Source organism: Nycticebus coucang, chromosome 6, assembly GCF_027406575.1.
Source record: "Nycticebus coucang isolate mNycCou1 chromosome 6, mNycCou1.pri, whole genome shotgun sequence".
NCBI lineage: Eukaryota > Metazoa > Chordata > Mammalia > Primates > Lorisidae > Nycticebus > Nycticebus coucang.
Window position 1 is genome coordinate 83765183 of NC_069785.1, and position 72089 is coordinate 83837271.

The following is a 72089-nucleotide window of genomic DNA, read 5'->3' on the forward strand; positions in this document are numbered from 1 at the left end:
TCCATAATGACCAACCCAATCCTATACCACAAAAGTAAACTCACTCAGAAACTTCGGATCAAACTCCAATTTCCACACTGGCGAAAGGATTAAAAATACCCACTGGACTTTTGAAAAACTCGATACCCAAAACTTCACCAGACTTATCAATATTCTCCATTAATGTGAACGGCTTAAACTGTCCTCTAAAGAGGCATAGGTTAGCTGACTGGATACAAAAACTCAGGCCAGATATCTGTTGCATACAAGAGTCACATCTTAACCTAAAAGACAAATACAGACACAGGGTGAAAGGATGGTCGTCCATATTTCAGGCAAATGGTAATCAGAAAAAAGCAGGTGTTGCAATTTTATTTGCAGAAACAATAGGCTTTAAACCAACAAAAGTAAGGAAGGACAAGAATGGTCACTTCATATTTGTTAAGGGTAATATTCACTATGATGAGATCTCAATTATTAATATCTATGCACCCAACCAGAATGCACCTCAATTTATAAGAGAAACTCTAACAGACATGCGCAACTTGATTTTCTCCAGCTCCATAATCGTTGGAGATTTCAACACTCCTTTGGCAGTGTTGGATCGATCCTCCAACAAGAAGCTGAGCAAAGAAATCTTAGATTTAAACCTAACCATCCAACTTTTGGATTTAGCAGACATCTACAGAACATTTCATCCCAACAAAACTGAATACACATACTTCTCATCAGCCCATGGAACTTACTCCAAAATCGATCACATCTTAGGTCACAAGTCTAACCTCAGTAAATTTAAAGGAATAGAAATTATTCCATGCATCTTCTCAGACCTCCATGGAATAAAACTTGAGCTGAGTAACAACAGGAATCTGCATACTCATACAAAAACATGGAAGTTAAATAACCTTATGCTGAATGATAGCTGGGTCAGAGATGAGATTAAGAAAGAAATTGCCAATTTTTTGGAAAAAAACAACAATGAAGACACGAACTATCAGACCCTCTGGGACACCGCAAAGGCAGTTCTAAGAGGGAAATTTATAGCACTGCAAGCCTTCCTCAAGAGAACGAAAGAGAGGAAGTTGACAACTTAATGGGACATCTCAAGCAACTGGAAAAAGAAGAATATTCCAACCCCAAACCCAGTACAAGAAAAGAAATAACCAAAATTAGAGCAGAATTTAATGGAATTGAAAACAAAAGAATAATACAACAGATCAATAAATCAAAAAGCTGGTTTTTCAAAAAGGTCAGTAAAATAGATAAACCTTTGGCCAACCTAATCAGGAGAAAAAGAGTAAAATCTCTAATCTCATCAATCAGAAACAACAAAGACGAAATAACAACAGACTCCTCAGAAATCCAAAAAATTCTTAATGAATATTACAAGAAACTTTATTCTCAGAAATATGAAAATCTGAAGGAAATTGACCAATACTTGGAAGCATGTCACCTTCCAAGACTTAGCCAGAATCAAGTGGAAATGTTGAACAGGCCCATTTCAAGTTTGGAAATAGAATCAACCATACAAAACCTCCCTAAAAAGAAAAGCCCAGGACCAGATGGTTTCACGTCTGAATTCTACCAAACCTTTAAAGAGGAATTATTACCTATATTACTTAACCTGTTCCAAAAGGTAGAAAAAGAAGGAAGACTACCCAACACGTTCTATGAAGCAAACATCACCCTAATCCCCAAACCAGGGAAAGACCCAACAAGAAAAGAAAATTATAGACTGATATCACTATTGAATATAGATGCAAAAATATTCAACAAGATCCTAACAAACAGAATCCAGCAACACATCAAACAAATTATACATCATGACCAAGTCGGTTTTATCCCAGGATCTCAAGGCTGGTTCAATATACGTAAATCTATAAATGTAATTCAGCACATAAACAAATTAAAAAACAAAGACCATATGATTCTCTCAATCGATGCAGAAAAAGCTTTTGATAATATCCAGCATCCCTTCATGATCAGAACACTTAAGAAAATCGGTATAGAAGGGACATTTCTTAAACTGATAGAGACCATCTACAGCAAACCCACAGCCAATATCATATTGAATGGAGTTAAATTGGAATCATTTCCACTCAGATCAGGAACCAGACAAGGCTGCCCATTGTCTCCATTGCTTTTTAACATTGTAATGGAAGTTTTAGCCACTGCAATTAGGGAAGAAAAGGCAATCAAGGGTATCCATATAGGGTCAGAAGAGATCAAACTTTCACTCTTCGTGGATGATATGATAGTATATCTGGAAAACACTAGGGACTCTATTACAAAACTCTTAGAAGTGATCAAGGAATACAGCAGCATCTCAGGTTACAAAATCAACATTCATAAATTGGTAGCATTTATATATACCAACAACAGTCAAGTTGAAAAAACAGTTAAGGACTCTATCCCATTCACAGTAGTGCCAAAGAAGATGAAATATTTGGGAATTTATCTAACAGAGGACGTGAAAGATCTCTATAAAGAGAACTATGAAACTCTAAGAAAAGAAATAGCTGAAAATATTAACAAATGGAAAAACATACCATGCTCATGGCTGGGAAGAATCAACATAGTTCAAATGTCTATACTACCCAAAGCAATATATAATTTCAATGCAATCCCTATTAAAGCTCCACTGTCATACTTTAAAGATCTGGAAAAAACAATACTTCATTTTATATGGAATCAGAAAAAACCTCGAATAGCTAAGACATTACTCAGAAATAAAAACAAAGCAGGAGGAATTATGCTACCAGACCTCAGACTATACTACAAATCAATAGTGATCAAAACAGCATGGTATTGGCACAAAAACAGAGAGGTAGATGTCTGGAATAGAATAGAGAATCAAGATATGAATCCAGCTACTTACCGTTATTTAATCTTTGACAAGCCAATTAAAAACATTCAGTGGGGAAAAGATTCCCTATTTAACAAATGGTGCTTGGTGAACTGGCTGGCAACCTGTAGAAGACTGAAATTGGACCCACACCTTTCACCATTAACTAAGATAGACTCTCACTGGATCAAAGATTTAAACTTAAGACATGAAACTATAAAAATACTAGAGCAGAGTGCAGGGAAAACCCTTGAAGAAATCGGGATGGGCGATTATTTTATGGGGAGGACCCCCCGGGCAATTGAAGCAGCTTCAAAAATACACTACTGGGTCTTGATCAAACTAAAAAGCTTCTGCACAGCCAAGAACACAGTAAGTAAAGCAAGCAAACAGCCCTCAGAATGGGAGAAGACATTTGCGGGTTATGTCTCTGACAAAGGTTTAATAACCAGAATCCACAGAGAACTCAAACGCATTAGCAAGAATAGAACAAGGGATCCCATCACAGGCTGGGCAAGGGATTTGAAGAGAAACTTCTCTGAAGAAGACAGGCGTGCGGCCTTCAGACATATGAAAAAATGCTCATCATCTTTAATCATCAGAGAAATGGAAATCAAAACTACTTTGAGATACCATCTAACTCCAGTGAGACTAGCCTGTATCACAAAATCCCAATACCAGAGATGTTGGTGTGGATGTGGAGAAAAGGGAACACTTTTGCACTGCTGGTGGGAATGCAAATTAATACATTCCTTTTGGAAAGAGATATGGAGAACACTTAGAGATCTAAAAATAGATCTGCCATTCAATACTGTAATTCCTCTATGGGCATATACCCAGAAGACCAAAAATCATGTCATAACAAAGATATTTGTACCAGAATGTTTATTGCAGCCCAATTCATAATTGCTAATTCATGGAAGAAGCCCAGGTGCCCATCGATCTACGAATGGATTAATAAATTGTGGTATATGTACACCATGGAATATTATGCAGCCTTAAGAAAGATGGAGACTTTACCTCTTTGATGTTTACATGGATGGAGCTGGAACATATTCTTCTTAGTAAAGTATCTCTAGAATGGAAGAGAAAGTACCCAATGTACTCAGCCCTACTATGAGACTAATTTAGGGTTTTCACATGAAAGCTATAACCCAGTTACAACCTAAGAATAGGGGGAAGGGGGAAAGAGAGGGGAGGGAGAGGGGAGGTGGGTAGAGGGAAGGGGATTGGTGGGATTACACCAGCGGTGCATCTTACAAGGGTATATGTGAAATTTGGTAAATGGTCTGTGAAGCTAGTGAATGATACCCCATGATCATATCAATGTACACAGCTATGATTTAATAAAAAAAAAAAAAGAAAAGAAAAGCTAATCATGACTGCTAAGCTTATATTTTGGCTTGAGTGGGTCAGGGGCCAATTGGCCCAAAGGATATTGCCAGTCTCATTTTGCAGTGAATAGGTAATTTCTGTGTAGGATTGCTAAACTGCAGGGATTTTGAAATATTAGAAGAGGGTAGGGGGGTGGAAGTTGGCTTTGTAATTCCCCCTCTATACACCTATCTGCATTATCTCATTTGAGTCATTCAAGATTTGGACTTATGTATTTAAGTCGGTTCTGCTTTCATCTGGCTACTGGATATGTTTATAGTATAAAATTTTATATATTATTATTATAAGTATCCTGGGTACAAAGTGAACAGAAAGAGGAACCAAAAATAAATGCATGAATAAAAGTTTCCTAGATAGTATAAATGACAGAGGATACACAGGAAGAGTGACATCTAGGAGAACAGAGGTCTTCTCAAGGAGACCACAGGATACACCTGCAGGGTCCTCTCCATGGTAACTCAGCTCTTAGGAATATATAGACTTAACTTCCTGGAACCTGAAAATTTCCACTTCTGTGAAATCCTGGACTGTAGTTCTGAAGGGGCTTGAATGGTTTCTCCCACTTGATTAAATCTAGCCAGTAAGAAAGGTACCCATGGGTTGGAACATTTTGACTTAGAGATAAAAAGAAAAAGATCAAGTCTAGGAGCGAGGCCATTTTGAATTCTTCTATGCCATTAGCTCCACCAGCTGAATAAAAGCCTTTTTCTCTTAAATACAGTGTTTGGGTGCTCTTTTTCTCCATTGGGCCTCGTATTCCAGCAACATATGTTCCTGGGAATCACTCAGAAATAGAAGATAATAGATGAGAATGATGAACAAAATTAACAAACCAATGATCTAAACTGAAGATTAGAAACAGTAGGTAAAGGGCTGTTCAGAAAAGCGTCAGGGAATTAGAGATGGAGTGGGTCTCCTATGTCAGGTATTTATGAAGCAGACAGAAAAGTTTGATTATAAGAAGCATCACCCAGCCGGTACTAGTGTTTGAAGCAAAAGAAACTAGTTTTGATGCTAGATTGAGCTTTTAATTCAGAGCAAATATTCTGCACTGCCTTCTAAGAAAGTTCAGGAGCATTGGAAATTCTAAGCCAGCTACCAGAGGAAGTAAGCAGTCCCAGAGATTTGCCATTATCATGCATCAAAGCAGTAAAAAAGAATGCACAGCACTTTCACTCTTTGTTGACTGAGAACAGGCTGTTATAAGATCAAGTGACCTCTTATACTGGTGAATGCCTTAGACCAATTTGGAGGGTTAGAGGTATCTGAGAAATCAAAACCAAACCCGAAACATAAATAGCAATGGATAACCTGGACAGGCTGCTTCAAATATGAGTACTCAGTGAATGAAGACCACCAGGAGTGATAATGGAGGTGGTTTAGCCTAACCCCAGTAAACTATATGGTCTGTGGGTTAAACCGAAGCCTTTTCTGTGTTTGTAAGTAAAAGTTTATTGGAGAACACCCTCATTCATTTATTTATATATTGTCTGTGACTGCTTTTGCACTATCATATCAGAGGTCAGTAATCACTGCAGTGACAACAAGGCCTGCAAAGCCAAAATATTTACTCCCTAGCTCTTATAGAAAAAGTTTGCTAACCCAGGCCTGATTCACCACCCAGTAACAATGCTTTTCAATACAAATGTATTTCCCATATTTGGAAAATGGAGATCAGTGCTCTACATGGAGATGGTGTCTGATGATGCTAATCCTCAGCATAAAGTATTAGTTTGCCCTATCAGAACAAAATCAATGTCTGAAGAAAATGGACAGGGGCCAGGATAGGAAAGGAGAGGAAGCCAAAGGAAGGAAATCCAGGGGAGGAGAGGACACAGGAGGCCACATGCAGGAGAGGAGGAATGGTTTGCAATCTGGAGATATGTTGTATTTAGTACCATTTGCTTCCCATGGCCACTTTGCTTATATCTTTGTGATCTATATGCCATTATTCACAGTAAAGTCATCCTATTTTAAATTAGTTGAAAGCAGATTTTGCTGATGTGCAAATGAAAAACTCCCCATCCGTTTAGCTTATCTGATAACTCAAAGTGGTAGTAGTGTGGGTAGCAATAAACCTTAAACCAGAATGCTGGCATTGCCTAAATTCTGGTTGCCAAAACTAGCAGTGTGAAAAATTTCAAGAAGGGCTAAAAAAACAAACAATGGTGTTGAAAAGTCCCTTTAAAAATGGAACAATCATCTGGGCATGGTGTCATGGACCTGTACTTCTACTGGGGGAACTGAGGCAGGAAGATTGCTTGGGCTCAGGAATTGAAGGTTATTGTGAACTGTGATTGTACCACTGCATGTCAGCCCTATGACAAAGTAAAACCCTAACTCTTGGAAAATAAATGGAAGTATGGAGTAAGATTTAGCAGAAGACTCCTTCTTCCCACTATTGAAAGAAAGATTACATATTTATATTAGACTGTTAGACCTGTAAGTGACAGACAATTTTATGCTGTTTTTTTTTATTTGTAATTTTTATCAGAATTGATTAAAGGAAATTGTCAGTAAGAGCTCCAATAATATAAACTGTTAGGCTTACTATCAAAATCACAATGGCTACACTTAGTAGATTAAAAATAAAAGTTTACTTCATGCCATGTTACATGTGTAGGACAGTTTCATTACATATACTTTAACATATATTTATGACATTCCTTAAGTTTGTTAACGTACTTGGCAGTCCAAAGCCTGCTATCAAATAACCAAATAGGCTCCTTTGTATCCTAAAGCACTAACACTGTGCGCTAAAAGTAATACAGCTAGTTAAATGAAAGGAAAACTAGCTCCTTGAGGTTATTCCATTTTATATAAAACACACTAATAGGTATGTAGCTGGGTGAATATAATAGTTTCTGTGGGAAACAATTTAAAGCCTAAGCAAATGAAAATATTGATTTTTACTGGGTCTTTAAATTCAACCTAAATAAGCAACATATGAGTGCTTACTATATAACAAGCAATGTGCAATGTCACTGGGGAAACATCATGAAGAAGTAAGACATATACTTGCACTCCAAAAGCATCTAACTGCTCAGAAAAAGAGTCCAACAAAAAATAATGAAATTTAAGATGGAAGTTTTAAATAAATTAGTGATAAGAACCAAATACTGTACAAATAAAAAGTAAACTATGACCTTCATTCAACTGAAACCTCAATATCTTGGAAATTGTGCTCATTTTCTCTTTATCTCTTTCTAAAGATACTCACCATAGTGATAAATGTTCATGCAAAATGTCATATTTTCATCTATATCAATGAAATAACTATTTTTCCAATTTTTTCCCTAAACCTAAAACTTCCCTGAAAAATCACATCTGTTGGAAAGTATCTCACTTTTGCATTTTCTCAGAGTGAGACTGTCTGATTGGAAACCCCCAATTAATTGAATACAATATAAGTTCTGCCCTGTTGTTCAAGTGCAGATTTGCTGAATAAATTGTATAATTTTTACTGACATCTCCTGAAGGCAGCAGTGTGTTCTTTGCCTTCTTTTAATTGGCAAATAAATAAGAAATTTTTACGTTTAGAGAAAGTTCTTGGTGTCTGCCCAGGCTGCCAGGAGGAAGCACAGTGTTACCATCATAGCTCACAGCAATCTTGAACTCCTGGGCTCAGACCATCTTCCCAGGTCAGCCTCCTGAGTAGCGGGGACTACAGGCCTGTGCCATTTTGCATGTTGGCTGATTGCGTGTGTGTGTGTGTGTGTGTGTGTGTGTGTGTCTAGAGATGCTAAGGTGCCCTCCAGAAACATGCTGGTCTCAAAATTCTGGCTTCAAATGATTCTTCCAACTTGGCCTGCAAGGGGCTGGGGTTACAAGCATGAGCTGCAGTGCTCTGCCAGAAATACATTTTAATGTGCACTGTATGTTTTTGGACTACATCTTGACCTTCATCTTTCCGTGATATTTTATTCTTAAATTTTTATAGCAACATTTCTTAGAGTAAACATTTTACTTACAGAAGACTTTAGGTAATCAAGGAAATAACCTAATACATTTAACAATTAACAGTTATTTCTCCTAGATGATGGTCAGGACACTCTGAAAGTCAATGCCAATTGTTACTTTGAAGCACTCAAGACCTTTTGATTCTACTCCAACTATACTGTGCATGGTCAGGTGCTTTCCACAGCTCTTTCATCTCCCTCCCACCGTAGCCCTCCCATTGTTTTATCTACTGCACACCCTGCTTATATTTCTTACGCTCCTTCTGTGAAATACTGTCAACATTAAAGGGCTCGTTAGCTCTGAGAGTAAGTTCTTACGTGCTAGAGTCTGATAGGAATAAGTGGATTATGCTTGGTTTGATGAAGACTGGACAGTAAAGCAGAAGTGGAATTGAACAAGGAAGATGTGGCCTAATGGTAGTAAATGGAATTTAGCAAGCGGTGTTTGTTCAGATTCGTTTCTGTGTTCCTTTGTCTTTAGGGACAAAGAGGTTCCTTTCCTTAGGGTACCAAAAGGCATGTCTCAAATGAAGACTTCAGGCCCACTTTAGGGAAAGGGTAGAGAATTCTTTCATGGTTTGCTTCCTGGACTAGGATGGGAGAAAGTCAGAGAGAACTTCTACTTCTGCTCTTTCCTTAAATTCCAAGGGATCACTTTTTTGGATAGTATTTCCCAACCCCCATTGCCATTTTAAAGTTTTAACATATGTGCAAAAAGATATGTATAAAATCTGGGTGGGGAATGTGGATGACACTTTGATAGCAGCATATGATTGAACATAAGAGATACGAGAAGATATTTTCTCTTATAAAACCACGTAAGTGATAGAAAATTATAAATTTTAAAGCTCTATCTATATGTAGATGATCACCAACTTAAGATGGTTTGACCTAACAACTTTCCAACTTTTGATGGCACAAAAACAATAAGCATTCAGTAGAAACTGTACTTTGAGTACCCATACAACCATTCTAATTATCACTTTCAATATGGTATTTAATTGAATGTGAAATATTTTTAATACTTTATTATAAAATAAACTTTGTGTGAGATGACTTTTCCCAACTGTAGACTCTTGTAAGTGTTCAGAGCATGTTCAAGGGGGGCTGGGCTGAGCTACTGTGTTTAGTAGTTTAGGTGTATTAAATGCATGTTCTAATTTATGATATTTTAAATTTAAAATGGGTTTATTGGGATATGATCCTATTGTAAGTTGACGAACAGCTATACTCGCAAAATAGTTAACTGATAAAAATCAGTAAAAACCATTAATTCGCTTTTTGTGCTACATATTATTTTCTAACTATTTGATTCTGACTTCTAGAATATCATCTAAAATTAGTTCATTGAATTTTCAAAATGAAATGAAATCTCAAATCCATCTCTAGATAGTTTGTAGTAATTTCTAAAATAAAAGAAAATTGTGATCTTATGCCAGTGGCCATATTTGTTCTCTGGGGCTTATACCATTGTTACTCTAAAGGCCAAAGTCATTGTCTAATACAAAATTATAGTTTTTATCTTTAAAAGAATTTACTACTTATTACGGTCATAAACATAGTACTCTAAAATATATTTTTTAGAAAATATTTTAATTCTTGTGTATACACAGCTGAAATTAAACTCCAGTTTTAAGAACAGGCTTCTCAATTTGTTCTGCAGGGTATGATTTAAAAATAAAGTTTTCAAATATGTGAACATAGACATTATTGCTAATGACATGTTCAAATATCTCTCGTCTGTCTTACAGGGTTTAGATAATTTTGGAAGAAGGAATTATTTTAATGTAAATCCATAAAACAATGTTTAACATATGTGAGAATGCCTGTAATATTTCTGGCGGTATTACCTGCTAAGGGGCAGACCCTTGGGACAGATCCTTGGGAAGACACCCATGTAGGGAAATTCTTTTTAAATTGACTGTGCAGAAGATAAGACATTGAGAGGCACTATTTGTATTAATACCCCCCAGGGTAGAAATTGGAACTGCTCTTTCCTCACATGTCTTTGTATACAAAGCAGTATGATAAATCCCTTGTTCTTATATATATAGACATATATTCATACACATATAATATGAAACATATATATGAAAACTGAGGTGACTAAATAAATGCCTGTTTCATTCCATCATTAAATATGAATTCAAGTTGTTTTTTACTTAACCAGTTATTGGGTATCACAACACAGAGCCTATTGCTTTTAAACATGAAAACTGAATTTTGGTGAAGTTAAATAACATAAGGAATATAGCCGATAAGTAAGCGGTGTGTTTTCTTGAGTCCAAGTCAAGTGCTCTATTTGTGGAAAGTAATTTTTCTCTATTACATGCAGAGACTTTAGCAGACACATTTAATATAACCGGTAACCTTCCTTTCTTTTTTTTAATGTTGCCAGTATAGCGTCTTATGAAATTTTTGGTAGAGGACTATTAACCCTCAACCATGGATTCTATAGGAAGAATATCAAGGCTCTACCTTCCCCCAATGTTAGAATGTTGCTGTGTTTCCTTCCATTTTTTTTTTCCTTGACTAGGCAAGCTCAACTCTAATATAGTGAATATAGACATCTGGCTCTTCTTACCGGCTAAACCACGGCTGTCCAGTTTATTTATGGACACACACACACACATAAGCCCATCAAGATGCAGGTTCTAGAAAGGCAGGACCATTGTGGGGCTTTTCTCCTATTCTACTTCTCAGGAGTTCAACAAACCTGGGCTCCTGATCTCTGCTTGTTACCCTCTCTCCCTCCCTTGCCTGTCTCATACCCACACCTCTCCAAGGCCAGCACCTGCCCCCTGCCCCCACCTGTCCCCAGGGCTGTACGCAGCAAAGGTCTGGGGAGGAAACTCAGCAGAACTGGATTCTACCTCAATGTTGATGTGAATTTGCTGTGTAACCCTGATGTTTTTTGAGGTCAGGGCCCTTGTGGGAAAACTGAGAAAGCTGCACACTAAGAGCTGTCATTTGACTGTTGTGGCTGTAGCACAATCCAGCTTTCACAGAGAGGAAAACCAGGAAAAAGTGGTTTCCAATTTGGCCCAGTCAGGTGTGTGCAGGGCCAGCTGGTAAGCATTGGGTAGAAACTGCACCTGCAGGTTCCTTACTACAAAGCACTGTAAAGTTCAGGCTTAGACATGGAGGCTGGGATGAGGGCAGAGATGCCATGGCTTCCCAGAGAAGCAACAAGCCAAGGCTACAAAGGCAGCTCCTGGGAACAGGATGCTTAGCCACCTGTAGAGACTGACCAGCGGGGGCTTACATACACAGTTAGGACACCTCCAACTCCTTGCAGCTGAGCAGCCCACCTGTGTGCTGTGGCAGGTTAGGACTTGAGTGGAGATGGTGGGGAACAGTCTGTCTTCTGGGAAAGGTGAGAAGCCCTGACATTAAATTTGGGTGGTTTTGCTGAACTCTAGCACAATCTTGCATCCTTGAACAACCCTAGTCTTTATATAATAATGTTCACTATTCTGTGCAAACACAGCTTCCACTTACACACACATATGTACCCAGCACTGTTCTAAGTGATCTACATCTATGTACTCCCTAATAGCCCTCTGAGGTGGATGGTGGGTTGAAAACAGAAAACCTCATGTCCGTAGGGCAAATCTCAGCAAGTTTATGTGGTTCATCCTAATATTATTATGTCCACTTTACAAATAAGGCCAAGATTAGACATCAAATTGCCCAACATCACATACTGCAGTCCCTCTTTCAGATACATTGCTTTACCAAAGGCTTGGCAAGCAGAGCCAGGTGGTTTCATTGGTCTGTCTGCACCCCAAGCAAGCCAGGTATCCCTCTGTCTATACAGTGGCCATGGGTTCCCCAGCTCATGTGGTCTCCTAGCCCAGGTAGAGACTGTAGAGCTTCCAAGGGTGTAGCCCACTCCTCTGCCCAGCCCCACCAGGACCCTTACAGCTTACCTCTCCATATTACTATCACTGGCCACCTCTTCCAAGTCTGCCTGCAGGTCAGCAAACCACTAGATCAGGCATCCTCAAACTTTTTAAACAGGGGGCCAATTCACTGTCCCTCAGACGGTTGGAGGGCCGGACTATAGTTTTTTTAAAAAAAAAAACAACTATGAACAAATTCCTATGCACAGTATACATATCTTATTTTGAAGTAAAAAACAAAATGGGAACAAATACAATTCACACGGCTTCATGTGGCCCACGGGCCGCAGTTTGAGGATGCCTGCACTAGATCTGTGGTTCTCAACCTTCCTAATGCTGCGACCCTTTACTACAGTTCCTGTGAGTCGCAACCCACAGGTTGAGCACTGCTGCACTAGATGAACGTCTACAAGTCTGTCTGGAGGGTCTGCCTCACTGTTACAAGCTCCTCCACGTACTTCTCCCGGAGAGAGACCATGTCATGCACACTCTGGCCTTAGATAAGATCCCTACCCACCTATCTACACATTCTCTGGGGAGCAGACACACCCTCAGCCATGCCAGGTGCCCAGTGAGCATCCGTGACATTGTGGGTGCTCCATGAGAGGCTCTCTGCGAAGTGCTTGATCAAACCTTCAGCCAGGTGCTCTGCATTTTATAGAGGAGGAAATGGGTGTCCCAGGGCATGGGTCAGGGACACATAGCTTCCTCATCCATGCAGTAGACGCTGCACCTAGTGTGCCCAACAATGCTCTGGGTCTGCACTGCCACGCTGTCCGGCACTCTGTGTGCTCAGCCCATCTCAGATGGATGACTAAACAGACACGAGGGTCACAGAAACAAGTTTTAGAGGAATAACCCACAGGATGGATGGAATGGGGGGGTGGGAGGAGAGGTAGGGTGCATGCAGAACCAAGAATAGTTTCCATTCAGCCCTGTGCCCTGGGTGCCGCACTTTGATCTCCCCAAGATCAGCAAAGGCAAAGATGGAAAGCCTTGGCAGGGCTCCCACCAGAACAGGCAAAGACGACAGGCTGCCTTTTGTGGCCAGTGCTGTGTTGAGTGTTTTAGACTCATGCCTTTACTTGTGCCTCACAAGCCTGGTAGATGAGTTGACTATTCTCACGCCCATTTTACAGATGAGGAACTGAGGCATTGAGAAGCGAAGATTTTGTGGCAGGGCTGGACCTCGAGCTCAACATCTGACTCCCCCTCAGTGCTCCTTCCCTGTGCTCAGTACTCCCTGGGACTGCCCTAAACTTTGTCTAGAGTCAGTGAAATCTGTTCCATCCATTCACACACACCCCTACCCTTCCATGTAATGACTATCAACTGAGGGTAACTTCAGAACCAGCGTCCCCCACCCCAGGGGACATTTGGTGCTGTCTGAAGAAATTTTTGCCTGTCACAAATTGAGGGACACTACTGGCATCTAGTGGATAGAGACCAAAGCTGTTGCTCAACATCGTACAACACATAGGACAGACCCTACGGCAAAGAATTATCTGGCTCAAATGTCAATAGTGCTGAGTCCGGTTAAACCCAGAATTCCACTTTCTGTGGAATTAATCCTAGGAGGGTGAAATCAAAAGGCAGAGCACAGCTCTGTATCTGAGGAGGCCTGGAGTGGTGCTGTTGATGACAGGAGATGCTGAAAGCTCCTTCATCACAAAGCAATTGGGAATAGTTAGGGAATCACAGTGTGTCACTTTGAAGCTATTAGGCAGGCATTAAAATTGGAAATAGAATTGTGGGAGGCAGCATGGAACGCTTCTGTGAAATAATGGGAAGCAAACACAACAGAGCAGAGGAACATCATGTCTGAATTTTGCAAACAACATGCACACTCACTCAGAGAGTTGAGAGTATTTACGGACGGGGTGAAGTGTGGCTATTGGATGGGATTTTTCTTGTAAGAGGTTCTAACTATGTGAAGTTTATTTTTGGACTGTTGCTTAAAGGAACACCCATGTATCAACCGAGGAGAGTGTGGATGGGGATTAGGAACACAGAATGTGAGGATTCAGGATCAGATGTAAGTTCAATTCCCAGCTCCCCACAGAACTCACTAGCTGTGTGACCATGAATGGCTCACAGCCCCTCCCCGAGGCTGGGGTCATTCTGCTTTATTTGGTAGATGAGGAAACTAAGGCTGGTGAGGCTATTCAGGGCAAGTAAGGAGTAGAGCCCTGGTCTTCCGGGTTCCCTGTCCAGGGATCTTTCTAGGGCAATGAGTGCCCCACTCCAAAGGAAGACAGAGAAGACCAGGGCAGCTCCCATCATAGAGACACACTCAGCTCTGCCCTGCAGATCAGCTGGTTCCCTCACAAAACTGCAAGTCTGTGCTTCTCAAATGATTTGGACTCTCCTAATTTTAAAGAGAAAGAGAGAGGGAGACATGGAGAGGCAGCAGAAAAAACTGAGCCAGCTCGAGAGTCTGCCAAGCTGTTGAGAGAGGGAAGGGGTGGTGTGGAGGGAAGCTGAGTCTGCGTGAGACGGGGCTGACAGTACATTGTGGTTGATTGAAATTGGAACTGTGAAATCCCCATCTTGGGCCCCCAGGCTGGAGGCCAGCAGCTGTCAGAGAAAATAAAGGACACTGAGGGATAGAGAGGGGGTGCTCACCGCAGGACATCACCATGTCAGCTCATAAATGCACCTTGAAAGTGTCTGCCTAAAAAATCCTCACAGTTTACAAGAGGATTTGCCCACACTCATCTCTGAGGGCCAGAGCAGCAAAATGTCCTGTTCAACGTCACACAGCTGGGGGGTGAAAAAGATGAGATGAGCATCCAGGTCTTGGGTTCCAACACATGAGAAAGGAGTGCAGACGTCCCCTCCCATTTACGTTTGGGTTAACCTGGCCCATCTCAGTTCATGGGGAATCAGGAAAGGTCTAAAGTTTAACCCTTGGGGAACCTCGTAGTGGGTAGAGGAGAGAGAGAGACAGACCCTGGGTCCTGGGGGAGGGAGGGCTGGTCTGGGACCAAACATGTGGGTAGAGGAAATAGGGCCCTGAAAAGAGTCAAGTCTCTGGAGCCCAGCTGCCTGAGCTCAAGTTCCAACTCTGGTACTCACTGGCTGTGTGACCTTCTGCAAGTTACTTAACCTCCCTGACCTTCAGTTGTCTCAATGGTAAATGGGGGCAATCTTCCCAGGGCTGTTGTGAGGAGTAACTGAGTTTGGCAGATCAAACACCAACAGTGGCATTGCTATCATTTAATTCTTGGGGGAAATGAGGAGCCTCAGAAAGGGCAGATTCACTCCCACATCACTGAGATTAGAATGCAGGACTCTGGCTCCAACGCTTTTTCATCATCCTGCAGAGAAAGGATATGAACAAAAAATGAGGGCAGCATAGAACATGAATTATCTAGACAGAGTGAGAAGAGGTGAGGCCAAGAAAGCTGTCAGTAGAGGGCAGTACATTTACCAAGGAGGAAGTCTGGGGACCTGCCACCAGCCCTTCCGCTCCAGTGCCCACCTGCTGCTCTGCTGGGTTTGTGCCTCACACTCAGTGGGAACACTCCAAGGAGAGGGATTTGAGAAATAGTGTCTGTGTAATCAGCAGGAAGGCACAGCCAGCCTAAGCCAAAAAGGAAAAGCTGAGAAGTTGGTGCGTCCAAGGGACATCAACAGTGTTGCCCAGCACAAGCTAGCTTTGTGGAGGAGGGGAGTTCCTAATGGGATCCAGAAGGGGAAGGTATAGCTGTTCAAGCAAGACCCAGCAAAGGAGAAATACCCTGGCTTTCCTCCTCCTTCTCCTTTAATTGTCCATCATTGCTAGAATCATTGGCTGAACCCATCAGAAGGCAAGAAACAGGAAACAAAGTTGTTTCTCTGTAATTACGCAGCAGAGTGAAAAAGTGCGGAGAATGGATGTGAGAGTGAGCAGGCAAAATCACTTACAAGGAGTGTAAAAACATCCAGGATCTAGCCAGGCTTTATTATTAAAGACAGTTTATGTTAGCTTGGCACCTGTAGCTCAGCAGTTAGGGCGCCAGCCACATCCATCAGGGCTGGCAGGTTCAAACCCAGCCTGGGCCTGACAAACAAGAATAACAACAACAACAACTAAAATAGCCGGGCATTGTGGTAGGCACCTGTAGTCCCAGCTACTTAGGAGGCTGAGGCAAGGGGAGTTTGAGGTTGCTGTGAGCTGTGACTCCACAGCACTCTACCAAGGGCAACACAATGAGACTCTGTCTCAAAAAAAAAAAAAAAAGATTATGTTGTTTTCAGTTTGTAAAAAGTCACTTAACTGTTTACTTAGAAGATATGCACACTCTCTATATATGTATTTCAGAAAAAAAGTTATAAGACATCCAGAATGACGACTTTCAAGGGCTATAGAACCAAATGCTGAGTTACAGATTCCTATTCTGTATTAGTTACTTACTGCTGCAGAACAAATTACTTCAACAGTTCTTGCATTGAAAGGTCAAATATCATTTATTATTGATCATGGTTATTGCAGGTTGACAATTCAGGAGGGGCCTGTTTGGGTGCTTCTGGCCCAAAAGACTGTGGTGGGCTGAATAAAGGCTTTCCAAAGATGTCCATGCTCTAATCCAGGAACATGCAATTATGTTACCTTATATGCAAAAGGCATTTTACAGATGCGATTGAGTTCAGGATCTTGAGTTCGGGAGATTATCCAGGTGGGCCCTACATGGAATCACAAGGGTTCTTCTAAGAGGGTGGGGAGAGTCTTAATGAAGGAAAACCCAGCAACATGGAGATGGAAGAAGAGTTTGTTGTGACGCAGCCCAGATCTCAGAAAGGCTGGCTGCCCCTAGAAGATGGAAGAAGCTGGAACAGATCAGCCCATTGGGCCTTCAGAAGAAATCAATCCTGACTACACCTTTGTTTTTTTAATCCCTAATGACTAATTTTGGACTTCTGACCTCTAGGATTATAAAAGAATAAACTTACATTGTTTTAGCTGCTACACTTGGGCTTACTTGCTGCTGCAGCAATGGGGAGCTAATTCAGGTTCTCTCACTATGTCAGAATCAAGACATCATGTGAGGCTGTGGTTGTCTGGAGGCCTGACTGGGGCAGGAGGGTCCCCTTCTGACAAGGCTCACTGACATGGTGACTGGCTGGAGGCCTCAGTTCTCTGCCCCTTTGGGGCTTAAGTGTCCCTGTTACATGGTGGCTGGTTATCTCACAGCAAGTGCTCAAGGAGAGGACAAGGTATCAGCCAAATGTCTTTTATAACCTAGCTTCAGAAGGGATGCCCCATAACTATAGACATAATCTATAGGTCGCCCAGACCAGCTCTGCTCCAGTAAGGGAAAGGGCAACACAGGCTGTGAAGGGCTGAATCAAAGGTCATTGGGAACCATCCCAGAGGCTGGCTACCACAGTAATGTCACAAGTTCCTCACAGTCAGACCCCAGTTCCATGGACTCCCACACCAACACAGGAAGTCCCTGTAGCCACTCTGTCCCTCTGTTCTTTTAAAACAAATCTGTTTATGGGTTGACTTGTGTACCCAGGAAAGACAGGTCAAATCCTTATTGTTGATTCCTCCGAATGTCACTGTGTTTGAACATGAGGGTCTTCATACAATACCCAATGTACTCACCCTTATTATGAAACTAATGTAGGACCTTCACATGAAAGCTATAACCCAGTTACAACCTAAGAATAGGGACAAGGGGGACAGGGAGAGGAGGGAGGGGGGAGGGAGATGGAGGGAGGGGGATTAATATGATTACACCAGTGGTGCATCTTACAAGGGTATATGTGAATCTTAGTAAATGTGGAATGTAAAGGTCTTAGCAAAATAACTAAGAAAATGCCAGGATGGCTATGTTAACTAGTGTGATGAAAATGTGTCAAATGGTCTATGAACCAAGTAGATGGTGCCCCATGATCATACTAATGTACACAGCTTTGATTTAATAAAAAAATAAAAAAATAAATAAAATAAATAAATAATCTTATGCTGAATGATAGCTTAGTCACGGACGAGATTAAGAAGAAAATTACCAATTTCTATTGGAACAGAGCGATAATGAAAACATGAATTATCAGAACTTGTGAGAAACTTCAAAGGCATTCGTAAGAGGGAAATATATATTGTTGCAAGCCTTCCCCAAGAGAATGGAAAGAGAAGTCAACATCTCTTTGAGAAGCAACTGAAAAAGGAAGAACATTCCAACCCAAACCCAGCAGAAGAAAAGAAATAACCACAATTAGAGCGTAATTAAATGAAATTAAAAACAAAAGAGTCATTCAAAAGATCAATGAATCAAAAAGTTGTTTTTTTTGAAAAGATTAATAAAATTGATAAACCTTTGGCTAACCTAACCAAAAACAGAGAAGTAAAATCCCAAATATATTTAATCAGAAATAACAAAGGCAAAATAATAGACACCTCAGAAGTTCAAAAAATCCTTTATGAATATTATAAATACTCTATTCCCAGAGATATGAAAATCTGAAAGAAATAGACCAATACCTGGAAGCATGCCATCTTCCTAGGCTCAGCCAGACAGAATTGGAAATGTTGAATAGACCTATAACAGGTACTGAAATTGCATCAGTTATACGAAATCTCCCAAAAAAGAAAAGTGCGGGACCAGTTGGCTTCAAAGCAGAATTCTAACAAACCTTTGAAGAGCAACTACTACCTATATTACATAACCTTTTTTCCACAAAATAAAAAAAAAGAGGGACTACTCCCCAACACATTCTATGAAGCAAATATCACCCTGATTCCCAAATCAGGAAAATACCCAACAAGAAAAGAAAATTGTAGACCAATTTCTTTAATGAATATAGATGCAAAAATATTCAATAAGATCCTAGCAAACAGAATCTGGCAACACACTGAACAAAGTATACATCATGACCAACTTGGATTTATCCCAGGGTCTCTAGTTTGGTTCAATATATATAAATCTATAAATATAATACATCACATAAACAAAATAAAAAATGAAGACCATATAATTCTCTCAAATGATCCAGAAAAAGCTTTTGATAATATTCAACTTCCTTTCATGATCAGAACACTTAAGAAAATAGGTACAGAATGGACATTTCATAAACCAATGGAAGCCATCTACAATGAACCCAAAGCCAATATCGCATTGAATGCGGTAAAATTGAAAACATTTCCACTCAGATTAGGAACCAGGCAAGGATGCTCATTGTCTCCACTGCTATTTAACATTGTAATGGAAACCTGAGCCATCTCAATCATGCAAGAGAAGGTAATCAAGGGTATCCAGATAGGGTCAGAGGAGATCAAACTTTCACTCTTCGCAGATGATATGATTTTATACCTGGAAAACCCCAAGGATTCAACAACAAAACTCTTAGAAGTGATCAAGGAACACAGCAGCATCTCAGGATAAAAATCAACACTCACAAATCAGTAGCTCATATATATATATCAACAATAATCAAGCCGAAAAAACAGTCCCGGACTCTATCCCTTTTAAAGTAGTGCCAAAGCAGATGAAATGTCTGGGAATTTACCTAACAAAAGACATGAAATATCTCTATAAGGAGAATAATGAAATTCTGAGAAAAGAAATAGCTGAAGATGTTAACAAATGAAAAAACATACCATACTCATGGCTGGGAATAATCAACATTGTTAAAATGTCCATTGTACCCAAAGCAATATACAAATTTAATGCAATCCCTATTAAAGCAACTCTGTCAAACTTTTAAGAACTGGAAAAAACAGTACTTCATTTTATGTGGAATAAAAAAAAAAAAACTCAAATAGCCAAGACACTACTCAGAAATAAAAACAAATCAGGAGGAATTGTGCTATGTAAATCTATAGTGATCAAAACAGCATGGTACTGGCACAAAAATAGAGAGGTAGATGTACGGAACAGAATTGAAGACCAAGAGGTGACCCCAGACACTGACCATCATTTGATCTTTGGTAAGCCTATCAAAAACATAAATTGGGGGAAAGATTCCCTGTTTAACAAATGGTGCTGGGTGAATTGTCTGGAGACTTGTAGAAGACTGAAACTGGACCCACACCATTTGCCGTTATAAAAAATTGATTCTCACTGGATAAGAGATTTAAACTTAATGAAGATTCTTGTAGAGAGTTCAGGGGAAACACTTGAAGAAAATGGCCTGGGAGAACACTTTACGAGGAGGACCCCCCTGGGCAATTGAAGCAACACCAAATATATATTACTGGGATCTGACCACAGCCAAGAGCACAGTAAGTAAAGCAAGCAGACAGCCCTCAGAATGGGAGAAGATATTTGCAGGTTATGTCTCTGACAAAGGTTTGATAACCAGAATCCACAGAGAACTCAAACTTATGAATAAGAAAAGAACAAGTAATCCCATTTCATTGTGGGCAAGAGACTTGAACAGAAGCTTCTCTGCAGAAGACAGGTGCATGGTCTACAGACACATGAAAAAATGCTCATTATTGTTAATCGTCAGAGAAATGCAAATCAAAACCACTTTGAAATATCATCTAACTCCTGTAAGAGTTGCCCAAATAACAAAATCCCGAAACTACAGATGTTGGCATGGATGTGGAGAGAAGCGAACACTTCTGCACTGCTGGTGGGAATGAAAACTAATACGTCCCTTCTGGAAAGAAGTTTGGAGAACACTTAGGAAACTAAATATAGACCTGCCATTCTATCCTGTAATTCCTCTATTAGGTATATATCCAGATGACCAGATGTCACTTTACAACAAAGATATTTGCACAAGGATGTTTATTACAGACCAATTCATAATCACCAACTTATGGAAATAGCCCAGGTGCCCATTGACCCATGAATGGATTAACAAATTGTGGTATATGTATACCATGGAATATTATGCAGCCATAAAAGATGGAGACTTTACCTCTTTTATGTTTACATGGATGGAGCTGGATCATATTCTTCTTAGTAAAGTATCTCAAGAAGGGACATTTCTTAAACTATAGAGGCCATCTATAGCAAACCCATAGCCAATATCGTATTGAATGGAGTTAAACTGAAATCATTTCCACTTAGATCAGGAACCAGGCAAGGTTGCCCATTGTCTCAATTGCTCTTTAACATTGCAATGGACGTTTTAGCCATTGCAATTAGGGAAGAAAAGGCGATCAAGGGTATCCACATAGGGTCAGAAGAGATCAAACTTTCACTCTTCACAGATGATATGATCGTATATCTGGAAAACACTAGGGATTCTACTACAAAACTTTTAGAAGTGATCAAGGAATACAGCAATGTCTCAGGCTACAAAATCAACACCATAAATCTATAGCCTTTATATATACCAACAATAACCAAGCCGAAAAAACAGTCAAGGACTCTATTCCTTTCACTGTAGTGCCAAAGAAGATGAAATATTTGGGAGTATACCTAACAAAGGATGTGAAAGATCTCTACAAAGAGAACTATGAAACATTAAGAAAAGAAATAGCCAAAGATGTTAACAGATGGAAAAACATACCATGCTCATGGCTGGGAAGAATGAACATTGTTTTTTTTTTTTTAAAGATATTTATTTATTTTATTTTTATTTTATTTTTTTTGTGTGTTTTTTTTTGGCCAGGGCTGGGTTTGAACCCGCCACCTCCAGCATATGGGACCGGCACCCTACTCCTTGAGCCACAGGCACCACCCAGAATGAACATTGTTAAAATGTGCCTACTACCCAAAGCAATATATAATTTTAATGCAATTCCTATTAAAGCTCCATTGTGACATTTTAAAGATCTTGAAAAAATAATAATTTGTTTTATATGGAATCAGAAAAAACCTCGAATAGCCAAAACATTACTCAGCAATAAAACCACACCAGGAGAAATCATGCTACCAGACCTGAGACTGTACTATAAATTGATAGTGATCAAAACAGCACGGTACTGGCACAAAAACAGAGAAATAGATGTCTGGAACAGAATAGAGAACCAAGAGATGAATCCAGCTACTTATCGTTATTTGATCTTTGACAAGCCAATTAAAAACATTCAGTGGGGAAAAGATTCCCTATTTAACAAATAGTGCTGGGTGAACTGGCTGGCAAGCTGTAGAAGATTGAAACTGGACCCACACCTTTCACCACTAACTAAGATAGACTCTCACTGGATCAAAGATTTAAATTTAAGACATGAAACTATAAAAATACTTGAAGAAAGTGCAGGGAAAACTCTTGAAGGAATTGGCTTGGATGAATATTTTATGAGGAGGACTCCCCAGGCAATTGAACCAGTATCAAAAATACACTACTGGGACCTGATCAAACTAAAAAGCTTCTGCACGGACAAGAACATAGTAAGTATAGCAAGCAGACATGCCTCAGAATGGGAGAAAATATTTTCAGGTTATACCTCCGATAAAGATAACCAGAATCCACAGAGAACTCAAACTTATTAGCAAGAAAAGAACACATGACCCCATCTCAGGGTGGGCAAGGGACTTGAAGAGAAACTTCTGCAAAGAAGACAGACGCACAATCTACTAACACATGAAAAAAACCTCATCATCCTTAATCAACAGAGAAATGCAAATCAAAACTACCTTGAGATATCACTTAACCCCAGTAAGAGTAGCCCACATAACAAAATCCTGAAACCAGAGATGTTGGCGTGGATGTGGAGAAAAGGGCACACTTCTATACTGCTAGTTGGAATGCACACTAACACGTCCTATCTGGAAAGATGTTTGGAGAATACTTAGAGACCTAAAAATAGACCTGCCATTGAATCCTATAATTCCTTTACTAGGTTTATACCCAGAAGACCAAAAATCACAATATAACAAAGACATCTGTACCAGAATGCTTATTGCAGCCCAATTCATAATCGCTAAGTCATGGAAGAAGCCCAAGTGCCCATCGACCCATGAATGGACTAGCAAATTGAGGTACATGTATACCATGGAATATTATGCAGCCTTAAAGAAAGATGGAGACTTTACCTCTTTCATGTTTACATGGATGGAGCTGGAACATATTCTTCTTAGCACAGTCTCAGGAATAGAAGAAAAAGTATCCAATGTACTCAGCTCTACTATGAAGCTAAATTATAGCTTTCACATGAAGGCTATAACCTAACTATAGCACAAGACTATGGGGAAAGGGCCAAGGAAGGGGAAGGGAGGGGGGAGGTTAGGGTGGAGGGAGAGTAATTGGTGGGGCCACACCTACGGTGAATATTAGAATGGGTACAGGCAAAACTTACTAAATGCAGAATACCAATGCCTACATACAGTAACTAAGAAAATGCCATGAAGGCTATGTTGAACAGTTTGGTGAGAATATTTCAGATTGTATATGAAACCAGCACATTGTACCCCTTGATTGCACTAATGTACACAGCTATGATTTAACAATAAAAATAAATAATTTAAAAAATAAAAAGAAAATAAAAAATAAAGATTTCCTACAATAAAAAAAATAAAAAGAATGGAAAAAAATACCCAACGTACTCAATACTATTATGAAATCAATATATAATCACCCACACTTTCATACAAAAGATATAACAAAATTATAGCCAAGAATGAAAGAGAGATGAGGAGAGGGAGGGGAGGGGAGGGGGTAGACAGGTGGCGGGAGGGTAATTGATGGAACATGTCAAACATATTAATAGCAGCATATAAATGTCTAAACACAACAATTAAATGAGTGAGGTGAATCATATATTAACCAGCTTGATGTAAACATTCCAAATGGTATATAAAATCAGAACATTGTACCCCCCAAAAATAAAATAAAATAAAAAATGGGTTTCTACACAAAAAAATTAAAAAAATAAAAATATGGAGACTTTATATCCTTTGCATTAACCTGGATAAAAGTAGGACACATTGTTTTTAGTAAAGCATCACAAGAATGGATAAGCAAGAATCCTATGTACTCAATTCTTGTATGAGGAAAGTTGATGACCTAGTACACAGTGGGGGGTGGGGGAAGGGGAGAGCTGAAGAAGGAAGAAGGGAGGGGGTTGGGGAAAGGAAGAGCAGAGAGAGGAATGAAGGGAGGTGGGTGGAGGAAAGGAAGAGCAGAGAGAGGGAAGGAAGGAAGGGGATGGGGGGTTATGGTGTGTGACACAATTATAAGAGGGACTTGACCTAACAAATGCAATCAGTGTAATCTGGTTCTTTGTACCCTCAATGAATCCCCAACAATTGAAAAAAATCACTTAATATTTCTATTTTTTATAGTGCAATTTTAACCCCCTGCAGAGAGTCTGACACATATGTTCAAGGGCTCTGCGTGTTGGTGAGGAAATCAGGGTAAGTAATCCAATGCATACCTCTTAAAATGTACTAGCTGCCTACCTATAAGCTCTCCTCTTAGCCTTAGAGAGGCAAAGGTTAACAAGATGAGCTTTTGACCACTCATCAGGTAGGAGAAGGCAGACATATGAACAGTAAACCACAGAACAGTTCATTACCAAAGTACAAATGAAGTGCTGTGGAGAGATAAAGAAATAAACAGGCAATACAACCTCATTTAGTTCACAGATGAGGGAGATGTGGACAGGTGGTCCTATAACAGAGGCTATAACCTCAGACTTGAGAGAGAGAGAGTAAAACATAAGTACCCTGCAAGGTAATTCCTGAATTTTACCGTGATCCTATAGGAAAAAAAGGGAAAATAAGAGCTCCAATTAACCAAACGCAGTTACCAGAGATTATCTCCTTGTCACTCATTTAGGAATAGTATTTTAGTAAACTCATAGGTTAGTTCTTTCAGTATTAGCAGAATAATAGTAATAATAACTATTATTATTTTACAGTTTTATGCTGGAGCTGGATTTGAACCTGCCACCTCCAGCATATGAGGCCCACGTTCTACTCCTTGAGCTACAGACGCCGCCCCTATTTTTATTATTTTTTGAGACAGAGGCTCACTTTGTCACCCTTGGTAGAGTACTATGGCATCACAGCTCATAGCAACCTAAAACTCTTAGCTTAAGTGATTCTATTGCCTCAGCCTCCCAAGAAGCTGGGGCTACAGGCACCCGCCACAATGCCCGGCTATTTATTGGTTGTAGTTGTCATTGTTGTTTGGCAGGGCTGGGCTGGATTCAAACTCACCTGCTCTGGTGGTATGTGGTAGGTGCCCTAGCTGTTGGGCTACAGGAGTTGACCCAGCAAAATTATTTTTAATAATGTTTATAGAAAAATAACATGACTAAATTTCATAGGAATTTTATGGGGAAAAGCTAAACCCTAAGGTGCAATGAAAAATATCAAAAGATGGCTGGGCACAGTGGCTCATGCATGTAATCCTAGCTTTCTGGGAGGCCGAGGTGGGTGGATTGCCTGAGCTCAGGAGTTTGAGACTAGCTTGAGCAAGAGGGAGATCTTGTCTCTAAAAATAGCTAAGTGTTGTGGGGCGTGCATGTAGACACAGGTATTTGGTAGGCTGAGGCAAGGGAATCACCTGAGCCCAGGAGTTTGAGGTTGCTGTGAGCCGTGATGCCACAGGAGTCTACCAAGGGTGACAAAGGGAGACTCTGTCTCCAATTAAAAAAAAAAATCAAAAGATAAATGCCAAATCAAGTTTGGTTAAAACAATAAACATAATTTAAATGTGATATGCAGTCACATGTATAAAATACATGATTATTGTGATGGAGATTTTAGATTCAAATTTTATGAATGGAATTGTATCAAAGAAGGCGTTCAAACAAAAATCTGTCGCTATATGTATCTACCATTCTTCACTCACAGGCTATATTCAGAGTGCAATGTAAGGTCTCACTATCACTTGGTAACTAAATACTCACTTATTCTTCCGTGCCAGGCTAAAAACATGACTCTCCAGGTATTAAAAGCTGTGGTGTCTCTTAAACTGACAGAGTATTGGAACACAATACCTAGCCCAATGCAATTATGAAGAAGCCCCAAGTCAGAGTTTATCAGCAAGGACATGCAGCCATGCAGGCTGGCTACCTGCAGTAAGGGCAGAAGGCAGACACAGTCCTTTGCTTCTTTTCTGCTTCCTTCTGAACTTTGTCCCTCATTGCCTAAACATGGTAATGTGGCTTCTAGCCCTGCCAGGGTCACAGCTGCGGCAAGTGTTTGAATTCTCACCTGCCTGGTGCTGGTGTGAGAGGATTTCTAGCAGTCTGGATATGGCATTTATTCTACAGCTGACTCTCTCTGGGACACTTCTGCGACCATTCCTGTCCTCACCTACATTGCTGTGGCCTTGGTGAAAGCACTCCATTCTGCCTTTCTATCCTCTTAGTTCCTAAGGGAATCTGAGACCCGCTTTGGGTTGTTCTCTTCTGAAGCCTGTGTACACCCTTTAACAGGCTTTTTCCATGGGATCTACGATGGTTCCCCTCCCTCCATGGCTGTCCTTCTCTTTTGTACTTACCCAGTATCTGGTCATCTTCAAACACTCAAATATCCTTTGCAAAACCAACGCTGAGCGTTCAGACCGGTGTCAGCTGAGTGGCCGTCCTTTTCCCTTCCTAGCCTGTAGGCTCACTGAAGCCTCTCTCAGGCTCCATTTCCTGAGCCAAAGGCTTGCTTCCAGAAATGCAGGGGACTCACAACAAGCTCCTTGAAGATGGTTTGATGTGAAAAACAAGGATCTGTTCACCCTTCCTATTTGGCAACTTTATAATTTTTCTTCATGAAATGCGTTTCCAGATTTATAGCAGTTTAGCTTCCCATCATATTTCTGTGCTAATGCAAGCCTGAAACCGTTCAGAAAGCAGCACACCACTTACATGTAACTCAGAGAACTTTCTGCTGGGAAAGAGGAGGAAATACCATGTTCCTGACTAAAATACAGATTTATCTGTGACAGGAAGGAGACAGAAAGGAGGAATATGAATACAAAGAAAGCTTCTATTTCAAAGATTAATTCTCAAAAATTTCATGTCCCACTATTAGGTATTATTATTTTCATCCTAAGGTCAGCCATATTCCAACATGTTAATTAAAATATTATACCCTGACACTTATGCTTGCAACTAGCTGGATTGAAATGACTCAGGATTTACCTGAAAATGAATCTGAGCAAATATAAAGGTATCTAGACAGAAAATGCGTATCACTCAGTAAGTGTAATATTCATAGTAGTAGAAATTGAGTGAAATTCTGATAGTTTTGAATGGATAGCGTAACAATTTATAAATCTTCTCTAGGACTACTTATTAAATTGTTTTAATTGGGATTTGGTTGCAAAATAAGTTACGAAGGAAAATCATTCCATTAAAAACTGCATATCTCCAGATGTTGCGTTTATTAAACTTTTACAAACAGGTGACTCTCTAACCTTTCCTTCTTCACCAGAGGGATCCACTTCCAACTCTCTTTGGAAGTGCTCTAAACTTTCCCTTTGTTCTTCCTAAATAAAATCTCTCTTTGTTTACCTGAAATTCGTGTAGGTGACTTTTGCTCTCTATCCACACTGTCTGTGCTGCTCCAGTTTTATTTTCAGTTTCCACTTACTTTTGCTTTTGGTTACTGCGATGCCTCACTTGTACTTTCTCGCTCAGCTGAATAACTGAATCAGGTCAACGTGGTTCAGGGAACCAGAATCTCTGATCCCCAACATCTTTTCTGGTGCCACAAAACCTGGAAAGAAAACCCTCAACATCATTCCTAGCACAGAAACTGCAGGAAAAAGAACCCCAGAGGACCCCTGCATTCCCCGCATTCACATAGGATCTCAGGATTCAGCAATTTCAGGTTAAGATGAGGGTGATGCAGGGATTCCGGCAAATACTGATGGAACCCTTTGACCAAGTGGCCAGAAAATTCCAACACCTAAAATCTCCTTCAATTAGAGAACATGAGGAGAATCCCTGATAGGAACCAGTTCATGAAGCCATGAAGCTAGAATATTTTTAACAAAGCTGTGATATCCTGAGACCTTAAATGTAATTTCCAAAGTGAAAGTCTAATTTAAGTCCAAAGCTTATACACATCTCCTAAAAGACGTCTCTCTTAATAGAATGTTGAAAATAGTAAACAAGGTCAAATGTATTTGTTTTCAGAATAGGACTTACAAAATGAAAAATATGCAGCCTGAAGCTACAAGGTCTCAAACAAATAAAAAATAAACCCATGTGAATGCAGGAAAAGGGCAGGAAAATAGAGTTCAAAAAATATAGGCCAAAAAATTCTCGAATTCAGTGAAAAGCAACTGATACATCTAAGAAGCTCAAAAGAAACCCACAAAAACCCATGTCATATGAACAAAAAAAGACCTGTTCCTAAAACCATCCTTATGAAAATATTTAAAGACAATGCTGAGAAAAAAATCTTGAAGGAATGACAAAAGCAATCTATCCCATAAAGAGCACAAAAATAATTAGTGGCTGGTTTTTCATTAAAAAAGAGGAAAGTTAGGGTACATTAGGATGATATATTCAAAGAGACTCAAAGAAAAAAAGGGGTGAGTGGCAAAACTATCCTTATTAAGCATAGGCAAAACAGACATTGCCAGCTAAAAGACTAAGGAAAGATGACCATAAAAAGTAATACTGTTTGTTGAAAATAGAGGTGGTGACAAAGGAGAATCAAGGCATCCAATTAGATATGAGAAAAACAGCAAATAAGTAGCAACAGGCCAGTTTAAGTACAGCTTTTTCAATACTAGTAAGTTCAGATGAACTGAACACAACCCTGAAATGGCAGTGGTTGTCAGACCGGATAAAGTGCAAGATCCACCTATTAAAGAACTTGCAATATAGGATCTCTCATTACTCTGAAGAAGGTGACAAAAACCCAACTAAGAAAGGGGGGAAATATTTCAGTGGATGTTTCTCCAAAGAAGATGTACAAATGACCAACAGGTACAGGACAAGATGCTCAAAACCACTAGTCACTAGGGACATTATCTAATTTAAAAGAGATTAAAATTTGGGTGAGAGTAATTTGGATATCAGTGGTGTAAGAGCCACTTCCTATTCACTAGAATGACCATGATCAAAATGGCTGACTATAAGACTTGGAATCAACCCAAGTGCCCATCAATGCATGAAAGGATTTATAAACTGTGGTATATGTATACAATGGAATGCTATTCAGCCACAAAGAAGATTGAGACTTTACATCTTTTGTATTCACGTGGATGGAGCAGATGAGCATTCTCCTTAGTAAAGTATCACAAGAAAGGAGAAGCAAGTGTCCAATGTATGTAATAGGAATATGAAAGCAACAGCGAAACAACTACACCCCACGTGAGAAGAAAACACAATTAAATTCAGGTAGAGGTGGGAGGAGTGAAAAAGGAAAGGGAAGGAAGGAAGGGGATTGGCAAACTCCCACCAACAGGGCACAATGTAAGGTTACATGGCAGCGTGGGAAAACAAGAGACTCAGAGAATCAATATACAACATTCCCATTGCTGTCACATCTTATGAATTTGATATAAAGAATAATTGAATTTTCATAATTATTAATCTTACTGTTCTTTCCCTTTAGTCAGAATAAAATAAAAGACCCAGTTCACGATGAAAGTTCCTTAATAACATACTTAATTCACTTCTGAAATAGTACATATATTATGTTTATTTTATGGAGTAATGTTTCTGGTGAACAGAAGGCCTACAAATGTTTTTTAATCAGTTTCAAATATCTATTTAGGAATATATATATATATACACACACATATATAAAATTTCATTTTGTTAAAAGGAAAAATGAACTGAAAAGTATTGCAATTATTCTTAGAAGCACTCTTACTTCTTGTGATGGCAGACCGAGTTACTGGACTCAGTTTTCCTGTCTTACTATACATCATAACTTCGAGCTACAACAAAAGGAAAATCATAATTGAAGAGGAAAGCCCCAAGCACCAACATTTAGCAGAGAAAAGTACTATTGTACATATCTAGAAGTAAATATCCTGGGTGGTAAAATAGAAATGCAGTGTAAAAATGCATCTGAGTGCAAAGAAATTTCATTGTTCTTCTGAAAGTATAAAGACCAAAATCAAACTAGTGAAAGTATGATAAAGAGAGAAAACTTAATATCATTCCAATCTAGTTCTTTGTGCTCACTAGAAAACCTTGGCAAGTCATTCCAAGTGTCAAACCCACAAGCCAGAGCATAGAAGCGCTTCAGTGAGCCGCCATGATGACGTAGGGGTGTGAGAGAAGTAGTGGGTAAAGCAAGCTCAGAGGGTAGGCTCTGTGCTAAGCCATATGCAAAGGCTAACGAATTTCCTCAAGCCCTTGGGTAACTTATGAAGGCATAGTCAATGTCTCAACACCTAATTCTGATCTAAGGCAATGCCCTACTTTGTTACTCAGAGAATAATATTTAGAATAATGTTTAAAATAAGTCACCTCAAATGCCCCTGGAATGAGAGCAAGAAGTGTAAAGGCGACCTACTTACAATCAGACCACCCTTGAAAGAGAATGATTTATACATGATTTATATACATAACACATGATTTATACATAAAAAGGATGAAAATTATCCATTACCTTTTCACTTACTCCATATATGGTAACCATCTGTTTTGCTCTGTTAGTTACATTATCACCATCCCGGGAACCACCTAAATGAAATACATTTAAAAATATACAACTCAATTTTTAAAAATATCTTTAAACCTACAAACAACATTTGAACTAAAGGCACTCTTTCAGCCAACACGTGGTGATATGGTGCATTCCAACTATAAGCTCTGCCACTCTTCCTCCCACACTCACATCCATTTGTTCAAGAAAGGGCTCTGCTTTCATTCCATCAGTCATTCTTAGGCAACAGGGGCACCTAAAAAACTGAAAAAGAATCATAAGGTTACCAAGGACAGAATTCCAGATACAATCCTGAAATAGTGACATTGAAAACCAGAATTATCATTTAGCGCTCACTAAAGTAAGTGTTTGATACCATGATCCTGAATAAAGAAAGCAGAGAGATAGATATGACTGATAACAAAACCAGCAGTATAGAAATAATGTTTATAAAGTAAAATTTTATTTTGAAAACAATAAGTGCATAACCCTGCAACAGGACTGTTTTCTCCCCAATTAGTTAAAAATTTCAAAAATGGCTATAATTGAGGCTGGGCGAGTGGCTCATGCCTGTAATTCTAGCACTTGGGAGGTGGGGTCAGGTGAATTGCTTGAGCTCTCAGGTTTGAGACTAACCTGAGCCAGAGAGCCAGACCTTGTCTCTAAACATAGCAGGATGTTGTGGTGGGTGCCTGGAGTCCCAGCTACTCGGAAGGCTGTGGCAGGAGAATCACTTGAGCCCAAGTGTTTGAGGTTGCTGTGAGTTATGACACCACTGCACTCTACTAAGGGCAACAAAGGAAAGATATGATGATAGACTTGAAGAAAAAGTCTTAGAAAAACGATTGAATCAATTACCACGGCCCAAAATTTCTCTCTTTTGCGAGATCTGAGAAATTTTAAGCACTATTATTTGGTTCCATTACTCAAATTAAATAATATGCACTTGTAACATAAAATATATTAAGATAATCATCGTTATTAACAGGGAAAAATCCACGAATGCCACCATCCGATTTCAAGATGGCTCAAGATGTTAAAGAAGAATGGTGAATTCTTTTCACAAACATTTCAATTGGCAATTGCCTACATAAGCTTTTGAAAGGCTCTATTTGAGAACAACCAAACAAAAACTACAAAAGTTCATGTGTTCCAGTACTGGCCCTCAGGTCCTCATTGTAGCTTTGTCCATAGACATCTCATCTTCTGTGTAACATAAGGTAATAATAGCATAACCAGATACTAGTGGTGGTCTTTTTTTAAAATTCATTTCCGCACTTCTTTTAGCCCCTCATAGAAAAATTTAATTAAGCAAACCACTGTATTAGAAAGGTATATTTCAATCAGTGAAACCCATTTTTCTTTGCAAATCACAAACCTATTCATGAGGTTTTCATCCATAGATTGGACCAATATTGAAAATATTGGGGAGGACTAATAAAAATATCATAGTTACAAAAGAACAATATAGAATAGCAACTGGTTACATAGCACTTATGTGGTAAAATAAATAAATGTGGGAGGATGAGCATCATATACCATTTTGAATAAGAGACTTGAGTTTACTTAAACTTTACTATCCATAGGATACTAAATATTTTAAACAGCATAAAGTTTTTTTTTTTTAAAGAAAGTGGGTATAATTCACTCCACAACACATGCCACTATAGCAATTTGTATCTACACACCCAAACTGTCAGAACTATCATCTTAATTTTTACATCAAAAGGGAAAGAAGAATTCTATTTCTAGAAAGTAGATGTGGTAATTAACAAGAAAGTTTAATTAGGCTGCTTTTAACATAGTCCAAAGTTTAAAATAAAAATTAAAGAATAAATCAAAGTAACCATCCTTGTTATTAGTAATATTGGACAAGAGGTGCCCAGTCATATAATATAATTACATAACCAACTAGAATATATTTGTTCTTTAAGAGGAAAAATTTTATTATTTTCAGGTATATAATTTTATGCTCCCATAACACTTCCTTTTGCCACCTTTCTCTCTTTTCAGTCGGATACAAATGTCTTCTACGAAAGGGACAGAAGAACTAAAGAGTGTGGAGCTAGATAATCAGTTCTACTTCACTAATGAGAGGGGAATTGTCAACAAGATTTTCCTATTCATTGACATTTGCTTGACTCTCAAATTAGGAATTTGTGAAATTATTTATTGCAAAACTGAAATACACTGACAGTGAGTATTTGATTAAGATTAGATTCAAAACAACTACAGCTTCAGTGATCTGAATAGAATGTTTGCCAAGAAAATAATTAATTATCTAACACATTGAAAAGGAAAAAGATATCAAAGAAAGTTAAAGAAAACAAACCCACTAGAGTTTTGTCTTTGGAAAACTCTAGTTTCTTCAGGGTAACCATTTGTTTTCTATGAACAGCTGCCTTTACTGCAGTTTTGTTCGCAAGAGTCTCCAACTCTGCTCCAGAAAAGCCAACAGCACCTCACGGGTCAGTGGCTGATGTGAGAAGGTCACGTAATACGGAAAGTCCAAGACACCTAAAGACAGTGCTTCCCAGAGAACTGGTGCTCCAAAGGAGAGAGAAAATAGCTATTCTGAGCCATGACTTAAAATAATCAAAATAACTCAGACTTAATTCATTAAAATTCTTAGGGGAAAGAGCTCAAGTCTGTCATTGAGATGGGCACTGGACGAATCATAAATGTTCTTAAATTGAAGTAACTTTGTGAAGAACCAACATGGAGATGCCTGACAGGACTTAGAAACTTCAGATATGCCCTTGATCAAGCACAACCACAAGCTGAAGTGACTTGCAGACAACATTCTGTCCTCTAAACTGTGTGTTGAAATAATTTGAACATAAAACCTCCTTTTACAATTGGAAACACATTTAATTTATGAATTGATTCAACCATCTAAAAATACCACAGCTTTTTTTGTAGCTTTATTTGTTACTCAAGTCAGTTCCTAATATTTCCATGTGTTTTGTTTATGGTTTTCTTTCCTCTGTTTTGGCTGCAAACTGACCATGGCAGGAGCTACTGTTCCAGAAAGTTACTGTTCTTGTAGACTATATGTATCTTCAAATATTATCTCTCTGAGCACTCTTTAAAAAAAATGTTCTTTGGAATCAGAGATTAAAGCTAATAAAAATGGACTTTTAAATGATGTATAAATTGGAGGCAGGGCATAAAAATGAACTGATCTTTTAATACATTTATCACACACAGACCACAATGGGGTGAGTGAATATTTTACCATTTTATAGAGATAATATTTATATTCTAGAATTAGACTTATATTAATCAAACTTTATTTAGATAACATGTCAAAATTTCTGGTTGACCTTTCTCACGTGTCCTTGGAGGTAAACTTGCATGTTGGAACCACCAGGCCATATCAAGGTGCTAAAGGAAGAATTCAGAGAAAGAACACGCAGTAAGGATTTGATGGGGCTGCAGTCCAAGTTGAACAGGACTGAAACACTAAGGACATAAGTGGGAAAACAATTGCAGCCAGTGGGTAGGTCAAGTCTGGAACATCAATGTTCAGATAGCTCCTTTTAAAGTATGGCTCAACAAGCAGAAGGTAGAACAAGGCTTCACTGAGCTGTGTGTGTACAGACACATAATTATGCAGGCCAATGAGGGAACAAATTACTCTACACCAGACTGTTGTGAAAACCCCATGCCCACCTTAGCTGCTTAATGTGGTATGTTAGACAGGAGGCTTGGGCAGGAAAAAGCAAACTGCTGAGGAAACGACCACATGAAGAAATTCCAAGGTTGGTGTCACAGCAGTCTAAAGGCTTGGAGGTGGTAATTTACAAAGGGCAGTTCTGGGATCAGATTTTTATCATCTGTTTCCAAATACCACTGACTGGGGGAATTTAGAGAGGATGAAGAGCCGATACCCTTCATGTGGCTCATAAAAATCCTAAAAAGGTCTTTAAAGTCTTAATTTTAACTGTAAAATCTGTGGAAGTGATATAGCCTACCCTATGACATCTATGTATCCTTTACAATGAAAACTAACTTTTTAGAGTAATTGTTGTCAGGGAAATTTCACACATGCAGACTCAGAAACCTTTTGAAACTGAGGGAAAATAATGCAGTGTCTTGAAAATATGAAGCCAGAAACAATGTGGAGGATGGTTTGATGGGAAAAGACCAGAAAGAAACAAGTTAGGCTGTCCGGTGAACCAGAAAATGGCATGGGAATTGGACCTCAAGAGGAAATAGGAATGGAGAGGACAGAGGCATCGAGTGCCAGGCTGTGACTCTGACTCTTGACTCTAACCTCCCCCCCCCACATCCCCGAGGTTAACACACAGAGACCTACACTCCCAACACAGACCCTGACCTTTGTCTTGTGTGGGTCAAGGCCTTTGGCCCTTTGGAAGTTCCTTGAAAAGCACTGACAGAAGGCAGATAGAGTAACAGGAGCAGAGGGTACAAATCTGTGTAACCTGCATACACAGGAGCCTGCAGAGTAAGATGCATCCCCACTGCCCCCAGTGATGGACAGGGGCTTATGAACCATCTGGAGGCAACAGAAAGGATGGGAGCCTGGGACCAGGGTCTGGGAGAGTGGGGAGAAGGGGATTAGGTTGAGGACAATCATGATTACTATGGAGAATGTTTGGCCAGAGAACAGAAATTGACTTACAAAGACTTCTCTTTGCAATCTGAATGAGTCTGAGAGGCAGGACTTAATCTCGTAAGTGAATCTGGGCAGATGTGGTTAGAGTCCTCCTCCTATGGGGAGGAGAAGAAAAAAACCCATGGTTCTCCTTGGGGCATCTGGATTTTAGGCTAATACAGGAACTTTGGCTTCTTTGGGAGACACTGTGGGGAGGTCAGGTCAGAGGGTGAGGGGAGTCTTCCTCAGTTCAGATGTCAAAGTGTTGTATTTCAGATATCAGTTTCTGAGCCTCAGTCTCAAAGGTATTATCAGAAGTTAGCTCCATATGAATGATCTCTGTTTTTATTTTAAATTATCATTAAACAGCCTTATATGGTGTCATCAGTGAATTAATTTAGAGAACTTCTTAATAAGCTCTTCTCAAAACTCAGGGCTGGGAAGAAAAATTCTCATACTAAAGTATACATATGCCTTCTGTAAGTCAATAGTGAGTTCTATTTCTATACGGTGTATTTTTATTTGCCTCCACCCCTCAGAGGTATATATTTGCACTATTTGAGAGGTCATTGTCCAGCCCTTTTTTTTTTTTTTTGATATTTTGTTTTTTCTGTTCTCATTATTTCTTGCTAATTTTAAGTAAATTTTGATTAATTTGGTAGAACAGCTCACTGGTCTCAGGGAAACATTTACTTGCCTTTACTGGTTTATTACAAAGGACATAGTAACAAACACCCAGACAAAGAGATACAATGGGTGAGGCCTAGAAAGATCCTGAGTGAAGGAGCTTCTGTCCTGTGGAGTTCGGGTGCACCACACTCCTGACACATGGACACATTCTGGTTCACCTCCCAATAAGCCTCCAGCTTTTCCACTACCTGGGGCTCCCCAAATGCTGGTGTGTTGGACCTTATAGGGAGTGCTAATTGGATAGGCATGATTGACCCACATGGAAGTGTGCCTGGACAGAAGCAGTGTATTCTAATACTGTTGGACCAAGTGGGGAAGCCCAGCAAGGCCTGTGCATGCCCATTCTGTGATGCTTTCTTACCTACAGCAAAGTGGGCAGGACCCTCCCTGCAATAAGTCAAGAAGGAGATTAGAGTCCTGCCTGGGGCAGGTATAAGGAGGACAGAAGGTCAGAGAGAGATTGATTCTGTTTTCTGAGGCCTACTTCTGGGCTAAAACGCCCAACATTATATCAAGAAATGGTAGCAAGGGCTGTGGGAGTTATAAACCAGAAACCAGGAACATACATATATGTATGTCCACAATGTGTCCATATTATGATATATGTCCTCTAGGCAAACATTCTCCATAATGATCATGAATATCTTTCAAACCATTTAACTATACTTTTTCTATGTTTAGAAATGTTTAGAGACCCACATACTTACCCTTGTGCTCCAGTTGTAAACAGACTCAGATGTGCATGGACATCTGTCTTTGCACTGCTCGTTCCAATTTGGCTAGATTAGAAATATATATATATTTATATATATAAATATGAAACACAAAAAATAAATTAGCTTGGCACGGACATTCTTGACTGAGTCCCAGCTACTCAGGAGGCTGAAGAGGGAGGGATACTTAAGGCCAGGAGTCCAGGAACAGTGCAAGAAACATAATGAGATCTGGACTTTTTTTTTTTTATTGTTGGGGATTCATTGAGGGTACAATAAGCCAGTTACACTGATTGCAATTGTTAGGTAAAGTCCCTCTTGCAATCATGTCTTGCCCCGATAAAGAGTGACACACACTAAGGCCCCACCCTCCTCCCTCCATCCCTCTTTCTGCTCCCCCCCCATAAACTTAATTGTCATTAACTGTCCTCATATCAAGATTGAGTACATAGGATTCATGCTTCTCCATTCTTGTGATGCTTTACTAAGAATAATGTCTTCTACTTCCATCCAGGTCAATACGAAGGATGTGAAGTCTCCATTTTTTTTAATAGCTGAATAGTATTCCATGGTATACATATACCACAGCTTGTTAATCCATTCCTGGGTTGGTGGGCATTTAGGCTGTTTCCACATTTTGGCGATTGTAAATTGAGCTGCAATAAACAGTCTAGTACAAGTGTCCTTATGGTAAAAGGATTTTTTTCCTTCTGGGTAGATGCCCAGTAATGGGATTGCAGGATCGAATGGGAGGTCCAGGTTGAGTGCTTTGAGGTTTCTCCATACTTCCTTCCAGAAAGGTTGTACTAGTTTGCAGTCCCACCAGCAGTGTAAAAGTGTTCCCTTCTCTCCACATCCACGCCAGCATCTGCAGTTTTGAGATTTTGTGATGTGGGCCATTCTCACTGGGGTTAGATGATATCTCAGGGTTGTTTTGATTTGCATTTATCTAATATATAGAGATGATGAACATTTTTTCATGTGTTTGTTAGCCATTCATCTGTCGTCCTTAGAGAAAGTTCTATTCATGTCTCTTGCCCATTGATATAAGGGATTGTTGGCTTTTTTCATGTGGATTAATTTGAGTTCTCTATAAATGCTGGTTATAAAGCTTTTGTCTGATTGAAAATATGCAAGTATCCTTTCCCATTGTGTAGGTTGTCTCTTTGCTTTGGTTATTGTCTCCTTAGCTGTACAGAAGCTTTTCAGTTTAATGAAGTCCCATTTGTTTATTTTTGATGTTGTTGCAATTGCCATGGCCGTCTTCTTCATGAAGTCTTCCCCCAGGCCAATATCTTCCAGTGTTTTTCCTATGCTTTCTTTGAGGATTTTTATTGTTTCATGCCTTAAATTTAAGTCCTTTATCCATCTTGAATCAATTTTTGTGAGTGGGGAAAGGTGTGGGTCCAGTTTCAGTCTTTTACATGTAGACATCCAGTTCTCCCAACACCATTTATTGAATAGGGAGTCTTTCCCCCAAGGTAAGTTCTTGTTTGGTTTATCAAAGATTAGGTGGTTGTAAGATGTTAGTTTCATTTCTTGGTGTTCAATTCGATTCCAAGTGTCTATGTCTCTGTTTTTGTGCCAGTACCATGCTGTCTTGACCACTATGGCTTTGTAGTACAGACTAAAATCTGGTATGCTGATGCCCCCAGCTTTATTTTTGTTACTAAGAACTGCCTTAGCTATACGGGTTTTTTTCCGGTACCATACAAAACGCAGAATCATTTCTTCCAAATCGTGAAAGTACGATGTAGGTACTTTGATAGGAATGGCATTGAATAGGTAGATAGCTTTGGGAAGTATAGACATTTTAACAATGTTGATTCTTCCCATCCATGAGCATGGTATGTTCTTCCATTTGTTAATATCCTCTGCTATTTGCTTTCTGAGGATTTTATAGTTTTCTTTATAGAGGTCCTTCACCTCCTTCGTTAGGTATATTCCTAGGTATTTCATTTTCTTTGAAACTATGGTGAAGGGAGTTGTGTCCTTAATTAGCTTCTCATCTTGACTGTTATTGGTGTATACAAAGGCTACTGACTTGTGGACATTGATTTTATATCCTGAAACATTACTGTATTTTTTGATGACTTCTAGGAGTCTTGTGGTTGAGTCTTTGGGGTTCTCTAAGTATAAGATCATGTCGTCAGCAAAGAGGGAGAGTTTGACCTCCTCTGCTCCCATTTGGATTCCCTTTATTTCCTTGTCTTGCCTAATTGTATTGGCTAGAACTTCCAGCACTACGTTGAATAGTAAAGGTGACAGAGGACAACCTTGTCTGGTTCCAGTTCTAAGAGGAAAAGCTTTCAGTTTTACTCCATTCAGTAAAATATTGGCTGTGGGTTTGTCATAGATAGCTTCAATCAGTTTTAGAAATGTGCCACCTATGCCTATACTCTTCAGAGTTCTAATTAGAAAAGGATGCTGGTTTTTATCAAATGCTTTTTCTGCATCTATTGAGAGGATCATGTGATCTTTATTTTTGCCTCTGTTAATATGGTGGATAACGTTTATAGACTTGCGTATGTTAAACCAGCCTTGCATCCCTGGGATGAAGCCTACTTGATCATGATGAATGACTTTTTTGATGATAAGCTGTAATCTATTGGCTAGGATTTTGTTGAGAATTTTTGCGTCTATGTTCATGAGTGAGATTGGTCTGAAATTCTCCTTTTTGTTTGGGTCTTTTCCTGGTTTTGGTATCAGGGTGATGTTTGCTTCATAGAATGTGTTGGGGAAGATTCCTTCTTCCTCAGTTTTTTGGAATAATTTCTGCAGTACAGGAATAAGCTCTTCCTTGAAGGTTTGATAGAATTCTGGAGTGAAGCCATCTTGACCAGGGCATTTTTTGGTTGGAAGCTTTTTTATTGTTTCTTTGATCTCAGTGCTTGAAATTGGTCTGTTCAGAAGGTCTATTTCATCCTGGCTAAGTCTAGGGAGAGGATGTGATTCCAAATATTGATCCATTTCCTTCACATTGTCAAATTTCTGGGCATAGAGTTTCTGGTAGTATTCAGAGATGATCTCTTGTATCTCTGTGGGATCAGTTGTTATTTCCCCTTTATCGTTTCTGATTGAGGTTATTAGAGATTTTACTTTTCTATTTCTCGTTAGTCTGGCCAATGGTTTATCTATTTTATTTATTTTTTCAAAAAACCAACTCCTTGTTTCATTCATTTTCTGAATGATTCTTTTATTTTCAATTTCATTGATCTCTGATTTGATTTTGGATATTTCTTTTCTTCTACTGAGTTTAGGCTTAGATTGTTCTTCTTTTTCCAATTCCATAAGATCTCTTGTGAGATTATTGATGTGCTCTCTTTCTGTTTTTTGAATGTAGGCATCTAAAGCGATGAATTTTCCTCTCAAAACTGCTTTTGCAGTATCCCACAGGTTTTGGTAGCTTGTGTCTTCATTGTTGTTATGCTCAAGGAAGTTAATGATTTCCTGTTTTATTTCTTCCTTCACCCATCTGTTATTCAACAGAAGATTGTTTAATTTCCATGCCTTTGGGTGGGCTTGAGCATTTTTGTTAGGGTTGAGTTCCACCTTTAGTGCCTTATGGTCTGAAAAGATAGAAGGTAAAATTTCAATTCTTTTGATCCTGTTGATATTTGTTTTGTGTCCCAGGATATGATCAATTTTGGAGAATGTTCCATGGGGTGATGAGAAGAATGTATATTCTTTATCTTTGGGGTGGAGTGTTCTATATGCATCTATCAAGCATAGTTGTTCTAGGGTCTCATTTAAATCTCTTACATCTTTGTTTAATTTCTGTTCAGAGGATCTGTCCAGCTCTGTAAGAGGTGTGTTAAAGTCCCCTGTTATGATGGTATTATCAGATATCATATTGCTCAGACTGAGTAAGGTCTGCTTCAAGAATCTGGGAGCATTTAAATTGGGTGCATAAATATTTAGAATTGAAATGTCTTCTTGTTGTAGTTTTCCCTTGACCAATATAAAGTGACCATCTTTGTCTTTTTTGACTTTAGTTGCTTTAAATCCACATGTATCTGAAAATAAGATTGCAACTCCTCTTTTCTTCTGAATTCCATTTGCCTGAAAAATTGTCTTCCAACCCTTGACTCGGAGCTTTAATTTGTCTTTTGAAGCCAGGTGTGTTTCTTGCAGACAGCAAATGGATGGCTTGTGTTTTTTAATCCAGTCAGCCAATCTATGTCTCTTCAGTGGGGAATTCAAGCCATTAACATTTATTGAGATAATTGATAAGTGTGGTATTCTATTCGTCTTATTTGGTGAGAGTCCATTGCTTAGTTTTGTCTTTTGCATCAGTGTCGAGGTTAGGTTCTGTCCTTTGATTTCTGAGTTCTTACTTTGCTGCTGATCCATTGTGGTGGTCAGTGTGCAGAACAGGTTGAATTATTTCCTGTAGAGCTGGTCTTGTTGTGGCGAATTTCCTCAATGTTTGTATATCCGTAAATGATTTGATTTCTCTGTCAATTTTGAAGCTTAGCTTAGCAGGGTACATAATTCTGGGCTGAAAATTGTTCTGTTAAAGTAGATTAAAGGTAGATGACCATTGTCTTCTTGCTTGGAAAGTTTCATTAGAGAAGTCTGCGGTAACTCTGATGGATTTGCCCCTGTAGGTCAACTGTCGCTTACTCCTGGCAGCTTGCAGAATCTTTTCTTTTGTGTTGACTTTGGACAGGTTCATCACAATGTGTCTTGGAGAAGCTCGATTAGAGTTGAGGCGACCCGGGGTCCGATATCCCTCTGAAAGCAGTGTGTCAGAATCTTTGGTGATGTTTGGGAAATTTTCTTTTATAATATTCTCTAGTATGGCTTCCATTCCTCTGGGGCATTCTTCTTCCCCTTCTGGAATTCCTATAACTCGTATGTTGGAACGCTTCATAAAGTCCCATAATTCTGACAGTGAACGTTCTGCTTTCTCTCTCTTCTTTTCTGCCTCTTTTACTGTCTGAGTTATCTCAAGAACTTTGTCTTCTACCTCTGAAATTCTTTCTTCTGCATGGTCTAACCTGTTGCTGATACTTTCCATTGTATCTTTAAGTTCCCTAATTGACTGTTTCAGTTCCTTCAGCTCTGCTATATCCTTTTTATATTCTTCATATCGTTCATCTCTTATTTGATTCTGTTTTTGGATTTCCTTTTGGTTATTTTCCACTTTATTAGCAATTTCCTTCATTGTTTCCATCATTTCTTTCATTGTTTTCAGCATCTGTATTCTAAATTCCCTTTCTGTCATTCCTAACATTTCTATACTGGTGGAATCATCTGCAGTAGCTACCTCATGGTCCCTTGGTGGGGTTGTTCTGGACTGGTTCTTCATGTTGCCTGGAGTTTTCTGCTGATTCTTCCTCATGAGTGATTTCTTTTATCTGTTTCCTTGCCCTAATTTTCCTTTCACTTCCTCTTGCTCTTTAAGTTCTTGTGCCTGTGGACTAAGGGTTACAGGACCAGAAAGGTGAGAAGGTTGAAGAGCAAAAAAAGGGGATGAAAGAAAGGAGGACCGAGTGATAACAAAAAAAGAAAGATAGAGAAAGGAGAGGGGGTGGGTATAAGGAATATTGACAAAAAGAAGAGAGGCACAGAAAGAGGGAGACAGGGCAATATAGGTGTACAGTAGGATACTTTGACACAACCTTAAAAAACCCCACATTCTGGGGGTGCCCAGTTGCGTGGTTCCCTTGAGGTCAGCAGCTCTTTACTAACCTGATCAGACACAGTACCCCACCTCCACCAAGTAGAGAGGAAAGACAAAAATGCTATAAATCAAACCAAAAGAAGCAAACAGAAAACTTTACGGGGATAAAATTGGGTGAAAAACCAAATTATATCGGTAGAAACACTAGCAAAAATGAAGTTGAAGTTATTAAAAAAGGCAGCAATGGGAAATTATAATTAAACTAGGAAAATTGAGAAAGAAAAAGGGATCTGTGTGGAAAAGATTGAAATTAAAAAAACAAAAGAACATCAGCAACGTCAAAATAAAGAAACAAAAAAAACAACCAAACTAAAAAAAAAAAAAGAAAAAATACAGAACCAAAAACAAAGCAGTTTGTATATGTTATTGAATATTGTCTGGGCAACACGTGGTCTTCTGGGGTATGAGATGTTAGTCACAGTTCTGATACAACTGGAGGCTGCTGATTTCTCAAACCCCAGCAGGTAGACACCCTAAATCTCTCTTCAGCCTACTTAAAAGGCACTTTGAACTTGTAAACTTGCTGAGCAGAACCTTTCCCAGCTTTCTCGCTGGAATCGCTGCTGAAGTGGCTATCCACTTACTCAGTGTGCCAAAACCGGTCTCGCTCTGCCCCTGAGGGTTAGGGCTGCAAGGCGGCTCAAACCCCACCCTTAGGCTACTCGGTTGCTGGGTTACCAGCTCCCACCCGTTTGTAGCTCTGCGACCCTGAGGGCGGAGCTTGCAGGGGCAGATCACTGACAATGGATCCGTGTGACCCACCGCCAAACACTATTAGCTCCGTCTGGCTCAGCGGCTCAGACTGGGGCCCTAGACAACGGCCAAGGTTCTCCGCACTCCCACTCAGGCCTTCCCCAAGGCAGTTCAACTCAGTGCCAAGTCCAAGGACATCAAAATAGTTCACAGGTAAGGCATTTCTGGTTTGCAGTCTCGCTGCTACTGAACTTACAGTTGTGGGCGGGTTTAGACGGATTGAACACACGCGACCACTTGCCAGTTTTCCACTGTTTTAGTCCTCCTCTTGGGGTCCAGAAGTCTCTCGCTGACTCCCTGTATCTTCATAGGAGTGATGATAGGCAGTTCCCACCAGCCAGAGATGCCTGGAGTCCTATCTCCCCAGACTCACGGTGCCCAGATGCAAGGAAGCTGTTACTCGGCTGCCATCTTGCTCCGCCTCTCATGAGCAATCGAGATCTGGACTTTTAAAAATGAAGATATTGCTGGAGGTCCCTGGAGGAAGATGGCCAACTATAGGCATCTTGCACCAGAGGCTCCTGTCCAGAGAGCAAGGTACTGAACTGAAGTGGACTCAGTGAAGGGAAAGGGGAGAGCTGAGCATAGAAAGAAGATAGGCAATTGCACATCATCTCTGCTGAGACAAGCTGCCACTGCCAAAAAAAGGCACCAAGACAACAAAGACTAGGTATGAAGCCTATCACCAAGAGGACAGGAGACCCATCTCCCAAGTGGGAGTCCGGCTGTGGCCCTCTGCAAGCCAGCAGAGAGCAAAAGACTTCTCCCTGAACTCCATGGGAGAGAGCCACTAAAGCCCGGTCCTCCTTCTCCAGGGAGGTCCCACCTGTAAGCCTCAGCATCATCCTCCCTGGCATAAAAACAAACAAATATCTTCCCTGCAATCTGAACACCCAGTCCATCCTTCCCACCTCGCCTGGCTGTCTGAAGTTGTACACCCTGCAGACCCCAGAGTGTGTGGCAATTCCTGAGATGCCCAAGCATTGTATGGGCTGCTGGATAGCAGGACAGAAACTCGTGTGGAAGCAGGAGGCCACTGGGAGAGGGACAAGCAGGAGAGAGTCACGCATGGAGGAGGCAGTGTGAGGCAGGCATTGGGGCACTGATGCCCCAGTTCTGACTTTGGAAGCAAAATTTCCTGACTCCCTTACCCACCAGAGGAGACCAGGCTCCAGCCCCTTGAGTTTAACAGATGGAAATACCGGTGGATTACATCTATCTGACTGCCTGAGACCCTTTGAACTCTTTCTCATGAGCAGGGATTATACTGCCTCTGAAAAAAATCTGATAGAATTTTTGACCTGGGCTGTTCACCAGGGACCCTTCAAGATTGAGCCGTGGTTATTTTGTGAGAGGGAGAGTTTATCATCCTGTAGCTGTCGCTGAGGGGCAGTGGGGTGACATAGGTGTGTGTATATTTCTCCAGATGAGATTCTAGCCTAATACCCAGACTCATGAGGAATGGGTAGAGGGTGGCTGACATCAACCCTGAGCCAATTTACATTATCTCACTCAGCAGGTTGTCACAGTCTCTGCTGGTAGCTGTAGGGGAAAACCCATAATCACAAACTCATTGGTAGAGTACTGGTTAGTTCCTGGGGCTGCCAATAAATCTCACCCCACCATTTTAATTGCAAAATTCAGGAAAATACTCATGGGAGAAACCAGCAGAAGTCTGGAAACATGAATAATTAGAGTAGATCAGCTCCCACAAGGGATGACAAAGGAGATGCAATGGAAGATACCATTCCTAGAGAAATGGCTGAAGTGTCAGAAATAGAATTCAGAATATGGATGGCAAATAACATGAATAGAATGGAGGAAAACATGGAAATGGAAATCCAAAGTAGTTCAAAAGTTGCCTTCAGAAATTAATGAATTCAAAGACAATGTCACCAAGGATATGGACATAATGAGAAAAGATACAGCAAAGCTTACAGAATGAAAAGAGGTATTCACAGAGCTTTGAAATGCAGTGGAATCCCTCAGTAATAGAGTTCATCAGGCAGAAGAAAGGATCTCAGAGGTTGAAGACAAGGCTTTTGAATAACCCCAAGGATTCAAAGAGTCATTTAAAAAATGAGAACAAGAACAACACATTCCTTGTGAAGAATTGTGGGATCATTCCAAAAGATCAAACGTCTGAATTGCAGTGATTCCTCAATAAGAAGAGGGTGTCCTAAAGACGCAGATGCTCTACTCCAATATAATACGAGGAGTAGATGCTCTACTCCTCCATAATAGGAGGAGAATTTCCAAATCATTGCAAGAGATACAGAAATTCAGATACTAGATAGTTTCTGAACCCCAGCAAGACTCAATGCAAACAAATCTATCATCTCCTAGACGGATGGTAATAACTTTGCCAAAGTTAATATGAAGGAGAAAATCCTGCAAGCAGCCAGGCATAAGGAAAGCATCACCTACAAAGGGAAAAATATTAGGATGATGGCACATCTTTCAGCCAAAACGTTTCAAGGCAGAAGAGGATGGTCATCGACCTTCAACCTTCTAAAACAAAACAACTTTCAGCCCAGAATCCTGTATCCAACTAAACTGGGTTTCATTTGTGATGTGATGGAGAAATCAAATACTTTATTGACATCCCTATGTTGAGGAAATATGACATAACTAGACCAACTCTCCAGGAAATACTCAGAATCATTTTCCATAATGACCAGCACAGTGGTCTACCACCAAAATAAAGTCACCCGGAATTTAAAGAACAAAAACAAACTTCCACAATGGTGAGAGGGTTAAAAATATGCACTGGCCCTTTAAAAACCAAGATGGCCCACACATTCAATACCTATCAATTCTCTCAATTAATGTGAATGGCTTAAATTCTCCCCTAACAAGGCAGAGGCTGGTTTACAGGATACAAAACCCAGGCCAGGTATCTGTTGCCTGCAAGAGACTTACCTTACCTCAAAGGATTTCAAAAGTCTCAGGGTGAGGGGATGGATATCTATCACACAAGCAAATGGAAATCAGAAAAAAGGAGAGGTTGCAAACTTATTTGCAGATACAATTGGATTTAAATGAACAAAAATAAGGAAAGACAAGGATGGACAATGCATATTTGTCAAGGGAAACACTGAACATGAAGAGATTTCGATAATTAACATTATGCACCCTACGTGAATGCTCCTGAATTTATGAAACAAACCCTAATGAATATGAACAATTTGATATCTTCCTGCACTATAATAGTGGAGATTTTGACACCCCTTGGCACTTCTGGATAGATTATACAAGAAGAAACTAAACACAGAAATAACGGACTTAAATTTCACCCTAGAACAAATGGACCTAACACACATTTATAGAACATTTCATCCTAATAAAACTGAATGCACATTCTTCTCATCAAACCATGAATCATCCTCAAAAACTGTTCATATCTTAGGACACGAGACCACTCTCAACAAATTTAAAAGAATAGAGATGAATCCTTGTATCTTCTTAGACCATTAGGGACTAAACATTCAAGTCAACAGCCACAGAAATATTCATACCTACACAAAGTCATAGAAAGTAAATAACCTTAGGCTGAATGGCAGTTGGGTCAAAGATGAGAGTACTCATTAACTATCAGTTTTATTATTATTGTTATTTTTGGGGGGCCAGGGCTGGGTTTGAACCCACCACCTCCGGCATATGGGGCCAGTGCCCTACTCTATTGAGCCACAGGCACTGCCCAATTATCAGATTTTTGGAACAAAATGATAATGAAGATACTTTGATAATAAACCCATGGGACAGGGCATTCATAACATTAGAAGCCTCTATCAAAGAAACAGGAAGAGAGCTAGACAGAAAAATAACAGGTCATCTAAACCAATTGGAAAAGGAAGATCAATGCAACCCCAACCCCAGCAGAAGAAAAGAAATAACCAAAATTAGAGTGGAATTAAATAAAATTGAACACAAAAGAATCATTCAGAAGACCAACAAAAGAAAAAGTTGGTTCTTTGAATAGCTGAATAAATTGATAAACCTTTGACTAGACTAATCAGAAACAGAAAAGTAAAACCTCTAATGAGAGGAAATAACAACAGATAACACAGACATTCAAAACATCCTCAATGATTACTACAAAAAATCTATTCCCAGAAATATGGAAACGTGGAGGAAATGGACCAATAGCTAGAAGCACACAACCTTCCTAAACTCAACCAGAAAGAATTAGAAATTTTGAATAGACCTATATCAAGCACTGAAATAGCATCAACGATACAAAATCTCCTAATGAAGAGAAGTCTGGGACCAGATGGGTTCACATGAGAATTCTACTAAAACTTCAAAGAGGAAGTATTACATAACCTTTCCAAAAAGTAGACAAGGAAGGCCTCCTCCTCAACACATTCTACAAAGCAAGTATCACCTTGATCCCCAAACCAGGAAAGGACCCAACAAAGAAAGAAAACTAATGAATGAATTCATTTTAATAAATTCGTTTTCATTCATTAAGGAAAACATTAATTAACTTCGATGCCAAGATATTCAATAAGTTCCTAGCAAACAGAATTCAACAAAACATCAAAAGTTTTACACCATGATCAAAGTGTTTTTATCCTAGGTTTACAAGGTTGTTTTAACATGTGTAAATCTATAAACATAATACACCACATAAATAAGAAACAAAGACCATATGATTCTATTGATTGATGCATAAAAGGCTTTTGATAATATTAGCATCCTTTCATGATTAGAACACTTAGGAAAATACATTTCTTCCACTGATAAGAGGCCATCTACAGCAAACCCACAGCTAATATCATATTGAATAGAGAAAAATCGAAGATTTACACTCAGATCTGGAACGAGACAGGGACGCCCACTGTCACCACTGCTATTCAACATAGTGCTGGAAGTCCTAGCCATTGCAATCAAGCAAGAGGGGGAGATCAAGGGCATTCAAATTGGGACAGAGGAGGTCAAACTCTCTTTGCAGATGACATGATCTTACAATGGAAAACCCCAGGGTCTCAAAAACAAAGCTCTTAGAAGTCATCAAGGAATGTAGCAGTGTCTTGGGATACAAAAGGAATACCTACAAATGAGTAGCTTTTATATATACCAATAATACTCAAGCCGAAAATATAGCCCAAGATACTATTCCTTTTCCAGTAGTGCCAAAGAAGATGAAGTACCTAGGAATATATATAACAAAGAATGTGAAAGATTTCTATAAAAGAGAACTATGAAAGCCTGAGAAAAGAAATAGCAGAAGATGTTAACAAATGGGGAAAAAAAATACCATGCTCATAGTTGGAAAACATCAACATTGTTAAAATGTCTATACTACCCAAAGCCATCTACAGATATAATGCAAACCCTATCAAAGCACCAATGTCATACATTAAAGAACTTGAAGAATAGAACTTTGTTTTATACGGAATCAGAATAAAGCCCAAATAGCCAATACAATAATTAGAAATAAAAAAAAAATCTGGAGGCATCATGCTATCAGACTTCAGGTTATACTACAAATCTATAGTGATCAAAACAGCCATGGACATTTTTGTGCCATGGTACTGTCACACAAATAGAGATGTAGATATGTGGAATAGAATCAAGAATCCAGACATGAACCCAGCCACGTATCGTTGTTTGATCTTTGATAAGCCTAACAAAAACGTGCATTGGGGAAAAGAATCCCTATTTAACATATGGTGCTGGGAGAACTGTATAGCAACCTGTAGAAGAGTGATACTGGTCCCACGCCTCTCACCACTAATAAAACTTGATTCTCCCTATATAAAAGATTTAAATTTAAGACATGAAACCTTAAATATACTAGAAGAGAGCACAGGGAAAATAGTTGAAGTTACTGGCCTGGGAAAATGTATTATGAAGAGGAACCCCCTGGCAATTGCAGCAACACCAAAAACAAATTCCCGGGGTTTGATCAAGCTAACAAGCTTCTGCACAGGTAAAGGCACTACAGCTGAATCGAACAGACAGCCTTTGGAATGGGAGATTTTTTGCATGTTATGATAATGACAAAGGTCTGATAACTTGAATCTCCAGAGAACTCAACTTAATGAGTAAGAAAAGAACCAACAACCCCATTTCTGTCTGGGCAAGAGACTTGAATAGAAACTTCTCCAAAGATGAAAGACAAATGGTAATGAACACATGAAAAAAAATGCTCATTGTCTTTAATCATAAGAGAAATGCAAATCAAAACCACCTTAAGGTAACACTTAACCCTAGTAAGAAGAGCCCACGTCACAAAGTCCCCAAACTGCAGATGCTGGTGTGGGCGTGGAGAGAAGGGAACACATCTACACTGCTGGTGGGAATGCAAACTAATACAACCTTTATGGGAAAAAAGTATGGAGACTCTTCAAGGATTTCAAAGTTGACCTTCCATTGGATCCCAAAATTCCATTACTAGGTGTCTATCCAGGAGAACAAATTTACTTTACCACAGAAACATTTGCACCAGAATGTTTATTGTACCCAATCCATAATTACCAAGTTGCGGAAGCACCCAAATGCCAATCAATACATGAGTGGATTTACAAATTGTGATATAGGTATACCGTGGTATATGTATTCAGCCATAAAAAAGATGGTTACATCTTTTATGTTTACGTGGATAGAATTGGAACATATTCTTAGGAATGTTACGAATCCAATTTATAAACACTTACACACTCATACAAATGATAAACCACAAATGTAGTCTAGCAAGAGGGAGGGGAAAGGAGGGAGAGGGTATTGATGGAAGGAGGGAGGGCATTTGTGAGATCTCGCCTAATGTGAAAACTGCATGTGTATATTTCTTTTCTTTCTATCTTTCTTTTTTTGCTTGGTGGGGGGACAGAGTCTCACTTTGTTGCCTTTGGTAGAGTGCCATGGGCATCACAGCTCATAGCAACCTCAAACTCTCAGGCTCAAGTGATTCTCTTGCCTCAGCCTCCCAAGTAGCTGGGACTACAGGCGCCCGCCACAACGCCCGGCTACTTTTAGAGACGAGTTCTCACTCTGACTCAGGCTGATCTTCAACCTGTGAGCTCAGGCAATCCACCCGCCTCGGCTTCCCAGAGTGCTAGGATTACAGGCGTGAGCCACCGCGCCCGGCCACAGGTTTGTTTCAAAATTAACTAAGAGTAAATTACAAATGTCTTACCACAAAAGAGAAGTGAGTGAAGTGATGGTTATGTTAATGAGTTTGATTTAAGCATTCCACATTATATATCAAATAATCACATTGTACCCATAAATGTAAAGTTATGATTTAATAACAAAATTTCTGAAAAATGAGGTGGATGTAGTGGCATGAGTTTTAGTTATTCAGGTGGCTGAGGTAGGAAGACTGCTTGGGACCAGGTGTTAGAAACCAGCCTAGGAAAATACTGAAGCCTGTACTCTTAAATATAAAATGAAAAAGTATCTTAGGTGGGTGTGGTGGCAGGTACCTGGAGCCCCAGCTACTCAGGAGGCTGAGGTGGGAGGATCACTTGACTGCAGAGGTCCCAAGTTGCACCAAGCCATGTTAGCACCCCACCATACTCCAGCACGGCTGATAGAGAGAAACTCTGTCTCTTATACAGGTAAGAAGGATCAAAGGCCACCTAAGAGGTTAGTTCTGATTCGTACCCATTTATGAGTCATTGACTATTCACGGGTGGTCACTACAGCCTTTTTCTTTCGTTTGTTCAGATGTTGGGGAGACGACCTTTGTCCAAGGAAATGGGCTAATTTGGATAGAGACTGAGCAGGCACATTTGATCTTAGGAGATGCAGAAGGTTTCTGGTGGGTTGGCTGCCACTGTTGCTCACTGCAGCTTGAACTCCTGCCTCCAGGGATCCTCCCACCTCGGCCTCCTGAGGAGTGGGACTCTGGGCATATGACACCGTGCCTGGCCTTAGGTGGACTTCAAGGTGATCTTCTTGAGTCTCATTTGGATATGTTGCCTGTTAGGTGGCACATTCATAATCTTCCTTGGTGCCACCTGTGAAAATATTCTTGAAGATGTTGCCAACAGTTCTTTTGCCCATGCTTGTCTTTGACGAGGTGCATTTTCCTCCCCGGGACTTTTATGCCCATGATGGTCCTCCTGGAAGTGGGCAACTGGGAAGCTGGATCGCTGACTTCTGCCAGAACTTCTTGGGCCAATGACCTGACCTGGTGGTCTTCATCCCTTTCTAGTCTTTCCAAAGCTGAAACGAGAAGGAGATCAGCTAAGACTACAGATCCCTCAGGACTGTCGACTCAAACCCCATTCTTCCCTACCTCACATGATTTCACTTAGCATAATTTTTGTCTTGATCAAAGACATACCTCTTTCATTGTGCAAAATATATAAAGTAATCTTTATTTTTCAAAAAGGAAAGGAAGAAATATCACTCTTCCCCAGAGATAACACTGCTAATAGGTTAGTACCGACCTTTGCTGCATTACTTTAAACACCTAATGTAACAAAAGTTTTATTGACAAATTAGCATTAGCATATTTTACTTCCAGAAAATATTCCTCTGTACAGCATATCTCATCATATGATTCTATTCTATTGTAATTTTTCACTGCTATAAATAATCATGAATTTAGTCAGCAATTATTTACTGAGTATTTCCTGTTACCAGGTGCTGTTCTAGGTGCTGGGGATATAGCAGTGACCATTGACACAGAGTCCCCACCCTCAAGTCATTAACATTCTGGGGGGAGAAAGAAAAATAAACAAGTAAACAGAAATTCAGTCCAGACAAGGAAGCCAAGTGGACTAACGAGACAGTAACTGGGAGGGGCCCCTTCAGAAACGGTTGTCAGGGAATGCCTTCCTGAGAAGGTGACAACCCAAGATCCCAAAGCCTGGGGACTAGACTGAGAGCCAGCCAGCTGCAGGGGAGGGCAGAAGCATCCCCAGTGGGAGAGAGGGGTCTACTCATGCTGCAGGGAGTTGCAGCGTGGCTGCAGCTTCTGGGAAGGGGGCAGTGATGCAGGCTGAGGTGAGAGAGGCAGGTGAAAGCAGAGCCCCCAGCACCAACCTATGGCACTCAGAGCAGAGAGAAGCTACTGGAGTGTTGGAAGCAAGGGGGACAAGGTCCAATGTCCATGTTTTAATCAGAATCTGACTGCTCGGTGGAGAGAATGCCACAGAGATGAGGAAGAGGGTGCTGGAGCCTTATTGGAGTGGTGAGGGATCCATTGGGATGGGAACAGGGAATGAAGTCAGAAAATTCCTAAGCACAAAGACAGTAAAGACAATGAAAAGAATCTTGGCTCAGCGAAACATTTACTTGGAGGCCTTCAAACCCATGCTTCCACAGTATCACTGCTTTCACTTATATTTAGATCAGAAAAGAGCTGCTGGGCTTCAGTTCTAACAACAAAGCTGTGAGGCATTTGAAAAAAGCATTTGTTGACCCCAGGGTTCCTAGGGCACAGATGATGCGTATAAGGATATTTAGATGTACCCTTCCTTCGGAAAAATCTGCCCCTTGCCCAGGGGATTTGGGAAGTCCATATTGGAGGAGGATGGAATGGGAAAGCACGGGAAAAACTCTGGAGGACCGGGGAGTCCAGGACATGCAGCAGACATTTTGGTTTTGGAAACAAGAGCAGAAGGCCTCGGAGGTACATAATGACAAGAACTAAAGCCAGGTTTAGAGCCTAAGGGGAACAAACCCTGCTGCCTAGTCATCAAATTTCTAGGGGTAGCACGGCTGCTCTCTGAGTAGCAATTAACAAACTCCCTGCTCCTCTACCACAGCTTTAAGGAACGTCCTGACCTGGCACTCACACTATCACCCATTTCCATAGCCCAGAAGCCTGCTGCAAGGAAACAAATGTGTTGTGAGACATCTACGTGCCACGCAAAGCTCAGTGCTCTATGTCCATTTTTATTCAATACTTAGAACAACATATAAGGGGCATCAGTATTATGTTACACAGATGAAGAACCTCAGACATAGAGATGAAGGAACACATTCTCCAGGCCAGGTCCTGATCAAGCTAGAATTTGACATTTGCCTTGCCGATGTTAGAGTTTATGCTTTCTCATCATATCACCGACTTTGAGGAAAGGAAGGACCTGACGAATCACTAAGTTCAACCCTTAATTCTCTAGGTATGAAATTACCATAAGGAAAGTAAGAACTTATCCATCCCCAGTTGTATAAAAGGTATTACCTGTGAGTAATTTGCCATTATCTCAGAACAGTTTATTCAAAATCGTATCTTTCAGGAGGCCCCGGGCTAACCTAATTGGGTAAAAACTGGAAGACAGACACTCTGAGCACACATATAAACAACAAATTGAACAACCTGCCGCTGAACCATCTCTGGTTCAACAATGACATCAAGATGGAAATCAAATCCTTTAGCCCAGGGCACCAAATACCTACGTCACAGAGACAGGAAGATCACAAGTTAACGACCTAAGTTGCACCTCAGGGAATCAGAAAATGAGAACAAATGAAACACAAAGCCCACAGAAGACTAGGGAGGAGAAAGATCAGAGCACGACTAAATGAATTTCATACACACACACAAACACACATACACACGGATCAATGAGAGGAAAAGTTATGTTTTTGAAAAGATAAACCAATTGAGAGAGTTCTATTAGAGTTCTATTAGACCACTAGCTAAAGTAAGCAATTAAGGAAGAAAGAGAATTCAAGTAGGCTCAGTCATAAACAGGGGACATTACAACCGATACCACTGAAAGACAAAAGATCATCCAAGACTCTGACAAACACATCTATGCACACAAAGTAGAAAATGCAGAGGAAATGGGTAAGTTCTCAACAATGAAAACCTCCCAAGCTTGAATCAGGAGGAAATAGAAATCCTGCACAGATCAGTATCAAGTAGCAACACTGAATCAGTGATTTGTAAAACCTTCCAAAAAGAAAACAAACAAACAAACAACAAAAAACACCTCAGGAGTAGATGAATTCACAGCTGAACTCTACCAGACCTACAAATAAGAAAAGTGGTACCTATACTACAAAAACTGTTTTATACCACCAAGAAGGGAGTCTTTCCTAACTCCTTATACATACCTAGTATGACACTATAACCAAAGTCAGGAAACAACAAACAAAAACAATAGACTGGTATCCCTGATGAACATGCATCCAACAATCTACAACAAATTGCCAGCAAATTGAATACAACAGCACATCAAAAATAGTAGTTCACCGTCATCTAGTGGGTTTCATCTCAGGGATCCCACACTGGTTCAATATATAAAAATCAATCAGTATGATTCACCACAAAAAACGAACTGAAAAGGAAAACCATATGACCATCCCAATTGATTTCAGAGATAGCATGTGATAAATCCCAGTGCCCCTTCCTGATTAAAGCCCTTAAAATACTAGGCACAGAAGGAACATGCTTCAAAATCACAAGAGTAAGTCTCCAAGATGGCAGTTTAGAGACATCTCCTCATCAGCCACTGTCAGTATTTTTGGGGAGATGAGTGTCCTGCCACCTCCATTTAGATTGTCCCATCCCGAAACAGCATCACAATGACACAGAGACAACATGGGACACCAGGAGCAAAAAAGATAAGATGGGTGGGGTGGCGCCTGTGGCTCAGTTGGTAAGGCGCCGGCCCCATATACCGAGGGTGGCGGGTTCAAGCCCAGCCCCGATTGAACTGCAACAACAACAACAACAAAAAAATAGCTGGGCGTTGTGGCGGGCACCTGTAGTCCCAGCTACTCGGGAGGCTGAGGCAAGAGAATCGCTTAAGCCCAGGAGTTGGAGGTTGCTGTGAGCTGTGTGATGCCATGGCACTCTACCGAGGGCCATAAAGTGAGACTCTGTCTCTACAAAAAAAAAAAAAAAAAAGATAAGATGGGTGTGAGGCCTGCACAGAAGGCAGGTGCAGGGGAGTACAGTGACCCAGGGACACAGCCTACATGTGGAATCCATGGGGGACTAAGTCTCCCCCGAGATTCTCCTCCACCCCCCATGGCTCCCTGTCTGGGTGAACCAAGGATCAGACTAAACTTTGGCTTGGACCATCCCTCTGGGCATGTGAAATGAACAAGAACTGAGGTTCCATGGGACTCTCAGGGCCATGAAACTGGCCCTTTGGCAGAGAGCAGAGAGTGCATTCTGCTTCTTTGGGATGGAGCCAGGTGTTTGTGTATGGGCAGTCATGGGAGAAGTGGAGGGTTTAGATGTGCACTGTACTCAATAGGAAACCAGCCTGCTGGGTGCCTAGCCATCCTACTCAAGAGAGACACAGTAGTGGAGTGTAGACTACTGACCCCTTGAGCTGGCTAACATCCTAGGGGTCCCAGTGTGGCATGGCTTTGCAGGGACCAAGCACATGCCTGGCTTTGCATCTAAACTCTGGGCTTGGACAACCATCTCAGTCTGGGATATAAGGCAGAGTGGGCAGGCCATATTCAATACAGACCCCTTGAAACCACCAAGTACTATCTGGATAGCTGAGAGTCTATAAAAACTATTCTATAAAAACTATAGAAAGTTTTATGTAATCCTGAGGAGTGTAGCACCCTCTCTGCTTCACTTTTCAGGTGTTCCTGAATGCACCCAGAATAAAAGCAGGTAAACATGACCACATGTCCAGGGCAACCTGCTGGTAACTTCCTGCTCCCAGCATATCCAGAGGAAAAAATATTTTAGAATTTTTCCTAATCCTGGAGTGCTACCTGGTGTCCTTATGAAATTTTCTTTCCCTTTCCTAATGCTGGAACATCACCTGGTGTTCATGCAGATTTTTATTTTTAAATATGAAATTCTTTTATTTTTTTTCAACTTGTGGAGCACCAAAGAGGATCATATTGATCTAAGATATATCAAGATACATAGATTTTTTTTTTATTTTCTCTTTTATTTTTTGTCTTCTTCTTTTATTTGACAGAGTCTTATTCTGTGGCCCAGGCTTGAGTGCTGTTGCATCCAGCTGGCTTATGGCAGCCTCATGCTCCTGACCTTGGGCAATCCTCCTGCCCTGGCCTCCCGGAGAGCTGGGATGGCTGTTGTAGGCTACCATGACCAGCATAATTTTTCCTTTATTCCCCTCCCCGTCTTTTGCTTTCTGGTGTTCTTCTTCTTCTTCTTTTTTTTTTTTTCTCTCCTTTTGGTCCCTGTACCAAAAGACCATTTGAACACATCGAAGCATAGAGACAAAGAAGATCAAGGGGAAGGAGGAAGTGAGAGGTAGAAGGAATATGAAGGAAGAAACCACACTGGAGGAGGAACCAACACAATAGTTGTGGCAACTTGAAAAATCAGAGCATATTGACTCTCCAAAGTGATCACAATGCAGCTACCACAGAAGATCCCATCAATGAAGAAATCATGCAAATGGCAGAAAGAGAGTTTTGATTACAGATGGGAAAAATGATGAAGTGAACTGAAGGAGTGGAAAACCAACCAAAGAAATCCAAAAATTGACCCAAGGAATGATCAAAAGATATGGCAAAGGCACCAAAAACCTGGACGAAACTAGAAAGGATATAATGGATTTTTAATGATTGAAGGAGTCATTCCGGGAGTTTCAAAATGTATTAGAAAATTTCTACAAGAGATTAAACCATGAATAATAAAGAATCTCAGAGCTTGAAGACAAGGCCTTGAGGTAACTCATTCATTTAAGAAGGCAGAAAAGAGGAGACTACAAGGAGAGGGAATCACTCAGAGAATTATGGGACTGCACGAAGTGTATGAACACACAAATTATATGTATTCCTGAAGGAGCAGAAGAGAATCTCAATGGCATGAAATTCCTATTGGAGAATACATAACTGAAAATTTCTCAAGCATCCCCAAAGGTTCAGGCACACTATTTCTCGAAAGATACAAAACCCTAGAGGGTCTTAATTCAAACAGAACATCTAGATACATTGTCATTAGCATAGCTAACGTCAAAATGAGAGAGAAAAATCTGCAAGCATCTAGGTGTAAGCAGCTACAAGGGTAAATCCACCAGCGTGTAAGTGGACAGAAGACTTCTCAGCTGAAACAGTACAAGCCAGAAGAAAGTGGGCTTCCACTTTTAATCCACCCAAATGAAACTACTGCCAGCCTCAGATTCTATAGTCAGCAAAAGTAAACTTTCATATTCAGTGGAGAAATCAAATCTTTTACTGAGAATCAAATTTGAGGAAATTTGCCTCTACAAGACCTGCTCTGTAGGAATTATGCAGACCCATAGTATTCCTATTTCAATACAACAGACCACCAGCAAAGTCCAGTCACTCAGAAATCAACAAACACAAGGTTCCAAAATGTCCCAAGTGATAAAACAAGGCAATAGACCTCTATGCAACAAAAATGAACAGAATCCTTCCCTATTTATCAATTCTCTCAATAACTGCCAACAGCTGCATGCTGAAGAGGCACAGGCTGAGGTGCCTGGTTAAAACAATAGAAGCCACAGCAAGCACATATCACCTATAGGAAGCACATATTACCCACAAGGACACATCTGGCTTCAGGGTGAAGAGCTGGAAAACAGTATTTTAGGTAAATGGAAATTATATAAAAGTGGGAGATGCAATTCTTTTTGTAGCTTAATGGTCTTTAAAACTACAAAGCCAGGTCAGCTTCAAAGAAGGGATTGTACTTACAAGGCAGGAACTTTTTCAAAACATTGAGAAAGAAGAAAACCTCCCCTCTTTCTGCAAAGCAAACGTCACCCTCATACCAAAACCAGGAAAGGATCCAACCAAAAAAGAAAATTACAGACCAATATTATTAATGAATAGCAACATAAATATTCTCAATAAAACCCTAGCAAATATAATTCAGCAACACGTGAAAAAAGTGATACTTCGCCACCAGGTCAGCCTCAACACAGGAATGCAAGGCTGGTTTAATATATGCAAATCCATACATATTATTCACTACATAAACAGAAGCAAAAATGAAGACCATATGATCCTCCCAACAGATGCACAAAAAGGATTTGATGAAATCCAGCATCTTCTGTGGTAGGAACACTCAGAAAATAAGCATAGATGGCACATTTCTTAGTTTGACAGAAGCCATCTATGAAAAACCCACACCAAATATCATACCGACTAAAGAAAAACTCATAGAACTGCAACCAGACAAGGATGTCCACTTTCACTGCTATTATTTACCATAGTGCTGGAAGTCCTATCCAATGCAGTCAGGCAAGAGAAGGATATCAAGGGTATCCAAATAGGGACAGAGGAGGTGGATCTTTCACTGTTTGTAGATGATAAGATCGTATACTTAGAAGATCCAAAGAGGTCAACAACAAGACTCTTGGAAGTGATCAATAAACACAGTAGTGTCTTGGGATATAAAATTGATGTCCAAAAATCATAGCTTTCATATATATTCGAACAACAGTTAAGTGAGAATCAAATGAAAATCACAATATCCTTCATAATATTGTCAACAAAAATGAAATAGCTTGGAATATACCTAACAAAAGATATGAAGGATATCTATGGATAAAAGTATGAAATCCTGAAGACAAATACAGAAGAAGAATTTAACAAATGGAAGAACATACTATGCTCATGGCTGGGAAGAATCAATATTGTTAAAAATGATTGTGCTACCTCAAGCATCCCATGAAAACACCAATGCCCTACTCTGAAGAACTTGAACAATTACTTCTCTGTTTCGTGTGGAACCAGAGAAAACCCTGAATAGTCAACTCAATTCTACAAAATAAAAACAAATCTGCAGGCATCACATTACCAGACTTCAGTTTAATCTATGGGTTTATAGTGATCAAAACAGCATGTTACTGGCATAAAGGAGAGAGATAGATCTATGGAAAAGAACAGAGAATTTAGAGATGGGACGAGACTCATATCACCATTTGATCTTTGATCTACTAAACAAAAGCATATACTGGGGAAAAGAATCCCTATTTAATAAATAGTGCTGCGAGAACTGGTTAGCCCACATGTAAAAGACTGAAAGTGGACCGACACCTCTCACCACTTACAAAAATGGACTCATGCTGGGTAAAAGATTTAGCCGAAGATACAAAAGGATAGAAATGCTCAAAGAAAGTGGGAAAAAACTGTTAATGTTATTAGCCTGGGAAAAGGATTTATGAGGAAGTATTCATTGGCAATTGCTGCAATGACAAAAATAAATTAATGGGATTCGATCAAGTTTAAAAGCTTCATTATCACTAAGGACGCAATCAGTGAAACACACAAATCCTTCAAGATGGGAGAAGCTATTCAAAAGTTACAAAGAATAAAACAATCTATAAAGAACTCGAGCAAATCATCAGGAAAAGAGCAAACAATCCCATTAATCATTGCAAAAGAGACATGAACAGAATCTTTTCCTATGAGGACAGATGAATGGCCAACCCATGAAAAAATGCTCATTGTCCCTAATCATCGCCACGCATACAAACCAGCTCAAGATAAACTAAAGACTTAAATGGAAGGCTGACACCAAAAAAAAAAAAAAAAAAAATTCCAGAAGAATACTTAGAAAATGTTCTTCCAGACATTGGCTTGGTAGAGAATTTATGACTCAAAACCAAAAGCAAAAACAACAAAATCAGAAATAAATAATGGACTTAATTAAACTAAAAATCTTCTGCAGAAATAGTTCATAGAGTAGACAACCTACAGAATAAGAGATAATATTTGCACACTATTCATCCAACAAAGCACTCACATCCAGAATCCAAAAGGAATTCAAACAAATCAGCAAGAAAAGGATCCAAATAACCCCATTAAAACGTGGGCTGACTACATGGTTGGGAATTTTTCAGAAAAAATACAAATGGTCAACAAAAATATTTTTGAAATGCTGAACATCATTAATCACCAGGAAATGAAATTTAAAACCATAATGAGATGCCAACTTACCCCTGGCACAATGGCTTTTATCAGGATACAAGGTAAAAAAAAAAAATAGATATTGGTATAGATGTGGTGGAAAAGGAATGCTTATTCACTATTGGTCAGAATGTAACTTATTACAAGCTCCATAGAAAATGATATGGATATCCCTCAGAGAATTACAAGGAGACCTACCTTTCAATCCAGCCATCCATTACCGGGTGTATATCCAGAGGAAAAGAAGTCATTATATAAAAATGACTGGGTGGTGCCTGTGGCTCAAAGAAGTAGGGCGCCGGCCCCGTATGCCAGAGGTGGTGGGTTCAAATTCAGCCCTAGCCAATAACCACAAAACAAACAAACAAACAAACAAAAAACAAACAAACAAAAAAACCCACATGGCTTTGAATGTTTCTGCCAGCACAAATCACAGTTGAAAAGACATGGAGTTAATATAAGCACCCTTCAACTGAGGAGGGGGATATCAAAAATACGTGCATGTGCACACACACACACACACACATATACATATCATCGACTATTACTCAGCCATAAGAAAGAATTAAATGATGTTTTTGCAGCAACTTGGATAGGACTGGAAGTCATAATCCTTAATGAACTATCCAGGAATGGAAAAAGGAATAGTGCAGGTACTCACTTATGATGGCAGCTGAGTGATGGGTATACCCGGTCACACAGAGTGGTAGAAAGGACTGTGGACACTCAGAAGGGGGAGGCTGGGGTATGAAAAGGATCACAACCTACCTGTCTGTACAGTGCGTACAGGTTAGGTGACTGGCACACTAAGGGGCCTGACTTCACCACTATACAATTCATCTGTGTAAGGAAACCACTTCTACCATCTAATTGTTTAAATAAAAAATGAAAACAAAAGAGAGTAAGATAAAATTACTACAAATAAAATCCAGCAAAGCACACCCGAAGACTTCAGCGCTCAAGAAACTTCTAAAAGATATTCTCCAGGATGAAGATAAATAGTCCCCAAAGGTTGGTCGGAAATGCACAATGGAATACTGAGAAATGTATACAAGTCCAAAGAGTTTGTATAAAAGAAAAACAACAACCATAGCATCTAAATTGTAAGTTAACAAAATAGAACAAAAATACTGGAAAACAAAAGCCTGTGAGTTGGGAAGGACAATGATTGGAATTAATGTCAAGACAGGAGGGACCTTTAAAATGTGGTTCTACTTTGCACTCTGTTAAGTTTAATATGCATGACAAAAGGCTATGTTTTGGTATGTAGCCTGTAGAAACCTTGATAGTTCATATATATGTTTGGATGAGTATGTATATGTATCCATACAGGGTGGCCATAAAATTCATGTGCAACTTACATGTATACATATAAATGTATATACACACACATTACATATATGTAGAGAGAGAGACAGGTAAGAGTGTTTGTGATGGTGGTATTAGAATTACCAAAACCTTGGGAACAACTGAAATATTCATGCATATGGGAGATGACTGATAAACTCCAGTACATCAATACCATGGTAGAGCATGCTGCCGCAAAGAGAACATGGCAGATCCATGTGTGTCCACATCACAGTGGGAAATAGCAAGTCTCAGAAACTGTTCACATATATACACAATGTACACCCAGAAAAAGTATACAAGGCTCTGATCAAATAAGCCAGGTGTCGGGGTTGGAGATGGGTGATGTGTGGCAGGGTGTATAAATGGGACTTTACCTGTTCTGATAATACTATTTTTTTTTTTTTACAAAAAGACTATATTTCTTCTATAATCACAAATTAATGTTTAAAAGAGTTTAATATAATAAAAAGAACAAGAAACTGCAAGTTTTTTAGGGACAGGGACTGAGTCTGTATTGAACACCTCTCAGAGCGAGCACTGACAACACACAGTAAGTGTTCAACGACCCCAAATATTAGCAGGGTTTTAGCTAATAAGTAGGATGATGGAAAACGTGTTTTCTCTTTCTCGGTCTCTATTTTCTACTTTTGTCCTCTGATCATGGTAAAAATAAATTAATAAAACATGTTCTTAAGACATGTCCCCGTCCTCCGTCCTACCGTACCCCACCACTTGTGTAATGCAGAACCTGGCACAAGGCCTGGACTCACCGCTCCTCATCACCCGCACGTCCTCCTCATGCACGTTGTTCATGTTTATGTGCTTAACGGTGCAGCCTAAAGACAAGACACATGGAAATTTGTTCCGGGGTTTCTAGACTTTTAGGCTGCCTCTTCCCCCACAGACAGTAGCAAATATGGAAACGTTTCAACAAGTTCTAGCAAGGAGTATAGCTCAGAGATGACTCACAGCCTAGACAGCAGTGTCTCAGCAAAAGAACAATCTCAGAGTGGCTGCGAACCCCAAATTATTGTCAACCTGTGACAGGGAGAGCTGTCAGGGCCTGAGACTGGCCAGATCTTGGGCCCGGCTTAACTAGGTTCTGGTGGCAGACCACTAAGCTACCTTTCTCAGGAACAATTTCTCTTAGGTGCCTGAGGGCTATCTACTTCCACAGGAGAGAGAGAGAGGGTAAAGTAGCCATAGAATAAATAGATCTTAGTCTTTAGTAGAGCTTGGTAATCTTCAGCAGAGAGACACGGTGCTGGCATTCTGCAGGCAGGAGAGGAGACAGAGTCAGAAAAAGCAGGATGGAACGCACATGCTCCCAACTGCCTTCTCCTCTACCCTAATATAAAGCTGATCTCCTACCTCTCAACACCACAGGTGTAGAGACTGACAGTTCACCAATGCTCTCATGTTGTGAGCTCTTATGCTTGTTAGGAGAGCTAAATCCCTCTCTCCGTGCCCTTTTCATCAAGGTGTTCCATTGTTGAGCTATACAGGTATTTCTTATAACTCTCCATCCTCCTAACCATAGGCTATATGGGCTGCTACAGAGAGCACTAGCCCCAGTGGTAGCCTCGATGTGACTCTGTATGGGGCTCCCACACCAACAGGAAGATGGGCAAAGGGCAGAAGCCTATTAATTCGCAGAAATGAAACACACGCCAACATGTGTTTCATGCCGGACAGAATAAAGCTTTACCCTTGCTGCTGACAAGCAATATTGACCATCCAAACAGCACGATACTATCTTTCACCTATCATATTGGTGATGATTTTTGAAATATTACCTAGGGTTGGCAAATGCTCATAGAAATGGATGCTCATATACAGTAAGTAGAAATATCTACAGTAAGAAGAAAATAATTTAGAGAGCTCTTTGGCAATCAAAAGCATTAAAATTTTGCATGCCTTCTGGGTCTAGCAATTCTACCTGAAATTTATCTTAACATACTACTCATGATGTCATGCAGAGAGTTGACCACTGCTTCCCTGCTTATAAGAGTAAGAAATGACACAGTATTTCACAGGATTCAACATTACGATCTGATTTAATGAACAATCTTATAAATCCACCCATATGATGGACTTAATAATATGCAGTTATTGACAATAATGTTGAAGAAAATATAATGGTTTAAATTTGTGATACAGCAAGAAAAATAAAACAGGAAATCAAAGTGCCTTTTGAAAAGTTCTTGTGTGTATGAGTGTGTATTTGTGTACATAGTACACTGTTAAGAAAAAACTTCGTGATGTTAGCAGTGGCTACATACAAATGGTGAAAATTTGGCCTTATTGATTTTCTTCTTTTTTCAAATCAGGATTTTTTAGTATTTCTAACATTAACACTCATTACCACTGTAATTCCAAAAATATTTTGGAATGTCTGTAGGGCCCCAGTCGAAGCAAAAGTTTTCCCCCATATGTAAAGCTTATGGCTGTCTTCCTCACAAAGCAGATCCTGGACAGAGGGGACACACACATGGAAATGGGGTACAGGCACATCAGCCTCCTCTTCCTCCCTGAGCCTATCTAGGCTAGAATCTAAGGCCTGCCCACTGATCCACGTCTCTCATCGGGTCAAGGATGGGACAGGAGGAGACTTGATTCATCATGCTGTGTGTCTACCTGACCTTCAGCAGAGGGTCAAGGAAGCCTATGCTGATGAGAAAAGGAGGAACCTCTGGGAGTCACCGCCTTACCTATGACAGTGAGGGCAGCTGCCTTGAGGGAGGTCTGTGGGTTTCCCAAGATCTCCAAGCTCTGGGACAGTAAGTCCCCCATGAGCGGCTGTTTGCCTCTGCGTACCTGCAGAGCCAAAGAGGGTAGTGAAGACCAGGGGAGGGGCAACTGGGGACCTTACCAAAGACCTTCTAGCAGCCACAGCATCCATACTACACACAGCAGTGTCTATCTCAAGGCACCATGTACTGCATGACTCTGTGCCCCAGACCCCTCAACCCCTCCCAACCCAGCCCAGCACAGACTCAGTAGCCAGTGCAGAGGAGCAGGTTGCCCCCCTGGCTCCTGGCAGGAGAAAGAAAGGCACACCTGACATGGATCTAGGCGGCCCAGGTGTGACGCTGTCCTGACCCTCCCTGGCTTCACTGATCTCTCTGTAGAGTGGAGGGGAACCTGCCCAGCTCCCTCCATAACTGCAAGGTGTCATGGGGGGCTGGTGGTGAGGTGCTCTGTAAAGTGCTCTACCTACATAAGGGATTCCTGATACCAGAATTACTCACACCACTGTCCGACTTACATGCTCAGCCCTTAAATGTTCGGTTTTCAGCCACGATTCCTGACCTCTTGCCTGTTGTTGGCTGCCATAGGAGCCATAGGCTCATAAGACCATGACTATTGACCTCATGTCCTGATGACTCCTGCCCAGGGCTTCCCTTCCTACCTCTCTGTCTTCTGGCCATGCAGTGACCCTGCATTATGTCCCCAGCCTCTGAGGCAGGGATCAGGACACCAGCAGGATCAAACACAGAGCACCAGGGCCTGGCCTCCCAGGTGCAGGTTCTCAGAGGTAGCCGAGGCTAAAGAACGAGAATCAGGGAACTAAAGGAAGGTGTCTGTCACCCTGCCCTCTGTTCACTGAATCCACTGTTCGGTCGTAGGGATGAATGTTCAGGCCCAGCTTCCCCAGGGACTCTCCCTCACCAGGTACGCGCATGTATCCTGTATCACCTGCAGGTGGTTGCTGAGGGTGATGTGTTGGAAGGTGTCGGTCAGGGGCACCCAGCCAATCACCTTTGCCCACTCAGTGAGGGCCTCTCCACAGACCTGTGGGTGAGAGGGGGTCCCCAATTCCCACTGCTATGACTTCCCAGGCCAGGGGCTGAGTGGAGGCCCCTACATCACTAGGAGAGGGGAAGAGTGCTGAGGGCCAGCCCAGAGAAGGATGCCAAGAGGTGGACGTGGAGTGTGCAGCCACAGCCAGGCTCATGAGGAGAGAGCCGAAGGGAAGGGGCCTGGGCTTGGCACGAGGGGGCATGATTCGGGCCTGGGCTTGGCATGACAGACACAGCCAGCGTACCTTGACCACTTCGCTGTTTTCCTGCTGCACGTTCAGCAGCAAGGGAAGCAGAAATTTACACAGTTCCCTTTTCATGGTGGCTCCGGCCTTATATTTCTTGTCCCGTCTCAGCATGTAGCCCAGAGCAGAGATGGCTGCAATCCTCACTGGCTCCCTCTCCTACCACAAAGCACAACATTCCTGTGAAGAGGCCGTGGTCTCCTGGCCCTGTCAGGCCTGGCTTCCTTCCGTCCACATCTCAGTCTACGTGTCCGAGTGCTCGGGCTGCACTGGCTTAACCAATGCAGAGACCACACAGCCGATGTCTCTGAGTGGCCTCTTATGCACAGCACTAAGAAGTTGGTAATGCAGGCACAGGGCCAGGGAAAGCAGCATCGTGGCTTTAGTTCTAGCATGGGCCATTTACTTTCTGCCTTCTAAGGATTTAGCTCAAGCATGACACATCTGAAAAGATGCACATTTTTATTCTAGTTACATTCTGAATAAAACTGTTTAAGTCTGTGTTAGTTTATGTAAATTTATAATGGCCATCAATAGCTAAGCTTTGTACACTTTCGGAGTATATTACATACACCGTGAGCACCTGTCATGAGCTAGGCACAGTGCCAAGTGACAGAGGCATGGTAGCGCAAGAAGGAATAGTTCCTGAATGCAGGGGCAGACTTGGGAACAAGTTGCGTGCACACACTAGAACAAAATGGCCAAAAAGAGACATGATTCCTTTAGCACTTCAGTGACAAACACAAAGAGAAAACTGTCACATACATGGCAGCTCAAAATGGGTGACTGAGCACCACCCTAATCATTCCATGCCTGGGTGGCAGAGTAGAAATATGTTTTTACAATTCATAATGGATCTGAAATATTAGGTGAAGCTCCTCAATTCCCACCAGAGGACAAGAATATTCCTGAAAGATAAACAGCAGACAGAGTTGGAATTTAAGCACAAATTACAGCCCAGAGTGTGGGTAAGAAAATAGGACTGCAGGTGGCAGGAGGTCTGGGAGTGCTCTAAAGCTTAGAGGTTGTAAACATAGGGAGCAGGAGATGATTCTGGGACAGCAAAAGGTGCTGGTTTGGGGCTTTCATCCAGCCATCCTGTCCAGGTTCTCCCTCCACCCCATCCTGATGACCTAATCGATCACCAAGCAGCAGGGCATGGAACACCCCAGCACAGCAGGGAGTGCGGTGTCCAGGACAAAAAGAGATGGATCCCTGGGTGTTTGGGACTCAGGGAGGGCAGGGAGCCCTAGAATCCAAAGAATGGCTATTGCACACCCAAGTGAACCCTCTCCCTAGATGCTCCCCCATGGTCCCTGAAATCAGGCTGCAGAAAGAGGCATTGCTTTCACAGAGGGTCCACTGAGACTCTCTACTGATGCCAGAAATCACAGATCAGCCAACCATGGAGGAAAACCAACACTACAAGGAAAGAGACCACATGTGAGAAATACCAAAATGTTTATGTCATAAACTACTAACAACTTAAGACAAATCTGAGGCAAAATAAAGACATTTTCATACAAAGATGCAAATGTTTACTACCTTCAGACCCTCACTCAAGGAACCATAAAGGAAGAGGGAGGCGAACCCTAGGAGGGAGGGAAGAGCTGTAAGAAGGAAGGTGAGAGAGATGTGTAAACATGGTGATTCTAAGTAAGAGCTGACCGTATGAAATCACAGCAGTCGTGGTGCCAAGAGGATACAAAGTCCACATTGGAGACGTGATAGCAGATGGACCTAAAATACTAGACAACATGCATGTGTGACCTGGGAAGGTGTGATGGGAATTAAACATCTCCAGTCTTCATGTTGTTTGGATGGTGGGAAAAGGCACCACCTTTAGGCATTGTTAAGTCAAGTTCAGTGCACAAGCTGAGTTGTAAAAGTAACTGAAAGATGAGTCAGACCTTGACCTTGCCACTCAGGGGCTTCCAGAGTCATAGAGGAGATGAGATCTACACCCAGATAATTCCAACCCAAGGTTCAAAAGCCAAGGAATTTACAAATGTCACAACAGGAGCACAATCAGCACGTGTCTCAGGGGTATTGAGTTCCCTCCAGCACTAAGATGCTGTGACCTGTAAGGAGGAGTGGGGAGGGAAGGTGTGAGTCTGTTAGTCCAATTGCTGAGTCTCGGATTTCTCTTGCCACAGGACTCTAGCTTTCTAAGGTCCCTGTGCTATGCGGGAGTACAGCAGGCCATCAGCTCTCTCCCTCTTCACTACGTGAGTGAGTCTGGGTCCTTAGGGTGAGCGCCAACTTGTGATCAGTGTGTGAGCTTTCAAGTGTGGGTCCAGTGGCTCCTCCAGGGAACTTCTGGGGGCAGCGGAAATGGAGGCGTGTGCTGCGTCTGCAGGTGCTGGGAGGGTACTTGGATGAAGTGTCCAGAACACAGCTCCATGTGGCCAGGTCTCCTTTCGTCTTCCCCTCCAATTTCTCATCCCTGGGCCACAGGCCCTTGGCCTAGCACAACCCTTAGCTCATACCAAGGTGCAGCCTCAGCCCAGCTCACACCATTCCCAAGGGCTCCCAGGGGCTGCAGGCACATACATCATTGATGAGGGGACGCAGTTGCTGGCAGATGCTGCAGAACATTCCCTGGATGTCCTTGTTCTTTCCATGGTGGAAAGAACTGTATTCACAAGTTTGCTCTATGCAGTTTGCCCAGATTCCCCCACTTGCGACCATTTGTTTCTGTGTTTTTGTGTATTCTTCCCAGCACACTGGGGTTGGGCATTCATCATGGCATTGGCGGAACTCTTCTGGTCATCTACATATCCATTAGAGCCCTTAGCAGGGTGCCAGGCCAAGGTGGGTGTCCAGTGCCTGCTTGTTGAAGTGAATGGAGACTGAAGCATGTGGGATGAAACTGAATTTAGGGATGTACAAAGAGACCAAGTAGAAGGTAGGGGAGGCAGAGGGAAAGGAGGAGAGAACATGATGGAATCCACAGGAGGACACATAGCATGGGACAGGGGGGCAGAAGGTGAGACTGAGGGGCCAAGGCCAGGTGACAGATATGATAATGTTGCTGGTGCCAGGGCTCAGGCTCTGGGGCAGATAACCACTCACTTCGAAGTTATTCATTTTTACAGTAAAGCTGAGAACGTAAGAAGCACATGACACGGCCCGTTCCCGCTCATGGTCCTTCTGAGAATTTAGCCACATCTCGAGGAGCTGGTGGGAGAGAGAGAGAAAAGGAGCAGCTCAATCAGATGCACCTCAGAGGGCGGGAAGGTAACCTTGAGTGTGGCTTCTGCAAAGTGTCAGGGTCACACTTCTGAGAGCAGGATTTCTTTGACCTGGAGGGTCTGTCACCAGAAGCCTTTGTTTTCCCAGCCCCCGATTTTCCCCTTCTGTAGGAGATAGAAATCTCTACACTATACTTATGGATGATTCCTACTAAAACACAAGGCATAAGTCTCCCCAAATACCACTGTTTCAAATACACATCACTCCATGTCAACCTGTAGCAACTAATCTGACAAGGATGCAGATATACAAAAGGAAATTAATAATTGAAAAGGAAATTATTATAGTGCAGCAGATGAAAGCATTCACAAACAACCCCAGAGAATACTGATGCTGCACTCATGAAAACAAATGAAGGAGAACTCCCTTCCTGAAGCCAGGAGGAGCTCCGGTAGCAGCTTTGATCTTATGGGCCAGACTCTGATGAAATACCCAAGACAAAACTGGGGTTCAAAAGGCCATTTTCCACAGAAAGGAACAATAGGCTCTTGAAAAAGCAGTTGGGTCCCAGCCAGGGGAGGAAAGGTACACAAAATTTTCCACTAGGAAACAAGAAAGCTCTTGGAGATTCCTTGAGTCATGCTGAAATGGCTCAGGGGTCAACTTGAAGAAGTTCCCACCGACCAAACATGACACAGTGGAACTATTAATGACAAGAATAGTTCCCTTAATTCAAACCCGTCAACGTTTTTAATTCATTCTAAATTTAAATGATATGACAGAACCACCTGGGAAGCAATCTTGCTAAAAATTAATTCTAAATCTGATCAACCTCCAGATCTAATAACCTAGGAAATACTGGACAGAGGAATTTGTGAAATGACCCAGAAAGAATATACTCAGTGCAACCCACAATGAGCAGAACTTACAAAAGAAATGACTTGGTTTCTTCAACAAATATATATCAAGGAAAGTGACAGAGGACAATGCTTAGCTGAAAAGTCTTCAGCAACCCCACGGATGGGAATGTACGTACCGGCAGTAGAACCGCATTCTAAGGGAACGTATTTTTTTTAAAAAACATATTTCTGAGACAATCAGGCCAAAGTAAACACTGAATATTTATGACACGAAGAAATTAAGTCAAAGTTACATTTTATATGTAATAATGGCAGCACAGACATGTACATGTATTTTAATAGAATCCTTATGTTTGATAAACATACTAAAATGTTTATGGATTAGATGATATGGAATAGCTTCAAAATAGATCAGGGGTAAAGAAGTTGGGGGACGTGAGGGGTATAAATAAAATGAAATGGATGGGTCACAGCTGATGATTGAAGCTAGAACGTGGTACAGAAGGTTTATGACTCTGTTCTCTCCTCTTTGGTAGATGCTTGAGATTTTCTAGATCAAAAAATTAAGAAAAATAAGGCTGGAATGTTAGAAACAATACATTTAGGGACTCTAAAATAACTGATTGAAGAAAGAAACATGATACCAGAAGGAAATTTAGACATCAGGTTTGAAGGAGATCCACGGAAAGTGTCCGTATCTGGTAACTATAATAGACTCCTCTTCTATTCATCTGTGTACCATATGTTGGCTGGCTCAAAGGAAACATTATGAAGTTGTCAGATGGGATTGTAATGTAGGTAAATGTAACACATGAAACAACTCCAATATAGACAGGGTAAGAATCAAGGGCTTTACACGCTGATCAAGTCTCTGCATTCCACTTGAGAGGGTAAAATATGGATTCTAGGTAGGCTTGGAAAAACGTAAGTGTGTGTGGAGTAATCTCCAGAGTAACACTGACAAGTATATGAGTAGTCACAATCTGAAGCACAATAGGCAAATTAAATTGTAACACTAAGATGAGAAAATAACCCAAAGGAGGCAAGAAAGAGGAAACAGACAAAGGAAAATCAGAGGAAACAAACAGAACACAAGTAATGAAAAGGTAGACTTAAAAGCTTATTGATAATTTCTTTAAACATTAATGATCTAAACACACCAATTAAAAGACACCAATTGTCAACATGGATCTTTTATAATGTGCCTTCGAATGGATTTAAAAATACAGCTAGCTATAGCTTAAAAGTAAAAAACGGATAAAGATATACCAGGCACACACTAATAAAAGGAGAGGGAACTAGAAGAACAACAGAAAAGTAGAAGTCATCCCAAAGACAATTATCAGAGATAAAGAGGATATTTCATGATTATAAAAGGTCAGTTTACCACGAAGATGTAACAATCCTAATGAGTACACACTTAACAGCAGAGCTTCAGAATGAGTGAGGCAAGAACTCACAGAACCAAAGGAAAACAGGTGAATGCAAAGTTACAGCTGGAGACTGCAAACTCCTCCCTCAGTAAGCAATAGAAGTAGCAGAAATTCAGCAAGCCCACAGCACAGAACTGAACACCACCCCCCCATTGGCACTTCAGAATATTCCACAAAACGAAGGCAAAAGGCACATTCTTTTTAAGTGCACATGGAACAATCACCAAAATAGGCTGTATCTTGCTACATAAAACAAAACCCTAATAAATCTAATTTAAAGCATGCAAAGAAAGCACATGGACAGCAAACGTGCCATGAGAATAGAATCGATACCATTAGCCATTAGATAAACACAAATTAAAACCACAGTGAGCTATCACTCAACCTGTCAGAAAGGGTAAAGTAAAAAATAACACCAAATGCTGCCAAGAATGCAAAGAACTTGGACACCTCACGCGTGGCTGCTGATGATAACGCAGGGCAGCCACTCTGAAAAAGGGTTTGCCAATTTCTCATAAAACTAAATATGTACCTTCCATAGGACTCAGCATTTGTACTCTTCAGCATTTGACCTAGAAAATTAAAACTTATCTGCACAAAAAGCTCTCTCACGAGAGCCTTCTTCATAATCACTGCAATTGGGGAGCCACTCAAATGTCTTTGAATGGGTGAATGATGAGATCAACTCCCGTGTATCCCTGCAGTGCAAACTGCTCAGGAATACAAGGAACCAAGCTTGCAACATGTAACAAATTGGGGCATTTTAAGAGCATGAACCCATGAAAAAGAGTCTGCCTCTGAAAGGTTACGTGCTGTATGTTTCCAGGTCTATTATATCCCCCCAAATGGCAAAAATAGAGAACTGGAGAAGGGGTGAATGGTTGCAACCAGGGCACAGGAAAGAGGAGGGGACTTTGCTATGACTAAGAAGGGCAGTACAAGGGTTCTGCAAGGTGACCAAACTGATCCACATCAGCGATGGTGGTGTCACTGGTCACGCCCTGCTCTACTGAGGTCAAATAGCATATAACCCACTCCCACACAGAGGAGTGCACATCAGAACTGTGACAACTGGGTCAGAGCTGTAGTCTGACAGCTGGGCCCAGAGCTACTTCCCTGGCCGTGACAGTGTACTGCTGTTGTATATGTAAGATGTCACCATGCGGGGAAGCTGGTGGAGCTTACAAGCAACAGTATCTACTAACCCTCAAATTGTTAACTCCCTGTGGATATGAAATCATTTCAAAATGAGAAGTTAAGTTAGCAGCAAAATGATTGGAAACAGCCCATGTTTATCCACAGGGGAGTGGCTGGTAAACTGTGTACGTCCATACAGCAGATGCAACCACAGAATAGTAAGGAAAGTGTCTGGGAACTCGTGAGGGTGACAGAAAAAAGCAAGGGC